Source organism: Lampetra planeri, chromosome 37 (genome assembly GCF_965212315.1).
Source record: "Lampetra planeri chromosome 37, kcLamPlan1.2.h2, whole genome shotgun sequence".
NCBI classification, from domain to species: Eukaryota; Metazoa; Chordata; class Hyperoartia; order Petromyzontiformes; family Petromyzontidae; genus Lampetra; species Lampetra planeri.
Genome location: NC_136143.1, coordinates 4,715,263 through 4,787,351, shown reverse-complemented (window position 1 = coordinate 4,787,351; position 72,089 = coordinate 4,715,263). Strand labels below are relative to the sequence as shown.

Sequence of the window (72,089 nt, the reverse complement as noted above, 5' to 3'; positions counted from 1 at the left end):
CCCTCTCCCACCTTTCCTCGACATGTATAATTAACACGCCTCTAGATGATTCGGCTGCTGCTAAAAAATTCCCACGTGTGAGTTTGATGATGATGATGATGATGAAAATATCAAACTTGATTTAAAGCTTTCGTGACTGCAGGAATTACTCTTTGGTTCTTTCGGTAAAGTCACGTAGAAATAAAATAAATTGAATAATATAATACGACGTTTCGATTGCAACACAAGCAGTCGCTATCAGGTAGAACTAAATTTGAGAGAGAGACAAAACACAGACACGGAGACACACAGAGAGACACACAAGCAGAGAGAGAGAGACAACACAGAGACACAAAAAAAGTACACACAACATAGACACACAGAGACAAACTCTCTGTGTCTCTGTGTTGTCTCTCTCTGCTTGTGTGTCTTTCTGTGTGTCTCCGTGTCTGTGTTTTGTCTCTCTCTCTGAAATTTAGTTCTACCTGATGGCGACTGCTTGTGTTGCAAACGAAACGTCGTATATCATGATGATAGCAGCCATGACGACGATGGGCTATCGTCATGTGCGGCCAGGTCGCCTCTGAAACAGAGCCCATGGCTCAGTGTGGGGCTTTACCTGGTCGAACACAGTAGTTGTGGGTGCTGGGAGCAGACCGGTTGATGCGTCTGAGAGGCAGCGAAGTGCCGGTGCAGGGCCTCCGTCAACAACAAAGGGCCTTTGTCGGTGAAGAGAAAGAGCCCGAGCGTGCGCACGCTGCCAAGCTGTGCATTAACACCCCTAAGTGCGCATGTTCTGCTTGAGCAACGAATGTAACAAAAACAAGAATGCAAATGGTAAAGTTGAGAATTGAAGTTTGAACCACTTAGTGACACCGAAGTTTGTGTGGGTGGTAGAGTTAGCGCGCGCGGTGCTACGAACCTTTGTCTCCCGAGTAGAAAAAACATTGCCATTTGGGAGACAAAGGCAGCCGGACGTGGTGCTGGCCACCCACCCCCTCGTGTGCCCTTCCGAACTTCATAGTTGCTCGCTAACAGCACTTGTCCCAAAAGTCTGTTTAGGCTATACGGGGGGTCTTTGTCTTTAGGGAGTGGTAGTGGAGTGGATAGCGCGCGGCCCTTCGAACTCGGCGACCCGAGTTCGTTTCCCACTCACGACTGATAGAAGTCTCGAATGTTTGAACCTGTCCTGGGCTTCTCTCTAGCCGCACTCAGCCTCAATAATGAGTACCTGGTTGCTCTGTATGAAGAACACCAGCGCTGCGGAGGAAAGGGCAGCCGGGAGTGGTGCTGGCCACCCACCCTCCCTCGTGTGCCGTGCCGCTCTCAAATAGGTGCTCGCAAACCGGCTATACGGGGGGGGGGGGTCTTTGTTTTTGTCCTTTGTTATGTAGAATCAAGACAAACTATCTCCCTGCTCAACAGAGCAATCACGCAGTCGCGAAATCATTGAAGTTATGAATTAGCGGCGTGGTTGTAGAGAATGTAAATTTACAAAATAAATGAGCAGGGAATGTGTCTCCTTTACATGTCCGTATCTCTATTTCAAAAAACAATTTAAACGTTTTTTTGGTTTGCATCCCATCAGCCAGCGCACGGCCCGCAACACTTAATTGCGCCTGTGTTTGTGTGCATGGCTGGCTTAGCCATTTGCTAAAGCAGTGGTTCTTCTTCTTCTTAATCTGGGGGGTGCACGCACCCCCTTTGGGGTGAGAGATTCCCTTTCTGGGGGTGCGAGACGTGGGCAGTTTTTTTTTAATGTAAATCATAAAAAAAAACACGAACTAAGCACGGGCATGTAAGTACAACTGCTTTGTTTCATCAAACCCATGTAGTTATTCACATTATACAATTTTTTTTTTACAATTGAGAATCAAAGGGGTGCAAGGCTGCAGTAAAGGTAAAGAACCACTGTGCCAAGGCAGCATCACAGGCTCAAAAATGCCCGCTTAGCTTGAAACTTCCGTTGTCTGACAAGATCGGGCGAACTCCGCGTTCATTTCACTCGTTACGTTTCCAATATTTAATGAACGCATCGTGTCCACGTGCATATATATAAAAAGCGACATCAAACAACAACAACAAAAGCAACATTGTCTTTAGAAGCATAATTTCAATCACTATTTTTTTTTCCGGATTGATATATTCCAGGAACGTTGCATGAAGTTAATAAATTAATTGGTGGGAATGCTGCTGCTGCTGCGTTGGCCGCGATGCAATAGAACATTTTAGAAAAATAAAACAAACTTCACCACATTCGTCAAACACATTCCTGCGGAGGGAGCTGGTAGGAACGTTGGGTTGCTCCGTCAATGGTCAGGGTCAACGGCGGCGTGGTGTATTCCGCAAATATGCCCGACTGTGAGGGCAGGCACAAGCCGGCGTGAGTAGGTTAAACGCTGAGTTTTATAAGGGCACCACGGGGTGACCAGCCCCTCCCCACCCAGCCCCACCCCTCCCACCCCCCACCCAGCCCCACCCACCCCACCCAGCCCCTACCCACCCTCCCCACCCAGCCCCTCCACACCCTCCCCACCCAGCCCCTCCCCACCCTCCACACCCAGCCCCTCCACACCCAGCCCCTCCCCACTCTCCCCTCTCCACCCAGCCCCACCCCACCCATTTTTGGATGCACAACGGACGGACGGACACAATAATCCCCTGTGGGCTGATGGAACAAGGAGGTTCCTACCTGTATAAAACTGTGTGGCCTTAGAATTAGGTGACGTTCGGGCCAAGGTGTCCTCATTCATAACAACACCGTTTACGTGCCACGAACAAGGGGTTCGTTGCCCGAAACGTCGCTTAATTGTCGTTTTAAGGGCACGGTGTTATTGACGGATGCATTGAGGTTTTTTTTTTTGGACGCAAAATAAATCTGCAGTGGTCTCACATTTTTGTGCCGCACAGAGGAGAAAGTGCAGGTCGAGGCCCCGTGAATAATGTTGATATAAAATATCCACCTTGGCAAGTGGCCAGAACAACAACTTAGCAAGTTCCACCCATCCTTCGCGTCTGCTGCGAGAAACTTAGAATCCGCCGCTTTAAATTTACGGTTGTATAAACTAAGAAATGCATATTTTCCATTTTCAGAGCAGTGTTGTTGAATAAATGTGTTGAGTTATTATTACAATTATTATTTGTGATTATGAGCCACTGTCAGGGCAGAGCCAATGAAGGTTTCTCTCTGCCCAGTCAACACTCAACTACCCCAATACAACCACGTGAACTCTGGTGGAACAAGCGGACTGCTCCACTCAGCTACCCCAGTGCAACCACGTGGTATTCTGGTGGAACAAGCGGACTGCTCCACTCAGCTACCCCAGTGCAACCACGTGGTATTCTGGTGGAACAAGCGGACTGCTCCACTCAGCTACCCCAGTGCAACCACGTGGTATTCTGGTGGAACAAGCGGACTGCTCCACTCAGCTACCTCAATACAACCACGTGGTGTTCTGGTGGAACAAGCGGACTGCTCCACTCAGCTACCCCAGTACAACCACGTGGTGCTCTGGTGGAGCAAGCGGACTGCTCCACTCAGCTACCCCAATACAACCACGTGGTGTTCTGGTGGAACAAGCGGACTGCTACACTCAGCTACCCCAGTACAACCACGTGGTGTTCTGGTGGAACAAGCGGACTGCTCCACTCAGCTACCCCAATACAACCACGTGGTGTTCTGGTGGAACAAGCGGACTGCTCCACTCAGCTACCCCAGTACAACCACGTGGTGTTCTGGTGGAACAAGCGGACTGCTCCACTCAGCTACCCCAATACAACCACGTGAACTCTGGTGGAGCAAGTGGACTGCTCCACTCAGCTACCCCAGTACAACCACGTGGTGTTCTGGTGGAACAAGCGGACTGCTCCACTCAGCTACCCCAATACAACCACGTGAACTCTGGTGGAACAAGCGGACTGCTCCACTCAGCTACCCCAGTACAACCACGTGGTGTTCTGGTGGAACAAGCGGACTGCTCCACTCAGCTACCCCAGTACAACCACGTGGTGTTCTGGTGGAACAAGCGGACTGCTACACTCAGCTACCCCAGTACAACCACGTGGTGTTCTGGTGGAACAAGCGGACTGCTCCACTCAGCTACCCCAATATAACCACGTGGTGTTCTGTTGGAACAAGCAGACTGCTCCACTCAGCTACCCCAGTACAACCACGTGGTGTTCTGGTGGAACAAGCGGACTGCTCCACTCAGCTACCCCAATACAACCACGTGAACTCTGGTGGAGCAAGTGGACTGCTCCACTCAGCTACCCCAGTACAACCACGTGGTGTTCTGGTGGAACAAGCGGACTGCTCCACTCAGCTACCCCAATACAACCACGTGAACTCTGGTGGAACAAGCGGACTGCTCCACTCAGCTACCCCAGTACAACCACGTGGTGTTCTGGTGGAACAAGCGGACTGCTCCACTCAGCTACCCCAGTACAACCACGTGGTGTTCTGGTGGAACAAGCGGACTGCTCCACTCAGCTACCCCAATACAACCACGTCGTGTTCTGGTGGAACAAGCGGACTGATCCACTCAGCTACCCCAGTACAACCACGCGAACTCTGGTAGAACAATTAGACTGCTCCACTCAGCTACCCCAATACAACCACGCGAGGAGATGGAGCGATCAAAGATGAGTTCATGTGCAGAGGTGCTCGGTCTGGAGTGATACATCGTCGGATCGTGTGAAAGACCGTGGCGGAGGCTTTGGGGGTGGGGGTCTTCATCCAGCAGTAGATTGACCATGACGGATGACGATAGTTTGATGTGTATAAAGGGTATTGTGTCAAAATTCTAAGAAACGCATCGTTACAGCCAACACATAAACTACATATAAATTTAGAATATTCAGAATGGATTCTGAAAATGCTAACTATTCCAAAAATGTATGATGAAATGTTTTTTTGCATACAACTTTTAACAAACAGTTTTTGTTTAACGTGGACGTGTATTTACTTCTAATGAATTTAAATGCATCAACTGAATATGTATAGAAAAACAAATCAAGTACGGCATGTTACCTTCGCTTTCCATGGTACGCAACAGTTTTCGTTCCTTATATGACCTTCGCAGATCTGCAAGTTTGTGGTTGGCGGCGTTGGAGGAAGACGAGAGGGCGAATTTTCAATAGCATTCGCTAAATTCCAGGTATGAGTAAGAGTTGTTATTTGCGAATTATTATTCTACGCGTGATGTGTTTAAGATGGAACATTTCGGTTTTGCAATGCTGTGGCAAGCCAGACTGTACTCCTCCCCATGCTTATACCTTTCAAACATGGAGAGAAAATAACACACACACACATATATAATATAACTTATATATAATGTGTCTACCACAACACACGGATCTGTAGAAATAATAGACAACATCACCAGACTATTCCCACCCACTAAGCCAATATTCGGAACGGTCCAACGCACAAACACGTGTGGCCGATTCGCGAAGGCTCAACCGCAAGGCATCGACTCGCTGTCAGGAAGCCACAGGAGCCACGCACTTTTACATCCCAGATTGAACACTCGTTTTTTTGTGCTTAGTTTGCCGCCCTTCCCCACACCTCCAAATTAACACCGTCGGTCACGTACGGTGCGAGAGAAGTTCAGCACGCACGCGTACAACGATGATTCGGTTTTGTAATGCGCTGCTACCGCACGGTATTCGCTCGCTGTCGTCCGGAGAGAGAGGGGACGACTCAGCGGCGTTAGGAGGAGGAACCACAGACGAGCGGGAAGGCAGCAGCAGCAGCGGTAGCCACGCCAAGAGCCGGTGCTACCAAACAATTGCCCAAGCTCTGCGGTCCTCTATATGTCAAGGCGTTATCGGCAAATTAATGAGTGGTTACGGAGAGAACCCACGCACGCGTGAGCGAGGGGGAAACACTCTATCCCATACACGCGGAGCAGGTGGAGTCTACGTCCATAAAAACAGGTCTTTTGGGTTAGATCGCGTAACTATAATTGCGTCGTTAAGCCCGCCACCACTCGACACAGCCAATTAGTAAGGGTTTTCACGTAAACAGAACATGCCAATGTGTTACTAATACAGCACACCGGTGTATTGGAGAGGAAATCCACAACATTTGCAATCATGGCGCTTGTTAGCCAGGTAAGGCACACCCCATATACGAAGCTGCTGTTGTAAAAGGGGACCCCCAGTTTCCTGAAGATGTCCCCCAAAAGGCGGAACATTGGTTTGAGCCGCTGGCAGCGTAAGTACTAGGGGCAGATCCTCCCTGGCACCGCAGGAAATGCACAAGTCTGTTACCCCCGGCGAGATTCGGCTGAGCCACACGGCCGATGGCAACGTGCAGTGTGCCAACCTCCACTGGAGGTCACCGCAGCGTTTGGCTACGGGGGAGACTTGTACATTTGTTTCCACTGAGGGGCGGCCACAATGAGGGTGAGAGAAATGGTCTCTCCATTTTGTGTCCGGTAGGTCGGCGAGGTCCCGGGAATGCAGAGCCTTTACGCAGCCACGTGTAGAGCGCCTTGACACAGCACGTGCAGAGCGCTGTGTTCGTGGCACTCTTGAGGGGCACGTTCCTGCAGCCTCGGAGCTTCAGTAGCTTGCCGGAGTCGCTGTGGCCGGGTGCTGCGCGCAGGAGAAGTACAACTGCGGGAAAGAGGAGGAGGAGGGAGAGGCCCGCCACCATCCGCATAGAGAGAGAGACAGAGAGTGGCACCTCCGACGCAACTCGGAGCAGTCGGGAGAGGCGCTAATTGAATGCGACTTTGAAAATGCGTTCCAGCTGCGCTCGAGCCCGCGAAGAACGAACGAGGCACCAAACTCTCGACGCGTCCCGCCTTGCGCGTGCAGAGAAGAGGGTGGGGGGAGTGGGGGTGGGGGGGGAGTGGGGTTGGGGGGTGGGGGGGAGTGGGGGTGGGGGGGAGTGGGGGCGGGGGGGAGTAGGGGAGTGGGGGAGGGGGGGGATTGTTGGGGAGTGGGGGGTGGGGGAGAGGGGGAGTGGGGTGGGAGGGAGTGGGGGTGGGGGGGAGTGGGGGTGTGGGGAGTAGGGAGGGTTGGGGGTGCGAGGGAGTGGGGGTGGGGGGGGAGTGGGGGGGGGAGTGGGGGAGTGGGGGTGGGGGGGGAGTGGGGGTGTGGGGAGTAGGGAGGGTTGGGGGTGCGGGGGAGTGGGGGTGGGGGGGGAGTGGGGGAGGGGGAGTGGGGGGGGAGTGGGAGGGTGGGGGGTTCTGGTTGGAGCTGCGGCTTCACAGCACCCAGCATGGCGCACGGCTCACACGCGCGCGCGCGTCTCTCTTCTCCGACTTGAGAGCAATATTTTTTTCTCCAGCGAAACTTCTCCCCCACCTCCATCTCAACCCACTGCTGGAGTAAACGCAATGTTTTCCTATCCACCCCCCCCACCGCTACCAACACCTCCTACTCCCCGAGTGATTTTTTTTTATGATTATATATTTTTTTAGACATCAAATGATATCAACGACACCGCGCGGAGCATCGCTTCTTGTGGCAAGAATGCGACGAGAATTCATTGAACTCGGTACATTATGGGCAATGCTAATTATACGCGAATATAATTGCTCATTTATTCCCTGGAGAGTCACGCCGAGTTGCCGGAGGGTCCTGCTGCTGCTCATTGTGCATTTCAGTTTTTTTTTTTATTTTATTTTGAGATGTTTTCAGCCAGTTAATGACGAGTGTTTATTATCCGCTGCTCCGATCTGCACGGTTGGCTATGTACGGTGCGAACGAAGTTCAACATGCACACGTACAGTCACGTGGGGGGGGGTGGGCAGTTAAACCGGAGCACCCGGATACAACCCAAAACGCCTTTGCGCGAAAGGGGGCAACGCTCTATCCCGCGTACAGATCGTGGACACAGTTGGCGATTAGTCCACTCGCTGTACTGCCCTCTCCTGGCGAGCCAGAGGTATGGCACCTCCTCGCTACCCACGGGAAGGAAGGGAGTTTCACAACATCTGTGCGGTGAAATTTCGATTTAAAGCTTTCGTGACTGCAGGGATTCATCTTCTTGGTTCTTTCGGTAAAGTCACGTAGAAGGGAAGTGATAAAATAATAAAAATAAAAATAAAACATCATTATTATTTTATTACTTCCCTTCTACGTGACTTTACCGAAAGAACCAATAAGATGAATCTGTGCGGTGATCCACCGACCCCCGCTGCTGCCTCCACAGTGCTAGACCACAGGCGTGCAATAACCGCCATTCGCCACCAAGTGGCGGTGACGTCACCACGACGCTTGTGCCAGGCCATGTGCACCTTGAGGCCACGTGAAGTGTCGAACGCCCGCTGGCAGCAGGTCACGGGGCAGACCCTGCAGGTGCCACGACTCGACTGACTGAGATGACCGAGATAACTCTGCTGATGCACCACCTGTGCCCCCTACTGTGCACCACTACCACCCGATACATCACAATCGATCTCCCCGCCCGGTAGTTGAAACAATTGGACACGTTTCTTAACCCCCCCCCACCGCCACCATCCGAGGTCTCTGTCCACTCAGCAGTATAGATTTGGTCCACAAGTCAGACGATCTGCGGCAGAGCGCGTGTGTGGTAGGGTAACAAGTTGTGGGTATACTCCCAAACCAATGGATGAGTTATTCCGGAGTAGCCTTTAGGAGAGGCGCTGTCCAGAGCGGCATCCTGTGGGCCTTTCCAGCAGCAGTGGAGGGAGCAAGGCATTGCAGGGCTGCGCCTTAACCATTAACATCATCGTCGTCGTCGTCGTGGCACCTGATGGCCCCGTTTGCGCCAGAGTCACATCTGAGTGGCAGTCGCAAAGGAGTGGAACGTGACCAAGCGGAGATGGAGCCACGGCATCAGTTCGCGTGCTGATGATTCAGGATCGCCAACAGCGGCGACAGCGGCGGCTTGGGGAGGCGTTCATCCAGCAGTGACATTGACCCTGACTGATGACGAGGATGGTGCTGATGATAACCTGATGTGCATTTAGCGAGAGTCAAACGGGGCGGGGGGAGGGGGAAAGACACCAATCTCGAACGCTAAATGCTCTCGAGCAGATAAGATCCACGGTTACACCCCCCCACCCACCTCTCTATCTCTCTCCCCAAGATTCATTCATGATTTATTTACAACTTTACATTGATAAGAAATCTCACAAATTGTCGATGATAGAGATAAACAGCGGCTGCGTAAAGCATTTCTGGGGGGATGGAGGGGTGGGGTGGGGGTGGCGTGGGGTGGTGGTGGTGTGGGGATGACTATGCCTCTCCCTTCTACGATGCACAGACACAGACACTGGCCCCTCGGTTCATCAAATAATCAAATACGAATTGATTCAGCGCGCTGCAAGCCCGCCACGAACGTCACAGCCACCACCCCGAATAGATGAATCGAGCTCGGGTTTCGGACTCACGCAGACACGGGGAGCCAGCTGATCGCGGTGAGGTCTCCGATGCGAATGGATGCCTGCGCAACTCCGAACGTTTCACGTTCACCGCCGATGAACCGACGTTACCACGCGGTGTTGCAAGCACGCGCGCGCACCAGCACCTGTGTGACCATACTTCACCATGCTGGCTCTGGTGAAAGGGGCTCGGATCGATATCACTCGCCACTGATGTTAGTCGGGATTTGAACTTAGGCCACGCGCCAGGTTCAATGAGCGGTGCGCTAATCGTAATGGCACCGCTCCCCGAATATGCAGTGCCGTATATACGCCACACACACAGACACCAATACACACACACAGACACGAATGCACACACACAGATACCAATACACACACACACACATACACGAATGCACACGAATGCATGCATGGCACTCCCACACGTAACACGTACTGTACACATACTCACAAATGCAAAGGTAAAGATACCCCATGTGGTTTACACAGATTGTCGGGGTAAGTGCTGCTATGCAAACTCACACTCGCTTCACAAACGCCCCACCACCACCACCACGCAGGTAAAGACAAAGGCGCGGCCCTGCAATGGCACGCTCATGACACGCCTCTCACCACCACCACCACTAACAAAGGCATCAAATTACGCTCATTAAACACAAAGCGCCTGTTTAAAGGGCAGAGGGCAGTCATTGAAAGTAACAGCAGAAGGGCGCAATTAGCACAAGGCGGATGTTGTTGATGATGATAAAGGAAGACCCGGACACACACACACACACAAAAAACGTGACTAGGCAAGCGTTTTTATTCCTCGGCAGCGTTAATGTCTTAGAGGAAACGAAGTAATGGATTCGTTATTGCGACGACGACGATGACGACGCGGAGTCGTTTACGGCTCTGCGCCACTTAAACGCTGAGCGATGCCGCCCCGGGGCTCGGCGTGAACAGCGGGGAGCGCCTCCTGCACCGACGCTCCCTCGCGCACAGCCACCACACGGGACCTGTTGGTGGTGAGTGGTGTTGGGTGGTGGGTGGTGGTGAGTGGTGGTGGTGGTGAGTGGTGGTGAGTGGTTGTGGTGTTGAGTGGCGGTGGTGGTGTTGAGGATGTGCGGTGGTGGTAGCAGTGGTGTTGATTGGTGGTGGTGGTGGTGAGTGGTGGTCGTGTTGAGTGGCGGTGGTGGTGTTGAAGATGTGCGGTGGTGGTGGTAGCAGTGGTGTTGGGTGGTGGTGGTGAGTGGTGGTCGTGTTGGGTGGTGGTGAGTGGTGGTCGTGTTGAGTGGTGGTGGTGAGTGGTGGTCGTGTTGAGTGGTGGTGGTAGTGTTAAGGATGTGCGGTGGTGGTAGCAGTGGTGTTGGGTGGTATTGGTGGTGAGTGGTGGTCGTGTTGAGTGGTGGTGGTGAGTGGTGGTGTTGAGTGGCGGTGGTGGTGTTGAGGATGTGCGGTGGTGGTGGTGATAGCAGTGGTGTTGGGTGGTGGTGGTGGTGAGTGGTGGTCTTGTTGAGTGGCGGTGGTGGTGTTGAGGATGTGCGGTGGTGGTGGTAGCGGTGGTGGTGGGTGGTGGTGGTGAGTGGTGTTGAGTGGTGTGGTGGTGTTGAGAGGTCGTGGTATTGATTGGTGGTGGTATTGATTGGTGATTTTGAGGATGTGGTGTTGATTGGTGGTGTTGAGAATGTGTGATGGTGGTGATTGGTGGTGTTGAGAATGTGGTGGTGGTGGTGTTTATTGGTGGTGGTGTTTATTGGTGGTGGTGTTAAGAATGTGTGGTGGTGGTGAGTGGTGGTGTTGGTGGGGTGGTGTTTAGGATATGTGGTGGTGAGTGGTGGTGTTGGTGGGGTGGTGGTGGTGAATGGTGAGTGGTGGTGGGTGGTGGTGTTTAGGATATGTGGTGATGAAGCTGAGTAGTGATACTGGGTGGGTAGAGTCACGTACACAACACAAAGACAAAGATCCCCCTATAGCCTTAACAGGCTGTAGGGGGGCAAGTGCTGTTAGCGAGCACCTATAAAGGCCGGCACGGTGCACGAAGGGGTGGTGTAGGCAGTACAAAGACAAAGGTCCCCCGTATAGCCTTAACAGGCTGTAGGGGGGCAAGTGCTGTTAGCGAGCACCTAAAAAGGCCGGCACGGTGCACGAAGGGGTGGTGTAGGCAGTACAAAGACAAAGGTCCCCCGTGTCCCCGCAGTGCCGATCTTCACACACACAGCAGCAGGTGCTCATAATTATTTAAGGCTGAGTCGACCAACACGCGCGCGTGTGTGCGTGTTTCTTGCAAGGGGGAGCGGTAGTGTAGCGGTTAGCGTCCTGTGCTATGAACCGGGCGACCCGAGTTCGATTCCCGCTCACGGCCAACACTGGTGACCGACTCAGCCTCAAATGAGTACCTGGCGCGGTGCGTAAAAAACATCGCCACGAGGGAGACAAAGACGGCCCGGCGTGCTGTTGTCCAACCACCCCTTCGTGTGCCGTGCCGGCCTTCATAGGCGCTCGCTAACAGCACTTGCCCCCAACAGTCTGTTACAGGCTACACGGGGGACCTGTGTCTTTGTGCTTCGGCGGTGCGTCGACTGTGCTCCTGCGCGTGGCGTGGAGAGAGCGCGTGTGACCTTAGCGGCAAGAAGCCACACAAAGATCATGCACACAGCGAGAGGGAGGGAGGGAGGGAGTCAGAGGGCGAGAGAGATGTTGCATGGGGGAGAGGAAAAAAAATCGCATAAACATACGCTAACAAGCAGGGCAATATATGTGTACGTACGCACAAGCGCGCTGACGAGCAGAGTGTAAGGACCGCAAGAGGAGGAGGAGGAGGAGGGGCAGGAGGGTAGCGAGGATGAAGAAGAATCGGCCAAAAAAAGGATTCGGAGGAGGAGAAAATGAGAAAGGATGACGATAAAGAGATTGGATGAGGAGGTGAAAGAGGAGACCGGGGAGGAGTTGGGGAATACAGAGGAGACAGAGCCAGGGGGGAGGGGGGAGGGGGGAGGGGGGAGGGGGGAGGGCAGACACAAGGGAGGAGGATAAAGAGGAGCAAGGAAGAGGAGGAGGAGATCAACAACAGGGCGGTGTAACGATTAATCAATCACGCTTGCGCCAATGCCAAAGAAGCCGATTATGGGCACGGCGGCGGAGTGTGGAGTCAGGATTGCCATGCCCCGGACTGTGGGCTCATAATATCACGGAGAGGGGAGGTGGTGGGGGGGGGGTAGAGTGGGAGGGAGTAGGGTAGGGTGAGGGTGGGGGGCTGCGGAGCGATGGGGCAAGGAGGGGGGGGGAGGTCTGAATCTGCAGCAATCGCTGGGTTTAATCTGCGAGCCGGAGCTCTGTCGGTCGGGCGCTGCTGTGTGGAGCAGCCTCAAGCGCTGCGCTCTCTCTCCAGTCAGGTGCAGTAACTGTATCAGCTCAGAGCGCAGACACCACCACCACGACCACGACCACCACCACTACTTCCTCCTGTTCCTTCTTCTCTGCCGCAGCTGCCACTGCTCTTCCGCTGATGCCACTCCGGCCGACGCTGCTTCTTCTGCCGACGACGAAAGAAGAAGAAGGCAGGCGGAGAGACGAGCTGTAGATTCGGGTGCCCGATATCTGCGCGGCGCAAGACAACGCACCGCGGCTCTGGCTCGGGTCTGCTCGCTGGGCTGGGCTGGGCTCGGGGAAATGTGACTGGGGAAACACAACACGTTTTGTTGTTGTTGTTGTTGTTGGTGGTGGTGGTGGGGGGTGTTTCTCCTCTCCTTTCGCTTGCTTTTTGCTTGTTTCGTGAATCTTCCCGTCGCTTGTTTGACACGAGGACTCTTGCGGTAACGCGCGGGTTGGCTCCGGGTTACGCGCGTGGCGACGTCTGCAGCCCGGCGGAACCCCCACGGCGCGCGACGTGGCCCTTGGTGTGAAACTCGAGCCGAGGACGCAGTCGCGCTTTTCATTTCCTCGGACTTTCGTGACGGCTGCGGGCTCCTGCAATTACTCCGACGACGACGGTGATTGATGATGATGATGACGACGAATCAGCGCCGCTTATTGCTCCAGCACATGAAGAGTTCACGGGCACAGTTGCCCACCACCACCGCCACCTCCTCCACCTCTTCCTCATCCTCCACCAACGAGCCCACCGGACCGGCACCCGAGCAGGAGGATTGAACGCGCGCAAGTTAAGAGAAGGGCGAACCTCTCTCACCATTCCGCTTTGGCGAGAACGTTCACTCAGACGAGGTGGAGCGCGCGGAATCGCGGTGCCGGTGGCTCACTCGCTCACGCCCTTAGCGCGCGGATCGTTGGCTTCGTTTCGTTGTCATTGTCTACAAAACCTCATCGTCACATCGTCACGCCGTCGTCAGCCGCATCGCTGTCATCACATCCCTCGACCACTTTCGCCGCCGACGTAAGCTCTTGAAACGCGCGCAGCGGGGAAGGGCTGAGCGCATCACCAACTAGTCCGGGAAAGATCGCAACCCTCCTCAGATGAACAATCAGTCTCGAGCCGACCCAACCCGACCCGATCCGGCCAGGGCACCTGCCGGACCTGCTCCCCGGGTGCTTCATCCGCGGGTTCCCTTCGGCTGCCTTGCTGCAACCCACCGCCTTCTCGCCCGTGTTATCCACCCCCACCCCCCCCCCCCCACGCTGACTTGAGATGAGCCGGCTACGCGTGAACGCGATCCTGGGACTCGACGTCAGCGGCAGCGGCAGCAGCAGCAGCACGGCAGGTAATCGAGTTGTGAGCAGCGGTGAGCGCGCTGCGCTACGAACCCGCCAATGATCCGAGTTCGATCCCCGCTCACGGCTAATAACGGGCGTCGATTATATTTGAACCGGTCCTGGGCCATCACGTTGGTCGATCCTAGCCTTGGATGAATTCCTGCTGCGGTGTGCGTGTGTGTGAAGGTCGGTACTGTGGAGACAAAGGCGGTCGGGCGTGAAGCTGGCCACGCACCGCCTCGTGCACTCTTCCGGCCTTCATAAGTGCTCGCTAACAGCACTTACCCCAACAGTCTGTTAAAGGCTACACGGGTGATCTTTGCCTTCATCGATAACAATGGAGCGAGACGTTATCGTGGTGCCGCTTCGCGCACTGCGCTACAAACCCCGGCGACCCGAGTTCGATTCCCGGCCACGGCAAAATAACAGCAGGGGTGATTATCTGAACCGGTCATGGATCTCCACTGTAGGTCGACTCAGCCTGAAATGAAGACTGTACTAAGGGGGAGGGTGTGAACACAATCGGATTTGCAGAGACAAAGGCGGCCGGGCGTGGTGCTGGCAACATCAAGCCCCTACGTCCTTCGTGTCGGCCTTCACAAGTGCTCGCTACAAGCACTTGCCCCAACAGTCCGTATAGACTACACGGGGTATCTTAGTCTTTGTAATAACAATAATAATGAGACAGAGTACTCTCTATACGAGGCTTCGTCAACATACTGCTGGGTAAATGTCCGCCTGAAGCCCTGTCTTTCGCGGGGGTGGGTCGTTTGACCATACTTCACCGCGCCGGTCCGTGCGGGTTGTTGACGACAAGGGGGTATTGGTCACTCGCCACTGATGCCGTGGTCGGGAATCGAACTCTGACGGGGCGGCCTCAAAGCGCAGTGGGCCAACCAAGCCCGGTCGCGTTTCCATCGAAGTAGAACAAAATATATATTAAAAATGATGACACCCATGGCAATGATTTACCCCGGGACGTCTCTCTCGTTGAGTCTCAAGACTCTTGCTCGCGATGGTCCTGCCGCGCCGTGCATGTTTGGGCGATTCTATGAATGAGCGATTGGCTGATCGGAGTTGCTGCACGTGACGTGTGTGTGTGGGGGGGGGGGCTGAACGGAGTTGCTGCACATGACGTGTGTGGGGGGGGGGGCTGAACGGAGTTGCTGCACGTGACGTGTGTGTGGGGGGGGGCTGAACGGAGTTGCTGCACATGACGTGTGTGGGGGGGGGGCTGAACGGAGTTGCTGCACGTGACGTGTGTGTGGGGGGGGGCTGAACGGAGTTGCTGCACGTGACGTGTGTGGGGGGGGGGGGGCTGAACGGAGTTGCTGCACATGACGTGTGTGGGGGGGGGGCTGAACGGAGTTGCTGCACGTGACGTGTGTGTGGGGGGGGGCTGAACGGAGTTGCTGCACGTCACGTGTGTGTGGGGGGGGGCTGAACGGAGTTGCTGCACGTGACGTGTGTGGGGGGGGGGGGGGGCTGATCGGAGTTGCTGCACGTGACGTGTGTGGGGGGGCTGAACAGAGTTGCTGCACGTGACGTGTGTGTGTGGGGGGGGGGAGCTGAACGGAGTTGCTGCACGTGACGTGTGTGGGGGGGGGGGGGCTGAACGGAGTTGCTGCACGCTACGTGTGTGTGGGGGGGGGCTGAACGGAGTTGCTGCACGTTACGTGTGTGGGGGGGGGGGCTGATCGGAGTTGCTGTACGTGACGTGTGTGTGGGGGGGGGGGAGCTGAACGGAGTTGCTGCACGTTACGTGTGTGGGGGGGGGGGCTGATCGGAGTTGCTGCACGCTACGTGTGTGTGGGGGGGGGGCTGAACGGAGTTGCTGCACGTTACGTGTGTGGGGGGGGGGGGCTGATCGGAGTTGCTGCACGTTACGTGTGTGTGGGGGGGGGGCTGAACGGAGTTGCTGCACGTTACGTGTGTGGGGGGGGGGGCTGATCGGAGTTGCTGCACGTTACGTGTGTGGGGGGGGGGGAGCTGAACGGAGTTGCTGCACGCTACGTGTGTGTGGGGGGGGAGCTGAACGGAGTTGCTGCACGTTACGTGTGTGGGGGGGGGGGCTGATCGGAGTTGCTGCACGTTACGTGTGTGTGGTGGGGGGGGGGAGCTGAACGGAGTTGCTGCACGTGACGTGTGTGTGGGGGGGGAGCTGAACGGAGTTGCTGCACGCTACGTGTGTGTGGGGGAGGGGGAGCTGAATGGAGCTGCTGCACGCTACGTGTGTGGGAGGGGGGGGGGGCTGAACGGAGTTGCTGCACGCTACGTGTGTGTGTGGGGGGGGAGCTGAACGGAGTTGCTGCACGCTACGTGTGTGTGGGGGGGGGAGCTGAACTGAGTTGCTGCACGCTACGTGTGTGTGGGGGGGGGAGCTGAACGGAGTTGCTGCACGCTACGTGTGTGGGGGGAGCTGAACTGAGTTGCTGCACGCTACGTGTGTGTGGGGGGGGGGAGCTGAACTGAGTTTCTGCACGTTACGTGTGTGTGGGGGGGGGGGGGCTGAACGGAGTTGCTGCACATCACGTGTGTGTGGGGGGGGGGGCTGAACGGAGTTGCTGCACGTCACGTGTGTGTGGGGGGGGGGGGCTGAACGGAGTTGCTGCACGCTACGTGTGTGTGGGGGGGGGGCTGAACGGAGTTGCTGCATGTCACGTGTGTGTGGGGGGGGAGCTGAACGGAGTTGCTGCACGTCACGTGTGTGTGGGGGGGGAGCTGAACGGAGTTGCTGCATGTCACGTGTGTGTGGGGGGGGGCTGAACGGAGTTGCTGCACGTCACGTGTGTGTGGGGGGGGGGGGCTGAACGGAGTTGCTGCACGTCACGTGTGGGGCGGGGGGGGGGGGTGCTGAACGGAGTTGCTGCACGCTACGTGTGTGTGGGGGGAGGCTGAACGGAGTTGCTGCACGTCACGTGTGGGGCGGGGGGGGGGGTGCTGAACGGAGTTGCTGCACGTCACGTGTGAGGAGCGGCGGCGCAGCGGTTAGCGCAACGCGCTACAGACCCCCCCCACCCCCCGTGCCTGCCACCTGCGATTTGCTTCCCACGGACGGCAAAAGCATCAACGTCGAGTGCTTTCAGAAGCGGCCGTGGGCTTCCCCTTAGGTAGACTCAGCCTTTAAATGAGCAGCTGGCGCTGCGTGTAACCCATCAGAGCAGGGGAGACGTGGCGCTCTCTGCACCCCCCCACCCCCAACGCAGCCTCTTCCCGTCCCCGCTTCGTGCGTCGTGCCCACCTTAATAGGTGCTCGCTAACAGCACTTGCCCCAGCGGTCCTGTGAAGGGCTATCCAATGCAGGTCATTCCAGTGCTACTCCGGAGTCCCTCGACTCTCTCCTCTTTCAGGGCGGGGGGAGGGAGGGGGTCTTGCAACGACGTTTTGGCCAATTCCATTAACGAGCTTCGGGATTCGCGTGTGCGGTAATCTGCGGACCGAGAGGAGTGATACTCAGCACACTGCCATCTCCTGGTCACGTACAGCCCCGGCAGCCACCGCAACCTACAGCACCTGGCAAGCGCCTACGGTTGGTGACCCGCGGTCCAAAGCCTCTGATTTGTTTGTTCATTCGCAAGCGTCCACGCCTGTCATCTGAAGCACGCGGCGGCAGTCCGTCGAGACCACGAATCTCTCTTTGAAAGGGGGAGCCGGCGTGTTGCGATGCAACAATAGTGCGGGCTAATGCGCGGCCCTTCATCAATCCACTGCTAGATGAAGGCCTCTCCACGCATCTCGGTCATGGAGGGGTGGTTGTTGTTGTTGTTGTAGTCGTTTGACCATACTTCACCGCGCTGGTCAGTGTGCGCCGAGCGCATTTTTCGACTATCGTCTGAAAATTTCGGACGTCATCCGAATTAAATGTTCACGGCCAACTGGTGCTTCGCGGACAATGATGTTCGCCGTGGCCTGGTGGAATACGGAGCTCGAGTCGCCGGGGATATATACAGGGATGTTGAAATAGATTGACCCAATTTCAAAGCAGTATATTTCACGATGGCAACGTGTTACAATTACACAAAAAGTTACAAACGGTTTCATGAGTTATCAAGTTTTACTAACCATTTTATAAATGCTCTATGTGCCCTCCACGTGCTGTACGGACAGCATCGAGACGATAGTTGCATTCGTCCAAAACGCCTCTCAAAGTGTCTTCTTCCACTGAAGTCACCGCCGCCGTGATTCTGTTTTTGAGGTCACCAGATGAGTCGCTAACGGTGGCACAAAAACACGGTCTTTGGCGTATCCCCACAAGAAAAAGTCGCAGGGTGTCGTGATGTCTGGGGATCTTGGGGGCCAAGAGTGTAGCGCCAAGTCTTGGGGTCCAGTGCGACCTATTCAACGTTGAGGCAGCGCGTCTTGCGAATGACTGAGGCTAGGGGCTGTTTGTGCGCTGGGAGAGGCATCGAGCGGTAATCATTTGAAACTCCCGCCCTTTCAAGTGGTAAGAGTTTCATTCATGGGCGGTTCGTGGTTGCAGAGATATAGCGATTTCAAATCGGGTCCATACTTTTCGAACACCCGTATATCATATCCCCAATACGCTAACCAACCGCGCCACTCACCATTCCACCCTTGCACGAGTACAATGCGTGCGGGGTAGAACAATGAAACAGAACAATGGAAATTGCACGCAGCGCTCAAATTTGTTGCGTGTGTTTTCATATTTTTCAAAAGTGTGGTGTCACGAACGCGCCAGACAAAGCCTCGACCACGAGCCGCGGGCGGCGTGGGAGACTTCTGCCACGTCTGTCGCCAGGCGCGGTGTTCTTGTCCTTGCGCACAAAATCGCTTCGTGGGTGACGCTGCACGTAGCGAGAAAAACAACAAAAACAACAAAAGACGAGAGACGGAGAACGAGCGATATTGACGGGCAGGAGGGAATTGTTATTGTGCACGTATGATACTTAACATAACGTATTCACAGGGATCACGCGACGCCCTTGTTACCGCCCTTGGTATGTTGAAGAAAACGTTGACGGGGTGAGTCTCACAATGTGCGTTCACTTGCCCCAACAGTCCGTTGAGGCTAAACGGGGGATCTTTGTCTTTGTGCAACCAGATTTGCGTTTGCTATTGACGCCGGGCGCGAGTTTGGTGGGGTGCGTCTCACTTTCCGGAGCGTCTTATACTCCGGAGAATACAGTGTACACGTTCAAGGCCTCCCCTAGGTTAACTCAGCCTCAAATGAGTACCTTGTGCGGTGTGTAAACATCAGCACTGGGGAGACAAAGGCGGCCCGTCGTGGTGTTGTCCACGCATCCCCCTCGTGTGCCGTTCCGGCCATCGCAGGTGCTGCTTGCTGACAGCACTTGCCCCTGCAGCCGGCCAGGGATGGATGTTATCGCTTTGAAACCACACCCGCATGAACCATCGACACCGGGCACGGGTCTACTAGGGTGCGTCTTATAATCCGGTGAAATCGACGTATGTGTGTGTGTATGTATGTATATACAGATGGGGAGCGGTAGTGTAGCGGTTAGCGCGCTGCACTACGAACTTGGCGACACGGGTTCGATTCCCGCTCACGGCAAACACCAGTGACGATTATCTGAACCGGTCCTGGGCCTCCCCTAGGTCGACTCAGCCTCAAACGAGTACCTGGTGCGGTGTGTAAACATCGTCGCTAGGGAGACAAAGGCGGTCGGGTGTGGTGCTGGCCACCCACCCCCCCTCGTGTACCGTTCTGGCCTTCACAGGTGCTCGCTAACAGCACTTGCCCCCACAGTCTGTTAAGGCTATACGGGGGATCTTTGATATACAGAGAGAGAGAGAGAGCGCTATAGCGAGGCAAAGGCGTATTGCAAGACACGAACCGTGACATTTGCGGAATGGATTTCTGTCTGGCTCTCAAGGCGTTGTGCCTCCAGACGACACCCGCGCGTGCCTCGAACATCGCGGTACCTGTGAACAGGTTGGGGGGGTGGTGGGTGTGTGCCTCGTGGGCTCTCCATCAGCGGGAGGCGAATTACTCGGTTCACCGATGAAGCGGTGGGATCGTAGATTTGTATTTATTGAGAAGTTAAGTGGTGCGACTGGAGGCCTGGAGCAGTTTGGAACTTGGGTGGAGGGCGGGTGCGGGGGTTGGTCAACCCTGCCCTTTGAATGAAACTAATTGACATCAGTACGTGAGTTTGTTTTAATTTGGAGATTGCCGTTTGTTTGACCATACTTCACCGCTCTGGTTAGGGCGGGTTTTTACAGGAGGACGTACCCAGGAGGGTATCTTGTTATAAGCAGAGACTCCGAGCGAGTGAGTGAATGTGTGTTATTGCCAAATATCTATTATTCTAGGCCATCTCAGACATTATTGGAATCCACACCATCCGATCGCCTCCGGATCAGACATCATTACCATCATCATCATGATCATCAGCAGCCTTGATAACTCCACTGCTGGATAAAAAAAAACTCCTTCCAAGTTGTTGCCGTCTCTCGCGGGATCCTGCGAGGTGTCTAAAGCGCGCACATCGTTTCAATTCGTTCAAGCGACTCTGCGCATATACCTGAGCACAACCAGTGCACACACTCACGTGCCTTGGCTGGGGATAAATAACCACAGTGTCCATTCCAAGCAGCCGAGATCAAATAATTAATCTCTTTGTTGTTGCAAAACGTGCCTGACCTGGATATAACATGGCGCAATTAAAATCGCCGCGGTGCAATTGAATTTCAAAGGGGCATTTCCCGTTGCTCAGTGGCAGAACCAGCGGCTCGCCGTCGGAAGGGTGCGAGTTCACATCTTAATTCGGGGTGGGTGGGGGTGGAGTTGACTCAGCCGATGGTTGCCCCGGGGTCGACACAACGAGTATCACCTTGTACCGAAGTAAACAGCAGTTTCCCTGTGGCGAGACTCGCCTCCCCTCCCCCTTGCGCCCGCCATAGGAATGTGGAATTTCAACGATTGGCTTATATGGAGCATCGCACCAACGGTCATTTGAATTTTCACTTAAATGCGTTTCGTGAAGGAGGGTCATTGCCCGAAACGTCGCTTATTACATTGACGTTTTCTTTTGAGAACATGACGCAGTGATATTCACGAACGTGTTGGAGTGTTTGTTGTTGTTGTTGTCTATAGATGTTGGCTGTGCTTGTGCACCAGCGCAGTCAATTCGTGATGTTGATTGCCCTGGCGAGATGCCAACGACCTCTCCTGGTCTACAGGAGGTTGTGGGTTCGATCCCCGACCCTGACGCCTGCTGCTGTATATTTGAAGTTTGCGTGTCTCTCTCTATGCCCACGGCCGCGTGGATTTTTCTCCGGGTCCGCCGGTTTTTCCCTCAACGCTTAGACTCAACATCACGCGTTTAGAGTATTTGGCTGCTTTACATTTCCACGTGATGACAAGCCCGCTTCGTCGGGCTATCATTCGTGATCGCCAGGTAGCTTCTGCAAAAGAGCGATATAGCTCAGTGGGCCTTACCTGGTAAAACAAAAAAACAGAGTTTACGTGTTTAATCAACTAAAGTCCCTCCTTAATCCGTGTTTTTGAAGATAACATTGGTCGCGAAAGCCCACGTGTTAAACCCAAGTCACTTCTCTAACACGCACGGAGTGGTGGGGGCTGAGTGACCAGTAGCCTCACCATAAGTTGTGCACATGTACACACACACACTATATATATATATAAACCTTAGCTCCCTGCATCAATACGAACAGATTCAAATTCATGCGGATGGTTGCATCTCACGGGTTGCCAATGTCGGGGCAAGGGGGGGGGGGCGGGCCTCTGTGAATGAGCGGCGTCACCGCGAGGCCTCACGCGTACGTTCCGTGTCAGCCAGGCGCCGCGTGGACACCCACAATACAAAGAGGGTCGCGCGCGTGGCGCGCCTCGATCGCCACGCGCGCCAACGATTTCCGCTCTCGTCCAATGCCCGGCGAAGTTTGCTCCGAAAGATGAAAGGCAACGTTCAATCGCCGGCGTCGTCTCGACAGACTGTTTGGGGCGAGTGCTGTTCGCGAGCACCTACGAAGGCCGGCACGGTGCACGAGTCAACTGGGTAGGGAGCGGGGGGAGGGGGGGGGGGGGTCAAGAACCACGCCCGGCCGCCTTTGTCTCCGCAGTGGCGATGTTTACTACGCACCGCACTGGATACTAATTTAAGGCTGAGTCGACCTAGGGGATACCCAGGACCGGTTCAGAATTATCGTCACTGGTGTTGGCCGTGAGCGGGTTCGTAGCGCAGCGCGCTAACCGCTACATCACTGCTCTCAACGACCACTGCCACCATCACCACTACCACCACCACCACCCTCTCCGTCCCCAATTTATGTCGGGCTATAGTTGACCTCAATTCACCTTCACTCGACCACTCTGACGGGCCTCTCTGCGCCCCCTGAAGAGAGCCAATTAGCCCGAAACGTCGCCCAGTATATCTTTATTTTGAGTCCACACAGTGCGATTGACGAAACGCGTTGTATTTGTTTTTTTTTTGCTCGTTTTGTTCTCTCAACACAATTGGCTTCTCGTGTTAACGGTGTGAATGATTGGGCGTGCACGATGACGGATGGTCAAGGATCACGCCGAAGTGGCAGCCACAAGGAATGGAACGCGTCCGACTTGAGGACGTCCCACCGGGGAGGAGAGATGGAGACGTGAAATCATCCCAGCTTCGTGCGCAGGAGGCTGCGTGGATTTCTGCGTCGCGTGACCCCGATCGGCGTACGGCGACTGCTTTGGAGTGGCCATCATCCAGCAGTGGATTGATCACGGATAATCCTGATGATGATGATGATGAATTCAACTGGCAGGCCTTCATCCACTGCTGGATGAAATCCCCGCCCCCCCCATCCCCGATCCCCACAAACCTTCGCTTATTCGTTATTCTCTCACGACCCCGCGATGCAAACAACAAACGACCCGTGACCCAACAGCCGCACCGCAACACGAAACTTCAACCGATTCCGTCGCTCCATCTCTCTCTTTTTTTTACGATTAGTGGAAACAAGAAGATGCTCGGTGTATTCGGCACTTTGCTTCGTTCATCATTTCGTAATTTATTTATTTTTAAACTTATCTTTATGTAAAACCCCCACCTCTCGCTCACTTTCTCGCTCACTCTCTCGCTCACTCTCTCGCTCACTCTCTCGCTCACTCTCTCGCTCACTCTCTCGCTCACTTTCTCGCTCACTCTCTCGCTCACTCTCTCGCTCACTCTCTCGCTCACTCTCTCGCTCACTCTCTCGCTCTCTCTCTCGACGGTAGACGTCCTCGGGCACCTCTCGGAGTCGTAACCCGCCTGCCTTCGCCGCGAAGCCCTTCGGGCTCTCTTAGCCCACAGAGAGCCGCGCTTGACCCCCGGTTGAGCTGAACGCGGCGAAATGCGCGATGCTGGACGCTCCTGTGCGGCGCGCTTTGGAACGAGCGCGCAGGAGCGCACGACAGCACGGGAACTCCTCCACTCGGCCTCTCTGCGCGTGCGTGCGCGCGTTCCTGCAGGCACGGCCGATGCGCAGCCCCGCCGCTCCGCTGATTTGATTATAAATATTAGATGGTGATTTAATGCAGCGATTGGCGGAGAGCCATGGTCGGCTGTGTCCGGCGTAATCAGCGGCGGCCGAAGATGATGAAACGCTACCGCATTCGCGCTCATATCACCACAACTCCCGCCGCCCCCCTCCCGGCCCCTTCGTGCCCCCCCACCCAACACCCACCCACTCAACCACCCCGCCACCCCCGCCTTCTCCCCCCACCGCCCCCCTCCCCAACTTCAACCTCCCCCCCCCCCCCACACGCTCCTCTCTCCCTTGACGCTCACCCGGGCACGCACTTGAAATTAGGCATTCACTTGTTGTTGTTGTTGACGGCCAAGCCAATTCGTCTATGCCACCGCCCAAGAGGCGACGTTTCGGCCAACGGTCCTCCCATCAGAACAGACGCCTTTCAGTCAAGGGGCGGTTGACCGCTTTTCTTCAGCAGTGACACCACGTCGTCTGTTGTATCATGTGAAGTCTCCTCCAGGGTTAGGGTTACCGACAATTGAGTTATTTGTGTGTGCGTGTGTGTTCATTCCCTGCTATCGTGTGCGTTGCGCACCACTGACCCGACGCGGGGCTAGATTTTGGCGGAGATCGTGACGACACGCTCGCTTCAATCCACGATTGGCACGGCTCGCTGCGTACGGCGCGAAAGAAGTTTCGACGCACGTGCGCATTCGCGTTTCGCAATAACCACTCGCGCTCACGTTGTCGCGCCCATTCGGTGAAGGAGACGTCTAGGTGAGCACGCGACCTCTCTCTGTCTCTCTCTGTGTCTCTCTCTGTCTCTCTGTGTCTCTGTCTCTCTGTGTCTCTCTGTCTCTCTCTCTCTCTGTGTCTCTCTCTCTGTGTGTGTCTCTCTCTGTGTGTGTGTCTCTCTCTGTGTCTCCGTCTCTCTGTGTCTCTCTCTCTGTGTCTCTGTCTCTCTGTGTCTCTCTCTCTCTGTCTCTCTCTGTGTCTGTGTCTCTCTGTGTGTCTCTCTCTCTGTGTCTCTCTCTGTGTGTCTCTGTCTCTCTGTGTGTCTCTCTCTCTGTGTCTCTCTCTCTGTGTGTCTCTGTCTCTCTGTGTCTCTGTCTCTCTGTGTGTCTCTCTCTCTGTGTCTCCGTCTCTCTGTGTCTCTCTCTCTGTGTCTCTGTCTCTCTGTGTCTCTCTCTCTCTGTCTCTCTCTCTCTGTGTCTGTGTCTCTCTGTGTGTCTCTCTCTGTGTGTGTCTCTCTCTGTGTGTCTCTGTCTCTCTGTGTGTCTCTCTCTGTGTCTCTCTCTCTGTGTGTCTCTGTCTCTCTGTGTCTCTGTCTCTCTGTGTCTCTATCTCTCTCTGTGTCTCTGTGTCTCTCTGTCTCTCAGGCGACGTGACCAACACTCACTGCAGCTCGTCTCTCTGTGCTTCATTCACTACCTTTCAAACACACACACACAACACACAAACACACAACACACACAACACACACACAACACACACACACAAACAACACACACTCACACACAACACACAAATAACACAACCCACACACACACAAACAACACAACACACACACGAACAACACACACACAACACACACACAACACACAAACAACACACATACACACACACAAACAACACACACACAAACAACACACATACACAACACACGAACAACACACATACAACACACACACAACACACAAACAACACAACACACAAACAACACAACACACATACACACACACGAACAATACACACACAACACACACACACAACACACAAACAACACAACACACACACACACGAACAACAAACACACAACACACAAACAACACAACACACACACAACACACAAACAACACAACACACATACATACACACGAACAACACACACACAACACACACACACAACACACAAACAACACAACACACATACACACACACGAACAACACACACAACACACAAACAACACAACACACACACAACACACACACACAACACACAACACACAAACAACACACACACACACGAACAACACACACACAACACACAAACAACACAACACGCACAAACAACACAATACACAAATAACACAACCCTCTCACACACACACAACACAATCATCACACACGCACACACCAACCAAACACACACGATCAACATAAACCTCAAGTAACACAACCCTCTCTCACACACACACAACACAACCCACACACACACACAACCTCACACACACAAACAACACAACCCACACACACACCCCACACACAAACAACACAACTCACACACACACACTAACCACACACACAACAACAACCCACACACACCAACACCCCCCACTCACCCCACTCACACACAACACACACACACAACACAACTGACTCACACACTAACCACACACACAACAACAACAACCTTCACACACCCCCCCCCACTCACCCCCACACACACGCAGGGCTCGGATTCGTCTGCCTGCTGCTGCTCTGGCTGTCTCCCGCGAGCACCAGCGACTGCCCCAAGAACTGCAGCTGCTACATGCTGCCCGTCACCGCGAACTGTCAGTCGCTGGGTTTCGTCAGGATCCCATCGGGGCTGCCCAGGAACAGCCACCGAGTGCTCCTGCAGAACAACCGCATCACGGCGGTGCCTCGCGAGAACGCCCTCAGTCCCGACACCGTTGCCCTGTCGCTCTTCTCCAACAACATCACCATCATCCAGCCCGGAGCGTTCGCCGCCTTCTCTCGGCTGGACGAGTTGGACCTCGGAAACAACCGTTACCTGCAGTGGCTGGACGCGGACACGTTCCTCGGTCTCGTGAACTTGCACACGCTGCACCTGTACCGATGCGGGCTGCAGGAGCTGCCGGACAGGGTGTTCGCCGGTCTCAGGGGCCTGCAGCATCTGTACCTGCAGCAGAACGAGCTGATGCATCTGCAGGTGATTTGGTGACGGTGATGATGATGATGATGCACGCACACGACACGCGCATGGCACGCTTTGTCACGTGTCAGTAGTGTTGTTGTTGTTGGTGTTGTTGTGGTGAGTGTAGAAAGCCGTTGCTCTTGCAATGAAAAACAAAAATAAGAGACGCGTGGATTGGTTTTAATATTCGGATCTCAAAATCCTCCTGTGCTCGGAGCACTTAAAGTAAGCTGTTTTTATAAGAATAGGTTTTCCCCTTTTTTCTGGCAACAAAACAGCTGTGTTAAGATGTTAAAACACCAAACTGAAACCTTTTACAAGGAATCATGCCTGCATTAACCACAATACTTGTTGTAAGAATGCAAAAAAAAACGTACTCTGATAATATATGCATTGTCTTTGAAACTGACTGGTCCACACCAGAGACAGCTTTCTTTTGAGCCTCGTCTCAAACGGTGTTAGACCAGAGGACGCCAAATGGCGTACAGCCACAAAGACAACGCGTTATTAGAGTAATGAGAGCTCGGGTGAGCATCTACATCATGGGGCCTCCTTTGCCAGTACCAAAATATGAGAATAGGTTTTTCCCCTTTTATCTTGCAACAAAACAGGTGTTAGGTTGTTAAAACACCAAACTGAAACCTTTTACAAGGAATCATGTCTGCATTAACCACAATATTTGTGGTCTCATTACTCTGATAGTGCATTGTCTTTGTGTTGCACGCCTTTTGGCGTCCTCTGGTCTAACACCGTTTGAGACGAGACTCAAAAGAAAGCTGTCTCTGGTGTGGACCAATCAGTTTCAAAGACAATGCATATATTATCAGAGTATGTTTTTTGTTTGCATGCTGACCACAAGCATTGTGGTTAATGCAGACATGATTCCTTGTAAGAGGTTTCAGTTTGGTGTTTTGACATCTTAACACCTGTTTCTTTTGACAGAACAAAGGGGAAAACCTGTTCTTATATTTTGGTACTGGCAAAGGAGGTCCCATGATGTAGATAATCTGTTTTTGTTCATTTGAAATGCACTGTTCCGGCGAAATAATTATGACGCCGATGGGGACACACGTTGGGAAGTTGGAGCAATTTTAAAATGCACCGTGGTCAGTCTCCTTCCGTGTTCGTTCCTCCCACCTCGTCGGTGTCTCTAACTAATAATATTATTCTTCTTCTCGTTACGTCTTCCCAACTCTATCTTCCGCCGTTATAGTTCATCTCAATGATTATTTGCTACACGGAAAATCCCGTGCTGCCAGTCACCCCAGCGAGTTTCTTCAGGTGGCAACCACCCGCAGCAGTCACTGACAAATCGAGTTACGGTATTGTCTAGGTGGAGAGGAGCCCAGCCAGCAGCCAGCCAGGAGACTCGAGGCGTAGATGGTTATTGTCGATGTCGTTGTGCGCGACGCGAGCACGACGACTGTGATGTGCAGTTGGGACACGTGGACAAGCAGAGTAATGCCGTACAATTTTATTTTCATATAAAACGATCAGCTCGCACGTTCTTCGGACGTCCTCCCTCCCTCCCTCCAGTCAGCCAGCCAGCCAGCAAAACTGTTGTCGAATATAGTCGGATAGCGTATCCCGCGCATTTGTTCGAGATACACGGTCGGGGTTGAGGGTGGGGGTTTTGTTAGTGGAGGGGGGGGGGCGTGACGTCATCACGGAGATGTGCACGGTGGCGTCACCACCAAAGATCCCCCGTATAGCCTTAACAGACTGTTGGGGAAAGTGCTGTTAGCGAGCACCTATGAAGGCCGGCACGGCACACGAGGGGGTGGGTGGCCAGCACCACGGCCGGCCGCCTTTGTCTCCCCAGTGGCGATGTTTCTACACACCGCATCAGGTACTCATTTGAGGCTGAGTCGACCTAGGGTAGGCGCAGGACCGGTTCAGATAATCGTCACTGATGTTTGCCGTGAGCGGGAATCGAATTCGGGTCGCCAGGTTCGTAGCGCAGCACGCTAACCGCTACACTACCGCTCCCCACCACCACCACCACCATCACGCACGCGCCAGCCAGCCCAGGACGCCAGGTAGCCAGCCAGGCAATGTTTGTTCTCTCTCCCATAAAGTATTGATTTCGCTGGAGGTGGAACGTCGCGTTTGCGACAGCGGCCGGGGCAAGAGGCGGATTCCAGAAACGTCCCAGTTGCAAGTGGTGGTCGGGGAGGCGGTCCCGAAAAATCAATCTTTAAAAAAAAAAATTTGCGCCCTACATTAAAACCAAAACATTCAACGTATTTTCTCTCGCGCTTCATAATAAACAAAACAACGATGACGTCATCCTGCACTATTTAAGACCGGAAGCAGGTGGATGGCTTCACTATTCTGGCAAATCGCCCGATGATGCTGGATGTAATTTCCAGCGAAACGTCGTACTACTCAAAAATTGTAAATGTTGTGGATTCACACTTCAACACACCGGTGGGCTAAAGTAGTGAACTATTTGTCTTTTGTCAACGTGACACTTTTTTTTACTGATTGGCCGTGTCAGGTGGTGGAGGGTTGCGACACGTTTATAAATAACTCGATCTAACCCAAAAATCTTTATTATGAATGATACCGGTCGCGAAAGCCTACGTGTTAAACCTTCTCACGCTTATTTGCACGGGAAACCCTCATTGAGTCTTAAGCGAGTCCTCCCATGTTTTTGTTCCAGTACGGGGGGCGACGATTGCTTTGTACATTCTAAGTGAATAATTTGTGGGGTAATTTTCGTTAATTTTTATTTGGCAACTTTGGACGAACGACGCCGGCACGCAACGGCATCCCTCGGCTAATACACCCGCAGTATTACCCGGCGCGGCCGCTCGATTCGAACCACGAAACCCCTGCCTGGACCACGTTTTCCGCGGTAATTCGAGACTCGAATAAAGCTCCCGCCCTTAGGCTGTGATGCCTCTCATAGACAGACGCTTTCCGTCTGCCCATACCCATGCAAATAGCCGAGTTTGAAATGTTATCGTATTCATTAATTCCCGTGTGCCGTGTGCGTGGGAGGGTGGTAAGGATAAGGGGCACAGCTGGTCCATTTTCCAGTCATCTCAGTCCGTCTACCCATGTCACCTGCTGGGTCTGTCCCGTGACCTCCTATCAGCTAGCCTTCGACACTTCACGTGGCCTCAAAGTGCACCTGGCCTGGCACAAGCGCCCATGGTGACGTCAACGTCACTTAGTGGGGAATGGCGGGTACTGGTATCGGTAAGGATCGTAGTAGGTTAGCGAAGTGCGCTACGGAACCTGGCGACCCGAGTTCAATTCCGGCTCACGGCCAACATCAGTGGCGAGGTTCAGATATTTGCGTTTGGTGCGTTGTGCAAACATCAGCTCTGGGAAGATAAAGGCGGCCGGGCGTAGTGGTGACACCCCCCCCCCCATCCTCACACAGGTGCTCGTTAATAACACCGGTAACGATTATCTGAACCAGTCCCGGGCTCTCCCCTAGGTCGACTCAGCCTCAAATGAGTACCTGGTGCAATGTGTAAACATCGCCACTAGGGAGACAAAGGCGGCCGGGCGTGGTGTTGGCCACCCACCCCTTCGTATGCCGTGCCGGCCTTAATAGGTGCTCGCTAACAGCACTTGCCCCAACAGTCTGTTCAGGCTATTGTGCGCGAGGTCACGAATTGACACGTCAGGTGTGTGCGACTGGAGTGGCCAGGAGATGGCAGTACAGCAAGTGGGTTCGCCCTTCAGGCCGTGGGGCGTGTTGAGCTCAAGGGCATTTACCCCCCCCGCCCACCCCTCCAAGCGTGTGCATGCGTGCACGTGGGCTTTTCTCCGGATTCTCCCCTGCTTGCTGTCACACAAACATCCAAAACACTCATTGAGGTCATTGGCCGAACATCGCAATGCAGCAGGGCCCTCTTGAAAGGGGGCGCCTTGAGACCGAGTGAGGCTTTGCTGGGTGAATTAATTGACGTAATTATGAACATAAAAAGGTTAGATAATGTATGAGTTGCTTTTTGTTGGGGTAGGCCTCTCCCACTACGCTACGGGCCTCGTCTGGAATCATCGTGAAGGGGAACACGTTATGTAGTACTCGGCGTTGCCCGGGCAAAAAAGACACACACACACACATCGACCCACACACACACATCGACTCACACCTACACATCGTACACACATCAATGTAAACACGCACCTCAACTCACACGCACACATGGACTGAGACACACATTATTATTGTAAAAGTTTCTAACTTAATTGTTAAATATTAGTTGTCTACACACACACACCACGCACACACATTGACTAACACACACACATCGACTGACACACACAGACACACACATCGAATTACGCACACACACAGCGACTTGCACACACACACATCGACTTATACACACACGGATGTACACACACACATCGATGCACACACAATCACATCGACTTACACCCACACACATCTACTGACACACGCACATATCGACTGACGCACGCAAACAACGACTTGCACACACATCGACTTATACACACACGGACGTACACACACACATCGACTCACACACACATACATAGACTCACACACACATGGACTTACACACACACACACATATGGAGTTACACCCACAGATATATAGACTAACACACACAGACATATCGACTAACACACACCCATCAACTCACACACACACATGGACTCACACACACACATATCGACGTACACTCAGACACCGACTGACACACATCGACCCACACATAAACGCATCGACTTACACACACACATGTCGAATTACAAACGCACATGGACTCACACAGACAGATTTCGACGTACACACACACATCGACTGACACACATGCACCCACACACACACACATCGACTAACACACACAAACACATCGACTTAAACACACAAATACATAGACTCACACGCACATGGAACTACGCACACATATATGGACTTACACACATATCGACTAACACACACACATGGACCTACACACACACATCGACTGACACACACACATCGACTTAAACACACACCGCACACACACACATGGACGTACACAAACAAACACAGCAACATGTCACACACACACATTGACTCGCACACACATTGACGCACACACACACGGACTCACACAGACACAACGCACACGCATATATGGACTCACACGCACACATGGACGGACGCACGCACACTCTAACTTTTAAGTAGACTAAATAAGTTCGTAAATAATAGTTGTCTATGTACGTGACTTTAGCGAAAGAAGGCAGGGAGAGAGGGTAAATGCACGCGTGTATGATAAGTAAGTAATTAGTAGCGACCGCGTGGGTGTTCCCCCATTTCGGTGCAAACATTTGCCGCGAGCAAGAGCGGCAAATTCATGAAAGTCAACGAAGACAAAATTAACCCACAAACCTACCTGTAACTATGAGCAGATGCGCACCAATCAAGCGTAATTGACATAACGTCAGTGCTCAACCCCCCCCCCCCCTACCGAGGGGGGCAAATGTAAATATTATAGAATGGAGACGTAATTATTGCGCGGCTGCTTATGCCTCCAGAGTACAGAGAAAAAGCTATTCTTCAAAATCATTACTTCATACCTGTCATTAAATCTTCGAACCTATTAAAGGCAATTTGTAATGAGCAAACAGTCATGGTAATAAACGTTTGAAGGGAGCTGTAAATCTGTGTGTGTTGCGCAGTGTCCACACGAAAGAGAATTCCCCACCCCCTCACCCCCCACGTGTGACTTGGTAGGGCCCCCCCCCCTCACCCCCCACGTGCGAGTTGGTAGGGCCCAGCGCACGCTAGCTAATAAATAAATAAAGACATGAACGAAAGCAGCACTAAATCGCTAATTAAACTACTTTAAAGGTGACGGACGCGAAATGGGAATAGCGCCGGCTCAGCAAGGGGCTTATGGCGTGCTACCTGGGTACTTTTTTTAGTCGTAAACTCCACGGTTTGCTAGCCAAATCCTTCGCAAGTTCCGGCCACACACACACAGAGATACACAGACACACAGACAGACAATGCCATTTATGGGTTAAAAAAAATAAAATATCATAATCATTATTTATACAGGAGGAATCCGATGAGCTACAAAGCGTTTTGTCAAAGACGTACAGAAAATGACAAATATCATAGCGACATCATCATCATCGTCGTCGTACGTCTGAAACATTTTAACAATGTTTTTAATAGTAATTGTTATCAGCTAATCCAAGGAGTTATTGTGTAGTCTCAAATTCGCGTGAGCCACTCTGCTAGAGAGAAGGGCCATTTCTCAAAACGTCACCTATTACATGTTTCTATTATTTACATAAAGTTATTTCCACGGCGGCGAGATGTTAACTACCTCGCCTGGTATGCAGGAGGTCGTCGATTCGATCCCGACCCTGACGCCTGCTGCTGTATATTTGGAGTGTGCGTGTCTCTCTCTCATCATCATCACGGTGGCTAGGAGATGTTAACTACCTCGCCTGGTATGCAGGAGGTCGTCGATTCGATCCCGACCCTGACGCCTGCTGCTGCATATTTGGAGTGTGCGTGTCTCTCTCTTTCTCTCTCCGTGGTCGCGTGGATTTTTCTCCGGGTCCTCCGGTTGTTACCTCCACATTTACATTCAATAACACGCATTTATTTGGCTGCTATCTCTTCATTTCCACATTGCAAGCCACTTATTTGAGCGATCATTCGTGAAAGCCAGGTCGTTCCTTTCAAAGAGCTACATAGCTCAGTGAGCCTTACCTGGTAAGATAAAAAAAAAAGAAATAGTTTAATACGGTAGTTTCCTTTTATTTTCATCCTTTAAAGTTCACACCAAACCATTCGGTAAACACATCACCGTGCTTCTGCGCTGACACAATTCGCTGAGATTTTGTTTCCAAATCACCCCCGCCAACCGCACGTGAGTCAACGGTTTCGAGCGTCAACCCAACGCGACTTGGCAAGAATCGCCCAGCGCGCTGACACTCGGGGATTGGTGGATCACGCAAGAGATTGCGGGAGTGGGATGGGGGGGGGCGCAGAAGGGAGGCAGCACAGCAAGTAGGGCCACTGTAAGGGTATCCACTCGACACGCGGCTCTCAGAAATATCTACAGCAGCGCTTGGTGGGAAACTGCGAGGGGGTAGGGGGGGGTAAAGGTGGGGAGGGGGGTATTAAATAAATGTTTAATCTGCCACGCCTGGAGATCGAGAACACCGGGATACTTCAGGATGACAAGCGCAGTGAGCTCACCGTTTACACCACGGCAGCCTGCCGTAGTAGCGTGCGTATACGCGTGGCACACATTCAGCAACTAACGCATTGAACCACTACCGGATTATAAGACGCACTTGCCCCCCCCCCGCCCCGCCCCCCCCCCTACCGCCAACCGCTCTACATCGACGAGTTCGAGGGATGCATCTTAAATTTTATTGAATACCGAGCACGAGTTCGGGGGTGCGTCTTACTTTCCGGAGGATCCTATACGATTCGGAGAAGACGGTAGAAGCCCGGGGCACGGAGTTTGCCCTTAATGAGTTATTTTTAGAAAAATCTGAATTTGCGTGGCTCGGCGTTCAGCAGCACCTTGTCCTCAAGGGCCCTGGCGTCACGCATAGCAGCGGCATCTTCAGAGCCCCCCTCCCTCCCTCCCTCCCACGCCCCCCCCTCCCCCCGATGCAATGAAGGGGACGCGTGGTTGAACCCGTCCTGATCTCATAATAGGGGTTTTCCCCTTTTTTCTGGCAACAAAACTGAAACCTTTTAACAAGGAATCATGTGTGCATTAACCACAATATTTGTGGTCAAAATGCGAACAAAAAACACGTTCTGATAATCTATGCATTGTCCTTGAAACTGATTGGTCCACACCAGAGAACGGCTTTCTTTCGAGCCTCGTCTCAAACGGTGCTAGACCAGAGGACGCCAAAAGGCGTACAGCTCAAAGACGATGCACTGATCTCAACAACGGGCGCGGCACATCCAAACGTGACCCAGCGGATTGACACAGCAAGGGATAAAGGCGCAGCCCTGCAATTTCTCACTCACATTGGTGTACGGTGCTTTTTTCTGGAAGACTTTGCAGTTTTTTCCTGGATTTTTCTGTTTGCGCATAGTCATTTAAAGATGTTTTCTTGTTCATGTTTTTGTTTTATGTTTGTTGCGGTTGCACCCGATTCAAGAGCCGAATGGCTCACAGGGCTATACCAGATAAATGAAGCTGAAAACTGAAGCGTCATCGCTGGTGGAAGGGCCTCCACCATTAGAGGGAGCGCTAAAGAGCGTGCCTCTCTCTCTCTCTCGAGTTGAATTTGGCCTACTCTTCCACGCTTCGGGCCATACATCCCGGATGGCTCTTTCACGCGAGAGATGGAGCTTTGTAGAGTTCCTCTCCTGAGTGGTATTTGGTCTATTCTTCCCCATTTGCCATCCAGACGTCTTGGAAGAGTTGGGAGTACAAATTAGGTTTTCTAGAATCGTGGCACAATACGCTAACCACCGCGCCACCACTGCACCCTAAATGTATGTGTGTACGTAGTATACACTATCAAGAGGTGAAGGATATAAGTGGAATACTTTAAGATGATAAATAACGACTCTCTGTTCTGAAGCACGGCTGTTAACTGAAACGTCAGCCAAGATGATTCTAGTTTCAGGCTGCGTTCATAATTAATGCCGCATGGACATTGCCAAGGGTAGCCCAGAGGTCAGAGCAGAGGTCGCAAATGGGTACCCGTACCCGGCCGTACCCGTACCCTACCCGTACCCGGGTACGGGTAGGGTACGGGTATCGGGTACCTGATTGCGACCTCTGGGATGAAGCCATGTTGCAGGCGCGGGTGGGTTGATTATAGGAACTTGAATTGTGAGAAGAGACAAGACGTTGGGAAATGAGTGACAAACGGTTACTTACCAGTGACTCATGGCCTACCCGTACCCGTACCCGGCCGCACCAGGGTCGCAAACGGGTACCCGTACCCGGCTGGGTACCCGGCTGGGTACGGGTAACCGGGTATCGAGTAGGGTACGGGTATCGGGTACCCGGTTGCGACCTCTGGGTCAGAGACACGGAGCCGATAACCTCTGAGGACCGGAGGGTTCGAATCTGAGTGTTCAGCCCACCCGTGATTAAACCGGGTTCTCCAGCGTGCGACGAGTTTATAATGGTCTGAGATTCACAACCCAATTAGTAATTGCTGCACACACGACCACGTAAAAAATAATAACGATGACTCTTCATATTATTAACTTTAGCACGTCACTTGATTTGGCAACATTTCAGCGGTGGAATGAAAAGGATCGATTTTATTTCTGTGTTATAAACGTTTCTCAGTAGGTGGGCATCTGGTAACGTCAAACCCCGCTCCCCCACTCTCCCCTCCACCCCCCGACGTGCCGATTGCAAGGATCCTCAGAAGTAGCTCTCCAATATCCCCTTCTACGCACCGTTCTCGAGCATACATACGTACATATCGTCAAGAAGCAGCCCGTAAAGAGCCGCATGCGGCTCCGGAGCCGTAGGTTGCCGACCCCTGGGATAGAGTGTTTCTCCCTCGCACACGTGGGTTTTCGCCAGGTGCTCCGGTTTCCTCCCGCACGTAAGCGCTCAGTAATTTGCCAACCTAAATGATAACAAGAAGAGCCATTTGGTTTAAAACGCGGTATATATGTAAAAAACAAAACTCAATATTTCAAGAGCAGCAAGGCACGTGATGGATACGAGACGGTGGTACTTCAAAAATGACGTCACTGAGCAGTCGTTGAAGAGCCGCGTGGTGGCCTCCGGAGCCGCAGATTGCCGACCCCTGACATGTAGGCGACATTAGAGCTTGGGCAATTGTTGGCGCCCACTGCTCAGACCGCGCGGCTGTCGCCTTCCTGCCCGTCTGTGGTTCCTCCACGTGCTCCTCGCCTCTCTCGAAAGCGCCTAGGCCGGAGCGGAAGCGTAGGAACGCCACAGCACCCTCGAGAGCAGAGGGGTCGGCTGCACTGCAGTCCTTAAGGAGCCGCAGGTTGCGCCTCCTTAAGGGCTGCACTGCAGTCCTTAAGGAGCCGCAGGTTGCGCCTCCTTAAGGGCTGCAGTGCAGCTCCTGAAATTCCAAAAGAAATGGCCCTTCTTGTTCTATTGGTTGCCGACTCCCTTGACCATGGAAGTTCAGTTCATCGTGGAAGTCCAGTTTATCGCGGGCAGGGGTCGGCAGATCTGCAGCTTCCTGAGCCGCATGGGGCTCATTAAGGACGGCTGCGTGACGTTACTTATTAAGGACTCACCGTCTTGTATCCACGTGATCTAGACGGAGCCCTCTGCCGCAGCTCGCCCAGTAATGGATTAAACCAGTGCGGGGCCTGTAGCATATGTTGTAAAGGGGCCCTAAATAAAAATATTAAAACGCATTCATTTTTTACTTGCACAGTGAAGTAATTGTATTTTTTCACATACTATACAGCCAGATAATACGACAATTCGCTGTCCTTAAACACCCAGTCGTTCATAAAAGTTGAAGGCAGTATAGCACTGTAGTAATAGAGCAAGTGCAGAATCACTGAACCGGAATTGATAGCTTGAAAGCATTTAGCGTGGGGCCCTTGAAAGTGCGGGGCCCGTAGCTACTACATGTATAGTGTAGTAGCTACCACATGTGTAGCTACTACATGTATAGTGTAGTAGCTACCACATGTGTAGCTACTACATGTATAGTGTAGTAGCTACCACATGTGTAGCTACTACACGTGTAGCGACTTGTGCTACTGGGATAATCCGGCACTGAGCTCGCCCACGCGGGCTACTTGGCAAGCAGCCGTCTTCACGCGGTGCATTGTGGGTGGTTGGGTGACCGTGCGGTCCGTGCGAGGCGATTTCACTCTGTGCGACCTTCATTTTTTTTTTGGAACGCATCTATTGGGGGGGGGGGGGGGGGACTTGTTATTTATTTGGCCGTTGCGTGGAGGTGTTTTGAAAGCGATAAAATAAAAAAAATACATCTCGCGAGTCACAATGGGGAGACGCAGAAACTTGTTTAAAAAAAAACAGAATCCACTTGTGCCATTTATAGCTGCAATGATCGCAGCCGCTTCTAAGTACGCCCATAACTTATGCAGACAAATATGAAATACACCAGTGGCATCGTCTTGCTCTCACTTAGTGCCCCAGAACATCAATGATTAAAAAAGTACTGATGGATGGCTTACAATGGGAATCTACATCATTCCTGAGACAGACGATGCAGAGACTCAAAAGTTAAAACATTACAAGATTACGATTATGTAACTCGTTGCACAGTTTGACATGAGATTATTAGGTCTGGGAGGGCAGCCAGAACCAGCAGTGCCAACAATTGTCCAAGGTCTGTGACCCTATATTTGTATGTTTAGCCAATGGGGTTATTGGGTGTTTATACGTGCGGCAGCAGACCGGAGCACTGGAGAAGACTCACGGGCGCCAGCATTAGGCTTACGCTTAATCCTCGTACCGATGGATACAGATTGGGGTTAAAACACTTGCTGTACTGCCTGCTCCTGGTGAGCCAGGATATGGCACCTCACCGACGCCCGCGGGCAATTTCAGAACGTCTGTGTGATCCGCCAACCCTCGCTGCCTCCACAATGCTGGGTTCAAGTTCAAGTTCATTTATTGGGTATAGCCCTGTGAGCCATTCGGCTCTTGGATCGGGTGCAACCGCAATAAACAAAAAAACTAAAACATGAACAAAAAACATCTTAAAGTGAATATGTGACTGAGTGCAAACAGAAAATCCAAGAAAAGACAGCAAAATATTGCAGAAAAAACACCGTACACCAACGCTGTGTGCAAAAATCCCAGTGGGATGCAAGTCAAACAACCAGCAACAACCACAAGACAACTTAGATTAAGGTCATCAGTCTAACTCTGTACTACAACAAACAAACATGGCTAAACCAATACACTTTTCGAAATCACCAAAATAAAGCCATGAAAGCAATGAAACAGTGATCATAGGAACTGTGACGGAATTTTCACAATAAATGGCATAAACAACATGTACTACTACAGGCCACGTGCATAGCCACCACTGCCCGGCTATAGTCAAGCAACTAACCACATGATATCTGGGGTTTAACCGTGGTGTGAGTTGAATCTCACAACCGGATGGGGGGTTCTTTGTCTGTAAGTGTGTGTCTGTGACTGTGTGTGTACGTGCACAACAACGAGCGGAGCGCCTGGTGGCTAAAGCACAGCAAGTTGGCACAGTAGGGGGCACAGGTGGTGCATCAGCCAGTCATCTCGGTCATCTCAGTCAGTCGACCCGTGGCACCTGGGTCTGCCCCGTGACCTCCTGCCAGCGGGCGTTCGATACTTCACGTGGCCTCAAGGTGCACATGGCCTGGCACAAGAGTCGTGGTGACGTCACCGCCACTTAGTGGCGAATGGCGGTTGTTGTGTTGTGTGTTGTGCGTGCACCTAGCCTGGCACAAGTACTGTGATGACACCACCGCCCCTTTTAGTGGTGAACGGCGGTTGATGTTATTGTTAGTATGTGGGTGTGAGTGTGTCTCTGTGTGTAAGTATTTACGTGCGGAAGCAGCAATAAATCGGCAGTTTGTGCACGTGACAAATGTAGGTAGTGGAGGGTGTAACGCACCAACGTTGACGTTGTACTCACACAGGGATCTGACCCCAAACTAACGCATGAATCACGACGTTCCCCTTGCCAGTGGCCAATTCCTTAAAAAAATATTTGTTGGATTTTCATCAGTTCCTTTTTTTGAGAAGTATCATCATCAGCATCATCATCATCATCACGATCCATGGGCAGATAGCCCCGTCATTTCGTCATTTGTTTCCACTTTAATCTGTCTCGTGCCAGTATGATCAAGTGGTGCCACATCTTTCCGGCATCAATATCTTCTTATGTCGTCGTCAAGCCGTTCTTTTGAGAAATTATGGACTGGAAAAAATAGATAAAGTAAGAGAGTAAAACATTACATCGAATATTCAAGCCATTCTCAAGTCATCGCACGTGAAAGCTTCACATTAACCGTGGGGGTTTCTGACCATACTTCACCATTGTGAGCACACACCCCCCCCCCCCCCCATATGACTTACCCACTGGCGTTAGCCATGGCCAGAAATCGAACTCGGCTCACTGAGTTCTTAGCGCAGCGTGCTAACCACCGTGCCACCAGTCCACCCCAGATATCTAATGATATTTAATAGCAAACAAATATATTCATACAAACACAATAATTGCGAGCACCGTTGAGAAAATTGCTAATAATTACACGCACAAATAATAACACACACCACGCAGGGAGCCCTGCCTCCAATTACACGTGTAAGAGCATAAATTGATTTTATAATGAAAGACACTCTATCTCACGGTGTTATTTGCAATTCACGGCACATGCATAACCACCAATAGAGAATAACGGGAACTTGCCAATGTACCAATGAAGAATTGTTTTGGTCTGAATAGAAACGTATTTAGATATATACCAGAGAAGTTGAATGAGCTGGGCCATTGTCGATATGAACGCGTGGACCAAATGCACTTGCCACAACACTCGTGATAAAAATTTAGCGTTGTCGCATATTGGTGTTTACAATTTTTCTTCTTGGTTCTTTCGGTAAAGTCACGTAGAAGGGAAATAATAAAATGATCAAAATAAAACATAATAAAATAATTCTCACGACGTTTCGGCCACAACGCAAGCAGCCGTCCTCAGGTGAAGAACAGGTCTGTCAGAAAGACAGCGTCATTCAGACCTGTTCTTCACCTGAGGACGGCTGCTTGCGTTGTGGCCGAAACGTCGTGAGAATTATTTTATTATGTTTTATTTTTATCATTTTATTATTTCCCTTCTACGTGACTTTACCGAAAGAACCAAGAAGATGAATCCCTGCAGTCACGAAAGCTTTAAATCGAAATGTTTACAATTTGTTTAATTTACCGCCGGATCGTGGCTTCCCCATGCTGTGTCGGTCACGGGGGGTGTTCGACCGTACTTCACCACGCTTGTCCGTGTTGGTTGGTGATGTATGGGGGGGTGGAGGTTTGCCCGGTTCCGAGTTCACTGCACTTGACGGAATTCAACGAGCAGCAGTCGGGGTTCATTGATGGTCCAGCGATCACTCACCTCCTGGTCGCTCTTCCATCGCTACAACCATGCGTACCGTCCCCATGAGTTTCAAATCCATCCCCCCCCCCCACCCATCCATGTTGAGGACTTGGTCTAATGGAAGGTCTGCTCTGTGTCGTCTCATCCACACTGTGCGTTCAACCACCACCAACCACCACCTTACAACATCACACCCACTCACTCACCCTCTCACCCACTCACCCACCAACCCACTCATCCATGCTGTGTGTTCAACCACCACCAGCACCACACTCACCCACTCACCGACTCACCTGCTCACTCAACCACTCATTCACCCACAATGCATATATTTCTTGCATGTTTTGCCGCAAATACGTGTGGTTAATGTAGACTTGATGCCTTACAAAAAGTATTAATTTGGTGATCGAACATCTTAATACCACCTGTTTTATTGCCATCAAGGGTTAAACCTTTTCTTATTTTAGCAACATAACACTCACTCAACCATTAATGTACTCACCCACCCTCTCACCCACGAACCCACTCATCCCCACTGTGTTCAACCACCACGACCACCACATAGCAGATCACAGTATCACACTCGCTCACTCACCGATTCGCCCACTAACTCATCCACTCATGCACTCACCCACCCTCTCACCCACGAACCCACTCATCCCCACTGTGTTCCACCACCACGACCACCACATAGCAGATCACAGCATCACACTCGCTCACTCACCGATTCGCACACTCACTCATCCACTCACTCATCCACTCATGCACTCACCCATACTCTCACTCACCCACTCATTCACCACGCTGTAGGTCACGACTATTTCCTTTCTCCTTTTTAAGCTCGCACTGCTCCACCGTGGAATTCCACCCCATCGCCTCCCCCCCCACAAATTCGTATAACCTTGCCCAGTTTAACACAGAAAGTGTCAACTCTTGCGCAACCCAACGTTCAATAATCCGGCCTGGTGGCTCAGTGGTAGAGCGAGTGGCTCACAATCGGGAGGATCCCTCGGGGGAAAGGAGGGGGTGGGTCGATACAATACGGTACCAATTTTTTTGGGGAATTTACAGTGGGGTTGCCCTATGGATAGACTCACCCCTGCCATGTGAATGTGGAAACTCCAGCACTGCAAACGAGAAATGTGCACCGCTGCACGCAACACTCATTTGAGCCAAAAACAAAATCTCCCACTCTTGACTTCGAAGCCAACTTTCCTCGTGCTGTTTGTTGCTGCCTGCTCGGCATCTGTTAGCTGTGCCCCTTTGCGACCTTGAGTCTCAAACAAAAAAGTATAAAACCGAGGTCCAACCCACGATTGTAATCCCCCCCTGCGCTCTGCCCGCGCCGCGTGCGCTCTGCCCAGGATGACCTGTTCGGGGAGCTGTCGAACCTCACGCACCTCTTCCTGCACGGCAACAAGCTGCTGAGCCTCTCCGACAACGTCTTCCGGGGCCTGCACAGCCTCGACAAGCTGCTGCTGCACCACAACAGGCTGCGGGCAATCCGCCGCCGCATCTTCCGCGGCCTCTCGGCCCTCTCCACCCTCTACCTGTTCAACAACGAGCTCACCGAGCTCTCGGGCCACGCCATGGGCGACCTGTCGGGCCTCCAGTACCTGCGGCTCAACAACAACACGTGGGCCTGCGACTGCCGCCTCTTCTCGCTCTGGGAGTGGTTCAAGCGCTTCCGCGGATCGAGCACCGATGTCGTCTGCCACTCGCCCTTGAACCTCGTCAACCGCAACCTCAGGTCGCTGGCGGAGAACACGTTCATGTCGTGCAACCTGGGCCCCACCTCGTCCACCTACTACGCCGTCGCCACTCACCCGTTCCGACCGGACAAGGCGTCGGGAACCCACGCACCGAAGACTCCGGCGGCGCCCGGAATAGGAGGAGGAGGAGGCGATGCCAAGACGTCGGCCGTGGCCATCTCGCCGATCATCAAGGTGCCGACGAGACGAAAGTGCCGCAAGCACACGGCGGCGCGCGCCCGCGCCAACGCCGCCGGGCAGGGCTACCTCGACGGCAAGCAGGAGCGCGACGGCGCCGCGGGGGACCTGCCGCACCTCGACACATACTTCAAGGAGCTGGACGACGACGTGGGAGGCCACGCGGGCGGCACGCAGCCCGCCAGCCCCAAGTGCAGCCGGAGCAAGAAGATGGAGGGGGCCGACCTTCAGCACGGAGGGCAGGCGGCGGGAGGAGGGGCAGCCGGGCAAGTCCACGGGCGGCGCGGGGCGGGGTTCGACGCCGTGGCGAGGTGCGCGCTGGGCCCCGTGGCGGCGGTCGCGTTCGTCCGCCTGGCGCGCGGGCCCCTCGTCTAGACGGGGGGGAAGGGGGGGCGCCGAACTGAAGTGACAAGCGGAGGAAGAGTTTGATGGGAGGAGGGGGGTGGCTGTGGTGGGAGAGGGGGGAATGACAAACACTTGTTTCGCGGGGTGAATGAATGAATGGATTCGTTGGTGGGGAGGGGTGGGGGTGGGTGCGTGAAGATAAGCTTTGATATCTAGTATCGATTCAGATGTATTGCTTGAAGTTGCAGTATATATATACATAATATATAAGGATTAACGGGGGAAATACGAAGTCTATCGGAGATCTACATTAAGGATCCTTGCACTGGTGAGATGTCGTGTCCATAATTTACAACGGGGTGGGAATGCTTTCGTGAGTGCAGTTTTTACCGATACAAAAGTGATTGTTTTGGTGTTTTGGCTATAACAATGTAAACAATACGAGACATATGTGTTCAGGCTGCGGCGATAATGCAACACGTTTACAGACGTATCACATCCATCCAAGAATAGTCGGCTCGGGGAAGGGTGTGAATTGGCAACAGATCTGCCGGAGGAGCGGAGGGTGCTGGGCTGGGGGGGGTGTGTTTGGAGGAGAGTGGGGGGAAGAGGAGAGGGAGGCAGAGAAAAGGGGAGATGGAGGAGAGGGGAGGGGAGGTGGAGGAGATGAGAGAACAGTGGAGGAGAGGGAGACGGAGGAGATATGGGGGGGGGGGGCGGGGGGGGTACCACAGCTTGATAATTCAGGGCCGTCTTGAAATTGCCAGATTCTCCGTTGGATAATTGGACCCTCCGCTTCTTATCATCCCCTCCCCAAGCCGGTGGGAGGGAGGGGAGAGAGGGGGGGGGTGGGGAGGGTGTGGGGGATGAGTTTGTGCAATGGGGGGGTGGGGGGGAGACAAGCTTTAACTTGGCCACGTCTGTGAAATCAAATAAAATGTCAACGACGTCGCCCGCAAGACCTCCCCGGCCTGCCGGCTGTCGCCTGCTGGACGCGTCTCGCGCGCACGTGGGGCACGGTGGCCCTCTCCGCTCAAAGTTTACGACCACGAACGCGGGCGGACGCGAGAATTCGCGCCCGCGGAGTTTCGTAAAGACTTTCACACTTTGGGAGAAAACAAAGTTTTACAGCGTCATTACTGTTACTACTGCTGCTGCTGCTGCCACGCAACAACAACAAAGACTTGGTTCGTGACATCTGCCGTTCCCCCATCGAAGCGGAAAAATAACAATAATATTATAAATAATCTTCTCCCCCGGGGTGCACGTGGAGGTGGTCGCGTCACGTGTTCGGTCAATCCGCGCGCGCCGCCGCGAGGAAGCGGTTCGGACGGTGGTGGCCGTGCTGATCAGTCGGCGAAACAAAATAAACCCACAGCAACAAAGAAACAACAAACAAAATAAAATCAACTTCGACGTAAGACAAAGAGAATTGTGGCCAACTGAAGGGGTCGCGTTGCCGAAACGAAACGAAAACGGACGGGGCGGCAAAAAAACCAAAACGGCACGAACGGACAGCACCAAAACAATCGACGCGACTTTCTTGAAGCCTGCTTTAACCCCTATCATCATCGTTATTTAGATTTTTTTTAAAAATCACTACTACTTACTCGTAGCGCTCGAATAAGGTCAAATAATTGTGAATTGATTTCCCATTTGCGAAACCTCTTTTTTTTGCAGTTTAACAAACAAAACGAAGAGGCCAGTCGCCTGTTCGCTCGCTCCCTCTTCTTATCCCCGACTGGAAATCTTCCGGCTCGGGACATCAAGGGCGTAAAATAGACGGGGGGTGACGTTAAAGAGCGCACAAGCGACGGCATTCGTAGCGTGCGCTCCACCCCCTCCACTCGTCTCCAGCCTGCACGCGCGTGGTTGTTCCCCCCCCCCCACCTCTTCGTCGCGATTGGGGTGTTTCTGTTTTTTCTTGATTCCTTTCTTTCATTAAAAACCGGCGCGTTAAGGCCGAAAGCGTTGGATTTGAGCGGCGAGGGCAATGCGAACCAACAAACCATGCAGTGTCTGGTCACCAAAATAAGAATGATGCTATAAAATAAAATCGATATTTTTTGCAGCCGCTAATTTTTCTTTCGGGTGTGGGCGAACGGCTACTGTGACCATCGCAGTTCCGGTAAACGCGTAACGTTGATCCAACGTTGGCATTCGGTTAGAAACGTTTCCCCCCTCCCCCCTAACGTTGACCCAACGTTGGCGTTCGGTTAGAAACGTTTCCCCACTCCCCCCCTAACGTTGACCCAACGTTGGCGTTCGGTTGGAAACGTTTCCCCCCTCCCCCCTAACGTTGACCCAACGTTGGCGTTTGGTTGAAACCGTTTCCGCCCTCCCCCCCTAACGTTGCCCCAACGTTAGCGTTTGGTAGGAACCGTTTCCCCCCTCGCCCCCTAACGTTGACCCAACGTTAGCGTTTGGTTGGAACCGTTTCCCCCCTCCTCCCCTAACGTTGACCCAACGTTGGCGTTTGGTTGGAACCGTTTCCCCCCTCCCTCCCTAACGTTGACCCAACGTTGGCGTTTGGTTGGAACCGTTTCCCCCCTCCTCCCCTAACGTTGACCCAACGTTGGCGTTCGGTTGGAACCGTTTCCGCCCTCCCCCCTAACGTTGACCCAACGTTGGCGTTCGGTTGGAAACGTTCGCGCGCAACGTCGGCCCAACGTCGCCCAACGTCGGCCCTACAACGGTTTCCCACTGTTTTATTTTCTACTCTGGGCGGGAACGGCGCGTACCGACGCGGCGTGGCGTTGCCGCTCCCAGCGATCGTAACGTTTTGGGACGTTCGTTTTTTTTTTTCATCGCACATTCACCGCCATCGGTATACAGGAATAATCCCACGGCAAAACAACAAGACAAAGCAAAGCAGGAATCGAGTTGAAACATTTTTTATTTACAGCAACTTGAGAGAAATACATTTTAAGCGGTGGAGTTACCTGCATTGAATATTTCTGTACAATTGTGATATAGACGCAAAGATGTCACACCAATGCAGTCTTAGAGCATTTCCGCATTCTTATTTGGCATGTCTCGCGCCTGTATTTTGCTTTGTTGTCGTAACCCATGTACCGATATTTCTTTTTCGATGAATGTTATTTCAACAAATATGTATACATTAAATAACTTTAGTGAGACATAACACGTGCCTGTATTCATGTATGTACGCATATTATCCTGTATAGCTCATCGTTGACAAAGGCTTGGTGGTCAATTCTAACAAATAATAATAACATATATTGCAACGACTGACAAATTGATTGGCATGTTTGGATTTAGATCTGTAAGAGAAGAGCATGGTTTATTTTTTTGTTCACAGCATTTATACACGTGTAGCTAGCTATCCTATGTCATGTCCCGGTGCGGCAGTTTTAAACGATCGGAAAAGTTAATTAAATCCACCATCGTGCACCGAGCAGTGTAAGACGTGTGCAAGTGCGCTCAGTCGATCGGCATCTCGCGTGTGCTGGTGGGGCAAAGTGTGGGTACTCCCCATCACTTCCGGGACGTCTGGGCAAGCGTCGAAGAGGAGGCCTGCAGATGTGGAGGCCTTTGTCGCCAGCACTTGCGGGGCTGCGCTCTTGCCTCTTGTATGTATGTTTGAACTTCTTTCGCACCGCACCTAGCCAACCGTGCCACATCGGAGGTGCAGCTCTGCGGCACGAGGTGTCTCCCAAGACAGCCGCGGGAATGGTGACATCGAACACAACGTAGCACACTTTGATGTTGACACTGCACGTCCCAGCCCTTAATTTCAGCTGGTGCTATCCGGGGCTGAGCTTCAGAAAATATTTTCCAGCCACTCTGCCCCTGCCATCGGGGGAAGGGGATGAGAGGTTTGTGGCGGGGAGGGGGGGGGGCTGTGCAGAAAATATTCCATGATAAATTAAGCCCCGTGTATATACGGTACAAAGACCCCCCGTATTGCCTTAACAGACCGTTGGGGCAAGGGCAGTTAGCGAGCACCCACGAAGGCCGGCACGATACACGAGGGGGTGGGTGGCCAACACCACGCCCGACCGCCTTTGTCTCCCCAATGGCGATGTTTTAAAACACAGCACCAGGTGCTCATTTTAGGCTGGGTCGACCTAGGGGAGGGTGCTGGATCGGTTCAGATATTCGCCAATGGCGTTGGCCGTGAGCGGGAATCGAACTCGGGTGGCCGGCTTCGTAGAGCAGCGCGCTAATCCCTCCACTACCGCTCCCCACCCGCACACACGCACACATATATGTATTATTCAGTGTATGTATATCTAACAGCTGAATGTTTAATGTCCCCGTGTGTGTGTGTGCATGAAGAGCAGCTCTCAATCCCATACAGTGAGGCTGATAAACCGGGATTTAGCTGAAGGGACATTTGCCCGGGTTCTGCTATAAGTCTCAATCCCAGGCAGCTGTCTCCAAAACTCCATCGCTCTCCATCAGAATTACGGGCCACACGCTGGCAGGGCATTCTAATGTTGGGGAGGGGGTGGGTGGGGAGGGGGAGGGGGGGCAGGGTGAGCGGGCGGGGCTGTGGGTGGGTGGGGGGGTAGAAATGCTGAGAAAACAAGAGAAAAAAACTGGAGGACGAATGGTCCATTGTCATGTATATTGCTAGGTGAACACCTATACTCTGGTCTTCGCACCTGATAGGCGCACAGTGATGACGACGTCACCTTTGCTCCTCTATTTAAGACCGAGACAGGATGACTTCATTCAAAATATCTGGTAACTCGCCTGATGAAGCTGGTTGCAATCACCAGCGAAAACGTCGCACTCGGATTGTAAACGTTGTGGGTTTGCTTTCCAACACACAACTGGTGTGCCGAAGTCGTAACTAATTGGCACGTTTTGTTGACGTGGCATACCTTGCGAATTGGCTGCGTCAGGTTTTGGCGGATTAACGACGCATTTATATTTACGCGATCTAACCCTATAAAAAAAATCCCTACATCTACAATCTATCGTGGCGTGGCGGATGCTGCCACGGTGGTGTACACAGGGAATCCTCGACTTACGAACATTCGACTTACGAACTTTAAGAGATACGAACAAATCTGTCCCTATGTCCAGTTGCTTGTTCGGGCCGAGATTCGTGAGTTCAACCGCCACGCAATAGATGCCGGTGGTGTCATCTACATCTGCAGAACGTGAAGAACCAGTGGCATCTACATCTACAGGAAATTATTCAACTTTTAAAGCCATTCCTCGTGTTTCGTGTACATGCCGTGCAACATCTTTGGAATCGACAGGAGTCTAGTTGGGACTTACGAACAAATCGACTTACGAACAGACCTTTGGAACCTACTCTTAGTTCTTTCGGTAAAGTCACGTAGGTAAAAAATGAAATTAAAATTAATAAAAATGAAATAATATAATACTTATTTTATTTTTTATTAATTTTTATTTCATTTTTTACCTACGTGACTTTACCGAAAGAACTAAGAGTATGAATCCTTGCAGTCACGAACGCTTCAACTCTGGAACCTAACTCGTTCGTTAGCAGAGGAGTCCCTGTACTGGGTTAAGCGCCACCGCACGTGCAATGCGGAGGTCGTCGGTTCGGCCCCGGGCTCTCCCGCAGCGCGGTATTCGAATTGTACACAATGGGGCAAGTTGCGTGGGAGGTTTGTGATCGTTATGGGCGCCATCTTCATGCGAGTATATATAGGTGCACAGATGGTTAAGGCGCAGCTCCGCAATTGCTCTGGCGGAACGGACTCCAGGACGAGAGGGAGCTCTAATTACACCCCCCACCCACCCACCCACCCCTCTGGAGGTGCATGTACTACGTGAAACTTAAATTTCGATTTAAAGCTTTCGTGACTGCAGGGATTCATCTTCTTGGTTCTTTCGGTAAAGTCACGTAGAAGGGAAATAATAATAAATAAATAAATTCTCACGACGTTTCGGCCACCACACAAGCAGCCGTCCTCAGGTGAAGAACAGGTCTGTCAGACGCTGTCTTTCTGACAGACCTGTTCTTCACCTGAGGACGGCTGCTTGCGTTGTGGCCGAAACGTCGTGAGAATTATTTTATTACGTTTTATTTTTATTATTTTATTATTTCCATTCTACGTGCCTTTTACCGAAAGAACCAAGAAGATACGTGCAACTTCTTTCGCACCGTACGTAGCCAACCGTGCGAATCGGGTGGCGTATTTTGGCCTGATCTGCCACGCTCGCCAGACGGTCTCGGAAGAGGATAGGGGAGTAGCCACTGATTACCCCACCGCCCACACGCGGCCCTGCCGATCGTAGACCCATTCATACTGCTCGGGGGACAGAGACGAGACGGGGGGGGGGGTGGCGGGGGGGGCGCAGGTTGGAGCGGGGTTGAGTGAAATACACTTCCACCAATTTCTCTGTTCGCCTGCCGCGCCGGGAGATCTACAAAACCGAAGCGAGCGACCTTGTCGGCTAAACGGGGGGGGGGGGGGGGGTGTCCAGTGCGCGAGAACCTCGCGAACCCCTCCGGAGGGGAACGCCCCGCGCCAATCATCGATTGAGGATCTGCGAATCGAATCGTCGCGGCGCCGTCGGGGTCACCTGAGCCGGGTGGAGGTGGGAGAGGGGGTGCGGGGAGTGGGGGGGGGGGCTCTGGTGGGGTGGGTGGAGTGGGGGGCGGGGGTGGGTGGGGTGGGTGGGGCGGGGGAGATTTCCCAAGCAGCTGGGAGGGAGCTCCACGCGATCACAGGTCAGCGAAGTCAGAGGCGGTGAAGAATAATTTGTGAAAATCCACGGCGCCCGCATTAAACGGCAGACTCGCGGAACGACGCAGCGCTAAGTCCCGCTTTACGTAAGCCCGCATTCATAGCGCCGCCACTACGTTAGCCCGGATCAGGGAGATTATCTTTCTTGACGGCATCGCCTTCGCTGCCGTGGTTTCCTGGATTTTATTCGTTTTTTTTTGCCCACCTCCACAGTTGTTTTATGATTATTTATGATGTCCCTAAGGTTGCTTACAGCGGAGGTTTCTTTTTTAACGATTGTGCATGGATGTTCAGTCACTCTGTTATTGCGTTAGAAAAAAAACAAAAGGAAGCTTTGTTCTTTCGTGTTCACGACACAGCTCTTGAATTTCGATCGACTCATTCGTACGAGAGCTTGAGCAGTTTCCAATAATTGCACTGGCTGGAATAATAGCAAATAATTATTATTGTTTTTCATTTTGAATGAGATTTCTCCCCCCCTGCCACCCCCAATTAAAAGAAGTTCAACATACATGCATTCAGACGAAGCAAGCCTTCATTGAATACGTCTCAAACATGTCCCTAACTGCCGTGCGATGGACGCTACTCACCTGTGCCCAGCTGGTGGGAAAGTGCCATCGGAATTCGCTCGGAAAGGCAGCCAGACGGTGAACCGGCGCCAGCTGTCGCCCAAGATCTGCGGTCCTCCATTCATGAAGGTGGTATCGGCCACAATTCGTGAGATGTTTACATGTGGGGAGGAAACCGGAGTACAACCGAAGAAATCTCACGCACGCGGGTAATCCTCCTATCTCCGTACAGATGGAAACGGACGGCGATTAGTCCACTTGCTGTACTGACTTCTCGTAGCAGGCCAGGGCATGGCACCTCCTCGGGGTCATTCGCGTGCGGTGATCCACCAACCCTCCACAGCGCCGGATTACAGGCAGCCACGTGCAGAGCCACCACAGCCCGCTCGAAGAAGGGATCTAAGAGGTAGCTCTTTGACATCCTTTTCCCACGGGCCGTTCTCCCAACACGGAGGATTGCACTGCTCTACGAGACATCCGTGTGGATTCTTCATCTCTGAATATGCCTCCGAAAGCCCGGTCGGGGATAAAATCTAAGAAGATTACGAAATAGGTTAACATAAATAAAACAATTTAAATTTGCCTCTCCCCGTCGACGTGTGAACCGGGGTCGCTGAAAATCTCCTTAGAATTGCGGGGCACTGCGCTCCGTCAGGAGTGGTGTTGTGACAGCGCGAGAAAAAAGGTGCGCCAGACGATGCTTTCCATTTCTCACCGGAGGTAGTGAGAAATCTCTTGAAATAATAAGGGAACAGAGCAGCCCATGAGCCGACCCAATACTACACTTATGGCTGAGCCTTATCACGCATCTAAAAAAAAACCAGAGAACGTTAAATCTTTAATTCAAACACTGTACGAGCAAGCCATAAAGAATTGGGTCACGTAAAAAAAAAACCCAACATCTAACACTCGTAATGTTATGATGATGCTTGGCTTGGCAGTCAATATCAAAGGCTATAGACACTCAAAATCACCTCAAGTAAGTCTTGTGAAATCCGAAGATTAACCTGCAATAATTTGGATTTTAAAAGGAAAAAAAAATCTGCTCTTAATGTCGACGTGGGCCACCTCTGGGTTTGAAGTTGGGTCAGAAAAGGACAGTGCTAGACGCTTTTGTTTATTTTCGGAGAATGTAATTCCGTCCCGGCTGCTGGGGAAAGCGCATTAGGTGCTCAGCGATCGGGGGTCAGGGGTCGGGTGTCAAGTAAAGACACCTCGGGCGTGACCCCTTTTTTTTTTGGACACGCTCCCGCATAGGGTCCCAGGATAATTGGATGGGTGGAATAATCTCCAGCCGTGAAGACGTCTGCCTATAGGTGACCTCACATCTGGCCCCGAATAGTGGTGCAGGCATGGCTCGTGGGGGTGCTGATGGTAGCATCGCTTTGAGCCGCGCTTGCGCGAACGAACCCGGCGACCCGAATTCGATTCCAGCTCACGGCCACCAACTCGTCCTGGGCCTTCTCCTAAGGTAGACTCAGCCTCAAATGTGTACCTGGTGTGGGGTGTAAACATCGCCATTCCGGCTTTAATAGGCGTCCGCTAACATCACTTGCCACAACAGTCTGGCTAGGCTATAGGGAGCGATCTTTGTCTTTATCTTTGGCTGTGGTGCTGGTGGTGGTGCTGGTGGTGCGGTGGTGGTGGCAGGCGATGGTGGTGGGGAGTGAGGCGTGATTGTGGGTGTGGGTGGTGCGCTGGGGGAGAGGAGACGGGAGAGAGCACGTGGAGGCAGATTGCAAAGGGAGGAGGCTGGCATTCACCTTGGATTTTCCAAGGTGACAAGGTTACTCGTGTGAAATAGAATATAGCCGTACTCGGCGGTTCTCTTATAGGGCTTTGATGTGAAATAGCGAGCAAAAGGAAACCCAACTTTGCTCTCAGTCGCATCGTTTCGCAACGCACCAGAAAAATAAAAAAAACTCCACCATCATGAGCAGAGAAACGACATTGAAAATTATTTTTCAAAAACATATGCAATTAAAAAACCCGTGATAATTAATATAAATTTTTTTTTTTAAAAACCTGAAAACACCGATATTAAATCTTTGTATTCATTAAAATGCAACCTGGGCAGCGTATATAAATGTAAACTGAAACGTATTGCCTAACGTGCAATGCTTTGTACTTGGACGAGCGACGACTTCGTGAAATATATGCAAGCGTGCCAGCCAAACGTCGCAGCGGTTTCCGTTGGTGCAGTTCGTCATTAGTGTCATCTTGGTTCCTGTTGTGTGCAATGCCCATTCAGTTTTATCTCCAACCCTCCAGCATCCGACGGAGTCAATCACATCCAGTTGCTTGACAATTTGATTCAATTTTATCGTAGACATTTCTTTGCTCGCGTTTTTCACGCATTTCGGTTTTTGTTTTTTTGCTGAGAGGCCAAGTCGTGACAACTTGATTTGCCCGTCGAGTGGTGGAAGGCTTATAGTACACGCAAAACATGGCATTATACCTCCACGACGATGTGAACAAAACAGACAATTAATTACGAATATTAACATCGGTCGTGAAAGCTTACGTGTTAATTTGTTCGCTTAATTTACGAAATTCCATTTGCCAGTTTTAAAATGTACATCAAAATCTGATTTAAAAAAAAACTGAAAGAATCCGATAAGCCATGAAGATCTTTTTCACAAATGTCCAGTCAACTTGAAGACGCTCTTATTGTTGGAGGGGAAAACATCGCGTGCGACGGAATGCACCCAAGTTATTTAGACGGCAAATGGCGTCGACAAACGCCCAGCACACACAAGACAAATATCCCCCCTATAGCCTGTTGGGGCAAGTGCTGTTAGCGAGCACTTATGAAGGCCGATACGGCACACGAGGGGGTGGGTGGCCAACACCACGCCCGGCCGCCTTTGTCTCCCCAGTGGCGATGTTTACACGCCGCTCCAGGTGCTCATTTGAGGCTGAGTCGACCTAAGGGAGGCCCAAGACCGGTTCAGATAATCGTCACCGGAGTTGGCCGTGAGCGGGAATCGAACTCGGGTCGCCGGGTTCGTAGCGCAGCACGCAGTCACACACACACATACGAATATAACCAACACGGCATGAGACATCCTCATATAACCGCTACACGCATTGTTTTTTCCCCCCCAAAAAAATGTGCCAGTGGGCTGTTTCATTTATTTATTTTATCCCCCCCCCACCACGCACACATTTTGCGCAAATTAATTCCGTCGGGACGTGTGCAGAGCTCCCGTTCGGATTTAACCACAGTCGCCGCATGTGCGTTATGAATACATTAAGGCGCAATCGTCTGCCAGGTGCGAGGAACAACACTCTGCCGCCAGTAAACTTAAAGCCCCGCGCAATGTGACCTTAATAGCGGAGAAGCAGCGGACGCCAGCGGCCCTTAATTGGACCTCCGCGGATGCGTTAGCGGTGCTTGTGTGAGCGGCGTAGAGCGAGCGAGCAGAGGCGACAGGAACTCGCCGTCTATTCCGAATCTGCGGATTCATCCGAGGAGGTGGCGGGAATGGGAGCTACATACCTGGAAGTGCGCGATGGCGAGAAAGTGGCAAAGCGTCGGTCGGACGCGATGAAAAATAGTGCAAGTTCAAGTTCATCTTTTAGGTATAGCCCTGTGAGCCATTCGGCTCTTGAATCGGGTGCAACCGCAACAAACAAAAAACAAAAACATGAACAAGAAACATCTTAAAGTGACTATGTGACTGAGTGCAAACAGAAAATCCAAGAAGAGACAGCAAAATATTGCAGAAAAAACACCGTACACCAACGCTGTGTGCAAAAATCCCAGTGGGATGCAAGTCAAACAACAACAACAACAACAACCACAAGACAACTTAGATTAAGGCCATCGGTCTAACCCTGTACTACAACAAACACACATGGCTAAACCAATACACTTTTCGAAATCACCAAAATAAAGCCATGAAAGCAATGAAACAGTGAAATAAAAACCGACGCGAGTTTGGGGAGGAGAGGGGTGATGATGATGATGAGGAGGAGGAGAAGAGTGCTTTTTGGTCGTTCGTAGACTTTCGAGGCGATGTTATAACGAGGCGGCGAGCGTCTTTAGCCCACAGGTGCTGCCCGCGAAAAAAAATAATAACAACGTTGACAGTTCCACGCGCTGACTGCGCATATTGCTCAGACAACGTGGGCGAAGAATAACAATGCTTAAAATAGGTTGGGTAACAACAACAACGGCGGTTACGAACTCTTTGCCAATCCACTGCTAGATGAAGGCATCTCAATGTCAACTCTTTGGCATGACATTGCACGTGGCGGAAGGTGGGCTGGGGGGGGGGGTTAGTAAAACTTCAAAGGAGGGGGGGGGGGGGTCACAACACGGCCCAGTGTTAAACAAACTTTAAACATTTTTAATTATTTCTAGATTTGAAGCTTTCGTGACTGCAAGGATTCATATACTTGGGGTTTTTCGGTAAAGTCACGTAGGTACAAAATACAAAATAAAATAAAATAAAAATCACGACGTTTCGGAGGCAACACAAGCCTCCGTCCTCAGGTGGAACCGTCACAGCACGCTCGCTGTATCATTTACTTCATCATTTACTTGATACAGCGAGCGTGCTGTGACGGTTCCACCTGAGGACGGAGGCTGGTGTTGCCTCCGAAACGTCGTGATTTTTTTTTTACCTACGTGACTTTACCGAAAAAACCCAAGAATATTGTTAATTATTTAGTTGGAGGTGGAGGGGGGGAGGAGTCCGTGGAAGCTCAGCCACCTTCTAACACCCCGCGAGCGCTACGGGACAGCTCTACGTTGTACCATTGGAACCTCATTTGCCAGTAGAAAAATATGATAATTGTTTTTTTACCCTTTTATCTGGCAACAAAACTGACACCTTTTTTACGAGGAGTCATGTTTGCATAGACCACAATACCTGCAGTCATAATGCAAGCAAAAAACATAACTCTGATAATGTATGCACTGTCCTTAAAGTTGATTGGTCCACACCCGAGACAGCTTTCCTTAGAGCCTAGTCTCACATGGTGTTGGACCAGATGACGCCTTTTGGTGCGCCTTTTGGCGTCATCTGGTCCAACACCATGTGAGATTAGGCTCTAAGGAAAGCTGTCTCGGGTGTGGACCAATCAACTTCAAGGACAGTGCATACATTATCAGATTTATGTTTTTTTGTTTGCATTACGACTGCAGGTATTGTGGTCTATGCAAACATGACTCCTTGTAAAAAAAAAAAGTGTCAGTTTTGTTGCCAGATAAAAGGGTAAAAAATTTTTTATCATATTTTTTCTTCTGGCAAATGAGGTTCCAATTGATTACATTTGTTATCATGTTACAGTGCATAATTAGTATCTGTTCTTTTGCCATTAAAAGCGATGGTCACAAATACGTGTTAACACATTTTGTTAAAGCACCCTGTACTTCCTCTACAGGCTCAGTGCTATTGACGAACGCGTCGAGGCTGTGTTCTTTGCCCTTGTTACTCGATCACCAACGCAGCAGCAGCAGCATCATCATCAGCAGCAGCAGCATCATCATCATCATCAGCAGCAGCAGCAGCAGGAGCAGCAGCAGCATTATCATCATCATCAGCAGCAGCAGCAGCAGCAGCAGCAGGAGCAGCAGCAGCAGCATCAGCAGCAGCAGCAGCAGCATCATCATCATCAACAGCAGCAGCAGCAGCATCAGCAGCAGCAGCATCAGCAGCATCATCAGCAGCAGCATCAGCAGCAGCAGCAGCATCATCAGCAGCAGCAGCAGCAGCAGCATCATCATCATCATCAGCAGCAGCAGCAGCCGCAGCAGCAGCAGCAGCATCATCATCATCAGCAGCAGCAGCAGCATCATCATCATCAGCAGCAGCAGCAGAAGCAGCAGCAGCATCACAGCCTTTGCCTTCGTCCCCCCTCTATTTATTCGCTTGTTGACGCGCAAACATTTGCCCACATCTGCGCGGCCGCTACGCGACAGACACACACACAGAGACACACACACACATAGACACACACACACAGAGACACACACACACAGAGACACAGGCCGTCTGACTGCCCGTCGTACTCGACACATGGCAACAGAGAACCTCGCTGAATCTCGCCCGAAGAGCATAAAACCAACACGCGAACTCCGCCCGCTTGTCATCCACCCCCTCCCACCTGCCTCCCGGCACCTCCGATTAGCACGATTGGCTACGTACGGTGCGAAAGAAGTTCTACATAGGTACAGACTACGTAATTGCTCTTTTAGGACGTGACGCTGAACGCCTTCGCCGGTCCGCCGAATTGTTCTCGCGTGCCTCCGAGACGTTCGGATGTGCGAGGAGGAAACCACAGACGAGCTGGGAGAGACGGCCCAATTACCCCTGCCCCAAGCTCCGCGGTCCTCTATATACGAAGGAATTTCAGACATTGAATGAGGGTTTATACACCTGGGGCGTGGGGGGGGCACAAAGAAAATAACTCACGTGAGCAGGGAGACCAACACTCTGTCCCAAACTAAAGCAACGAAAACTATTCATGATGATTATTTACTGGGTAAAGCCCCGCCGAGCTGCGATCTCTGATTCAGTGGCGACCTGGCCACACGTGATTAGAGCTTCATCGAAGTGGCTCCATCATCACGTGGAAAGTTTACGGTCGCAGCCATAACAATCCAAACGCGTGCCGCTGCCAAATGTGGAGGAGGGGAGGGGAGGGGCAACATCGGGAGGAACGCGGAGGAAAAAAAACAATCCACGCGACCACCACAGGCAGTGAGAGAGTGAGAGAGAGAAAGAGAGACATCGCCAGGGTCCGGGATGAAACCCACGTGACCTGCCCCTACATAGCAGGCGATGGAGGATAACATCTCATCGCCACCGTGCAGATGGAACAGATGGAGTCGACCTATTGCCGCACCGCCGTCTCCCGGCGAGCCCATTGCGTGGCACGGCTCTCCCATCGATGCACCCACGGGGAGACGGGAGCTTAACGCAACATCTGTGCGCGCGGTGATCCACCAACCCTTGGCATCTGCCTCCACGGCGCTGGCTGGCCGGCAGGCGATTCACGCAGGAGGGGAGGCCAGGAGCACGCACGGAGCTGGAGCTACTTGACGGGAGGAGGCAGCTGTCACCTTCGGGCGGGTTTTGCCCAAAAGCCACCGGGAGTCAGCCACTAACACCAGCGACTCGTTTTTCACTGCTGGTGTACAGGGTGGTCCAGATGCGTTGTGACTAACCCTTACCCTCACCCCGCTCCCACCCCCCCATTGAATTCTGAAAAAAAAAATTTTAGAAGGCTTTTTTTAAATCGGAAATTAATTTAGAAATTAAAAAAAAATGTTAGGGGCCAATTAATTTGGGGGGGGGGGGGGGGTCACAAGACATCTGGGCCACCCTGTAGAATGGAATGGGTGACACGCTCACTCATCTGCATGGCGGGACTCACCTCCGATTAGCAGGGTTTGGCTGCGTATGGTGCAAAAGAAGTTCAGCATACACACAACGAGTCACGATGTTATAATGAGAGGTCACGGATCACGTGTCATCTGTATGGCCAAACTCACGTGGCCGATCACGTTCGACGCTTTTGCGAATTACCCCATCGCAAAATGCGAGTCCTACGTGTAAATACTGGCGAAGCAAACGTTCATGAACCCAACTCAACTCCCCAACCATCCGAGGGTATCCACAGGTACATTATGTTTGAATACATCAACGTAGTTGTGTTTTTCTGAATGTTTCAACGCTTACCAAAATAAAACAAATTTTGACTTTTGTCCAATTTATAATAATAATGATTATAATTAATATGTTGGCAACCTCCTTCTCCCCATCACAGCATAAATTCTCACACACAGCCCTCTTTGCCAATGCACTACTGGATGAGAGCCTCCCCCCCCCCCCCGGCCTTCACGTAGAGCCTAGTCTCACATGGTGTTGGACCAGATGACGCCTTTTGGACCAGATGACGCCTTTGGCGCCTTTGGCGTCATCTGGTCCAATACCATGTGAGACTAGGCTCTAAGAAAAGCTGTCTCGGGTGTGGACCAATCAATTTCAAGGACAGTGCATACATTATCAGAGTTGTGTTTTTTGTTTGCAAGGTGTCAGTTTTGTTGCCAGATAAAAGGGTAAAAAAACTATTATCATATTTTGCTACTGGCAAAGGAGGTTCCAATGGTGAACATACTTGTTTACATTACACGTGTCATAACGATGACAGTGATGATGCAACTCCATTGGAAGAAGACGAATGATGAAATTTTTATTAAAATATCATAATTATTATTGTAATAAAACTCAACCACATTTGTCATAAGATCTTAATAGGGGATGTACATATTAGGCGACGTTTCGGGCAATGATCCTTCTTCACAGCACATAAATATATAGCTCAGCGCGATAACGTGGATAATAAGTTGGAGACTCTACTCAACACCGTGGGACCTCATAATAATTCTACTTTTAATGGCGAGTCTTTGTGACTTCATCTTTGTGTGTGTGTGTTAATTGTGCAGTGACGGCCTTCATAGGTGCTATTCGCTAACAGCACTTGCCCCAACAGTCTCTCAAGGCTATACGGCGGATCTTTGTCTTTGTCTCTGTTAATTGTGGTTGCGCAGCAATGCAGCAGCATTACCAACAACATAATTTGTTTAACGTTGGAAAAATGCAGTGCTTAGCTTCCCTGGGTTCATATTTTTTTTTCGAAAGCACTTAGGTTAAACTTTTTACCCATTGCTCCCTCCACATGGAAACATGAGAGTAGACTTTTGGCCTGCAAGACACAGAGAATGGGACTCCTTCGGCCTGAATAATACATGACAATCGCACTTACCGTCTCGTGACATTGGCAGGAACATCCACTGACAGCTTAAATAAGATTCCCCAAACCCCCCTCCCACTCACGCCCCCTCCACCCAAAAAAAAAACCCACCACACACAACTAACATACTCTTTGGATATTTCGGTAAAGTCACGTAGGTATAAAATAAAATAAATTAAATCACGACGTTTCGATCGCAACACAAGCAATCGTCATCAGGTGGGCAAACCACAGCAAGAAAAACCACAGCAAGAAAATGTTTGCTGTGGTTTTCCCACCTGATTATGATTGCTTGTGTTGCGATCGAAACGTCGTGATTTAATTTATTTTATTTTATACCTACGTGACTTTACCAAAAGAACCAAAGAGTATGGATCCCTGCGGTCACGAAAACTTCAAATCTAGATTGAACACACAACTAACTCTTTTCTGGGTTACGTGCCAGCTGTCCGACTATTTCACACATTTGTTCGTGCCACGGAATGTGGCCACACAACCCACCTGTAACCCGTAACCTGTGACGACCACCGCCAGGAGATGGAGCAATGAAATCATCTCGGAGGATTATTGACGCGGGCAGTACGACAGGAGGTGGCGGCGGAATGGGAAGGCCTCCGTCCAGCAGTGGAGTGAGCATGGATGTAGTTGTTGATGATGATGGAAAATCTCATGATACATTTTGGTTAATTATCAAAAATAATGATGATGATAATTCAGCATACTGCATTAAATGGGTAAAGGTGCAGCCCTGCAATGTCTAGATCACGCTACTGCTTGCAGAATGACTTCCATTGGAAGAGAGACCCCGAGAGATGATTCGGCCTAGCCTCCTACGTCTGGCCAGACGTGTCATCGGAAGAGGTGGGGCGCCGCGGTGACGAGATGTTAACTACCTCGCCTGGCATACAGGAGGTCGTGGCTTCGACCAAGACCCTGACGCCTGGTGTATATTTGGAGGTTGCGTGTCTTTTTCTCTGCCCATGGCCACGTGCATTTTTCTCCGGGTCCTCCGATTTCTCCCCTCCAAATTTGGAATCAACGGCACGAGTTTCGAGCATGTGCCTGCCATACGCATGTCCACGTGATAGGCCACGTCGTTGTGCTCCCATGTGTGGCCAGGTCGCTTATCAGAAGGAGCTGTCCAGCTCGGTGAGCTTTACCTGGTGAAATAAAAATAAAGTTTAAGAGCTTAAATAGTTTATAAGCGGGAACAAAGACAAAGATCCCCCGTATAGCCTTAACAGACTGTAGGGGCAAGTGCTGTTAGCGAGCATCTATGAAGGCCGGAACGGTACACGAGGGGGTGGGTGGCCAGCGCCACGCCCGACCGCCTTTGTCTACCCAGTGGCTATGTTTACACACCGCACCAGGTACTCATTTAAGGTTGAGTCGACCTAGGGGAGGCCCAGGACCGGTTCAGATAATCGTTACTGGTGTTAGCCGTGAGCGGGAATCGAACCCGGGTCGCCAGGTTCATAGCGCAGCGCGCTAACCGCTACACTACCGCTCCCCTTATAAGCGGGAACACACACACACACACTTTTCTCCACCACTCACACGTGGCCCCACGATCATAGCTGAACTCTGGCGGTAGTTAGCGGTGGGAGGGGGGATGGTAGCGGTCGTGGTGGCGGTGGAATTGAAGAATGTGCACCGTTGTATTGAACTGCCGTGCCGGGAAATCGAATTGGAAACTTTCTTTGGCCACCGTTTGGTAGGAACGCGGAGAGGAGGGAGGAGGGGTGGGGGCAAATGAGCTTCGATGGGGCTGCGAGTCGGGAAAGCAAAAGCCGGACATCTGTGAGAACGGGAGCTTTGTTGCCCGCCGTCTTCCTCCAGTCTGGCTAATGATGCTGATTGTGAAAGCGACGCTGCGCATATTGCAGCGTTGCGTGCCAATTAAAAAAAAATCTCCGTGCGATGAGAATTAAAAATAAAGTTTCGCGTTATTCATTCATTAACTGCAGAACGCCCGCGCGGCAGAGAGGCGATTTGCTCGTTAGCCGCTCTCGATGGAGGTACGAGAGAGGCACCCTCCATGGGCACACACTTGAAGAAGAGCGTTTTGTCGACGGCGCGTGCGTGTATTTGATCAGCGCAGGAGCGCCGTGTAATAGGTAGTGTTGTTGGATGCGTGTGTGTGTGTGTGTGTACACGCGTGGCTGTCTGCGAGCATTACCGGGGAATAATCACGCATGAACAAAGCAACGGATCAACGCTGCAACGTGTGATGTCTGAGTTGCGGTGGAGGGGGGCGGGCGGGCGGGGGGGGTGGGGGGAGCGGTGGCGCTAGTGGTTAGCGAATCCCGCCGAGCAGACCACGCGTTCCCGCTCGCGATCAACAACATCGGTGAGGAATACTGGAAGCGGTCTTGGTCCGACGTCGACTCAGCCTTAAATGAGTACATGAGCTTGGTTGCGGTGTGGGAACATCAGCACCATCATCGTGTGCCGTGCCGTTCCTTTGATAGGTGCTCGTTGGCATCACTTTGCTCCAAAAGTCTGCCGTTGAAGGCTACGCGGGCGGGGGGGGGATCTTTATCCGAGCGGAAATATGGCAACACGTCAATTAAAGGCGCCACATTCCCATTAATGTCGTAGATCATCTAGATGAGCTACGGCGCTTTAACAGAGCCGATATCTTCCACGAGAGGGTCCTTGTCTGTAACAGCAGGTCAGCGGCAGTGACACGAGCGAGCCTGCCTCTGCTGACGACACGATGGGTGTCGAAGCCAATCCAGGGGTTTTGCTTGTCCCGAATCAAAGCCGTTGTGATGATGCACTCCCAAAAGGCTGTACGACCGATGGGTTCTTATATTGACTGTGTGTGTGGGGGAGACACGCATTATTACTACGACTAATACGTTTTTATGTTATCAGTTGATGCCCGCTGGCTATCACAAATGATAGCTCAACGAAGTGGGCTCATCACGGGGAAATGTAGCGCAGCGAAACACTCGAAACGCGTGCTGATTTCGATTCTAAATGTGAAGGGAAAAACCGGAGCACCCGGAAACAAATCCACGCGACCACGGGGAGAGCACGCAGACTCCAAATACATAAGCGTCAGGGTTGGGATATAACCCACGGGCCTGCTGTATACCAGGCTATACGTGAAGGAGTCGTACTGTAAGGCTCACATATTTTCAGAAAAACTAACACCCCCCACCCCCACCTCCCCCTAAACAAAATTGCCATGAAGAAGGACCATTGACCGAAACGTCGCCTGTGACAAATTTCGTTTCAAAGGCCACACATTGTTATTGACGGACGCGTTGAGCGCTTCGTTCGACGTGATTGTGCACCACAGTCAATACAAGGTCAGCAACAGCAGCAGGGGCAGCAGCAGCAGGGGTCACATCAGGAGGGACAGCAGCAGCAGCAGCAGGAGGGGTCGTAGCAGCAGGGGCAGCAACGGGGGCAAGCAGCACGAGTGGTCACAGCAGCAGCAGCAGCAGGGGCAGCAGCAGCAGGAGCAGCAGCAGCAGGGGTCACAACAGGAAGGACAGCAGCAGCAGGAGGAGGAGGGGTCGTAGCAGCAGGGGCAGCAACGGGGGCAAGCAGCACGAGGTGTCACAGCAGCAGCAGGGGCAGCAGCAGCAGGGGCAGCAGGGGCAGAAACAGCAGCAACAGCAGGGGCCACATCAGGAGGGACAGTAGCAGCAGCAGCAGGAGGAGGGAGGATCGTAGCAGCAGGGGCAGCAACGGGGGCAAGCAGCACAAGTGGTTACAGCAGCAGCAGGAGGTAGCAGCAGCAGGGGCAGCAGCAGCAGCAGGGGCAGCAGCAGCAGCAGGGGCAGCAGCAGCAGAGGCAGCAGCAGCAGCAGAGGCAGCAGCAGCAGGAGCAGCAGCAGCAGCAGGAGCAGCAGGGGCAGCAGCAGCAGGGGCAGCAGCAGCAACAGGAGCAGCAGCAGCAGAAGCAGCAGCAGCAGGGGCAGCAGCAGCAGCAGGCGCAGCAGCAGCAGCAGCAGGGGCAGCAGCAGCAGAGGCAGCAGCAGCAGGAGCAGCAGCAGGAGCAGCAGGAGCAGCAGGGGCAGCAGCAGCAGGGGCAGCAACAGCAGCAGGAGCAGCAGCAGCAGCAGGAGCAGCAGGGCAACTATAATTGGTTCAAGGTGGACTTTGCAACTCCTCGCCAGCGGAACCGACACGAGGAGTCAGCGGCGACCTTTACCGAGGGAGGCCTCCATCGATCGGCACCTCCAAACCGATGGGGCCATCTACAAAGGCCACCCTCACGCACGTGCCAGGGGCTGCTCTTTGCGGACTGTGCCGCTGCTGCTGCTGTTGGTGGTGGTGGGGGGAGGGGGGGAGAAGAGAGAGGAGGGGGGGGAGAGAGGAGGAGGTGGGGCGGAGGGGATTCTATTGTCCTGAACACCTCCTCCCACCTCCTCCCACCTCCTCCTCCTCCCCAACCCCCCACCACACCTTTGTTTCGGTACACGGATGACATTCTCCTTCATGCAGTTTGCCGGCTATTTGTACACGGGAGATCCGTGGTGGTGCGTGAGAACAGCAGCAGCAGCGGCAACAACAACAAACAACAACAACAACAACCACCAAACAAACAGACACAAACGTCAATATTGCTGTGAACGGGTAAAGCCGGCACCCTATTACGGAATGTTGCACATCCAACGAAACGAGAGCGGTTCCACAATGGCCAGCAGAATGCAACTGTGACGGGAGAGAGAAGTGAGCTGAGACGCGGCGATGGTTGGGAGAGGGGAGAGGGTCGCAGACATCTTCTTGACTATTATATTCTTAGGTTTTTTCGGTAAAGTCACGTAGGTAAAAAAATTAAATTAATAAAAGTAAAATAAAAAATAAAATAAAAATCACCAGTCTATTCTTTGGTTCTTTCGGTTAAGTCACGTCTAAAGATAAAATAATAAATTAAAATAATAGCGACGTTTCGATTGCAACACAAGCAATCATCATCAGGCATAAGAGAAATAGCAACAAAAATCTAACTAGAAAACTATAGACAGACATACAAGCAGACAGACATCACAAGGACACACAGAGAGAGGACACATATCGGCATATGTGTCCTCTCTCTGTGTGTCCTTGTGATATCTGTCTGCTTGTATGTCTGTCTATAGTTTTCTAGTTAGATTTTTGTTGCTATTTCTCTAATGCCTGATGATGATTGCTTGTGTTGCAATCGAAACGTCGCTATTATTTTAATTTATTATTTTATCTTTAGACGTGACTTAACCGAAAGAACCAAAGAATAATTCCTGCAGTCACGAAAGCTCCAAAAATTAAGATATCACCAGTCTACACAACAAAGGCTCATTCCTAGCAGCGTGCTTCAGCCTGCACCGAACCTCACAATAATAATATGCAGGTGCCTGCCTTGGCTCCTCCCACCCTCAACCAGTATATATACAAGGACTGTTTTCTTGGAATTTATCTTACTTGATACAGCTATCGTGCTGTGACGGTTCCACCTGAAGACGGCAGCTTGTGTTGCCTCCTAAACGTCGTGATTTTTATTTTATTTTTATTTTGCTTTTATTAATTTTAATATTATTTTTTTACCTACGTGACTTTACCGAAAAAACCCTAAGAATATGAATCCTTGCAGTCACGAAAGCTTCAAATCTAGAATCTTCTTGACTTGATTCTCCTCAATTATTGATCAGCCCGGAGAGAGTGGACGAACGTAAACTCTCGCCACTTGCCGTCAATGAACGTGAGCCGTGCCTCGCGGACAACGATGCTGTCCACATCAATGCAATGCATCCGTTTTTGTTTATTTTTCTTCATTATCGTCTTCTTCTTTTTCAGTTCACGGTGTTGGTTTTGGTATTTTTGTTTGATGGCTGTTTGCCACCGAAGTTTCACTAAACGACGGCAATTGTGCTCTTAGCATTATCATTGTTATATTTGTCTGTAAACAACGTTGCACCCCGTGTGTCAAACGGATGGAGAGGTGGGTGAGTGCGTGGCTGGAGGGCATATCTCAAGTCACGGAGTAGCCGTGGGGTGGTGGCGTAGGGGAGGAGTGGGGTAGGGGACGGGTGGGGTAGGGGAGGGGTGGGGTAGGGGAGGGGTAGGGGAGGGGTGTGGTAGGGGAGGGGTAGGCGAGGGGTGTGGTAGGGGAGGGGTAGGGGTGTGGTAGGGGAGGGGTAGGGGAGGGGTGTGGTAGGGGAGGGGTAGGGGAGGGGTGTGGTAGGGGAGGGGTCAGGGAGGGGTGGGGTAGGGGAGAGGTAAGGGAGGGGTGGGGTAGGAGAGGGGGGAGAGGTGGGGTAGTGCAGGGGAGGGGTAGCGGAGGAGAGGGGAGGGTAGGGGAGGGGTGGGGTAGGGGAGGGGGTGGGTTAGGGGAGGGGTAGGGGAGGGGTGGGGTAGGAGAGGGGAGTGGTGGGGTAGTGCAGGGGAGGGGTGGGGTAGGGGAGTGGTAGGGGAGGGGTCGGGGGGGTGGGATGGCACCACACAGAAAAAAATGTTAATTGAACTTTTAAAATAAATGTTGAACGCATAAAACAGAATGAGTAACGATATGAACCTGCTCCGTCTTTCTCTCGCCCGATGTGTCACAGACGAGATGCCCCCCGGCTGGTGTTAAATATACTGAGCCAACATCTTTTTCTACTTGATTGCAGACTTTAGAAGTGAGTGCGGGAAGCGGAGGGGGGGGCTTGATATTGGTTGCCACCCCTACGGGAATTGGCCTCTGCGTTCCAGTGGCACGAACGGATCTGTCACCGAGATCTGGTGGCATCGTATTTGTGGACGGGTAGCTTCTGAAACATAATCTCAGTGGGCCTTCTCTGGTAAGATAAAACAAACAGTTAAGTTTGTTTTGTATATATTTTTCTAAAGTGATGTATCTACCTTCTTGGTTCTTTCGGTAAAGTCACGTAGAAGGGAAATAATAAAAGAATAAAAATAAAACATAATATTACGTAACATTTTATTATTTTATTATTTCCCTTCTAAAACATAATATTACGTTTATTTTTATTATTTTATTATTTCCCTTCTACGTGACTTTACCGATAGAACCAAGAAGATGAATCCCTGCATTCACGAAAGCTTTAAATTGATGTATCCACCTTTCCTATACTTTGCACTCCCGTAGTATTTGTGTGTTGTTTGTTGTTGTTGCGGTCTAACCCCATGCCCCTACTGAAAAAGAGCTTCAAAGCTCATCGGATTCCTCCTCCAGCATAAATAACTATTCTGATTCTGCTGCCCAGGTCTGAGAATTTTAAATGTCCCGGTTTGGTCCGCCGTGGGAAAGGTTACCGGGTTGTAAATAAAGCGCACTAACTGTCCGACTCAAATCATCAATCTCTCTGAATGTATTTGTGAAATTAGAAAGTCCAGCCTGGGCTACATTGGGGGAGGACGAACCTGGTGGCTTTGCACTCACGGTTGCTGAGCACAGGGCCCAAAGGTTCAAACGTCAAGCGGCCAGTAACAAACAGCACGAAAAGGGGGGAGAGGTGGTGGTGGAGGGGGGGTGTGTGGGTCAGGACAGGGAACCACGAGGCACAGAGGAGTGAGGCCACGTGCATGGGGTACAGCGCGGGACCAGACACCCAGGGCCCAGCATCAACAACATCAACAACGGCAACAACAGCTTCAACAACAACAACGATAACATCAACAACATCACCAACGACGACAACAACAAACAACAACAAACAACGTCGACGACAACGTAGCCCTAGGGGCAGCCGAGACAGCACCAAAGATCCCTAAGGGGCAAATGTGCAAACACTGTGGGTGCCTTAAAGGTTCAGACCCCCCCCCCGCTCACCCCCCCTAACCTCCTCCCCTCCTCACCCCCCCTAACCCCCTCCCCTCCTCAAGCCCCACCCCCCCCCCCACGTGACTCAGGAGACACCTTCAATCACTCCCAGTCAACATCGCCGTTGTGTTATTTTGAGTCGGTGGGTTTTTTTTTCATCTTCACACCTGAACGAGGTGACACAATCTATAATTGTGCTGACGAGGGAGCCTTTACACCACCCATCGCTACTAAGTGGCGGTGACGTCCCCACGGCGCTCGTGCCAGGCTAGGTGCACTTTAAGGCCACGTGAAGCGTCGAACGCCCGCTGGCAGGAGGGCACGGGGACAGACCCTGGTGGTGCCATGGGTTGACTGACTGAGATGACTGCCAGATGCACCACCCGTGCCCCCAGCTGTCGGGGGCAACTTTGCTGTGTTTTAGCCGCCCGACACACACACACACAACACACAAACGCATTCCTTTAAAAATAACACTGTGGTCCAATAGGCGACGTTTCGGGCAATGAGAGCAGCATATGGCCGATCACGTTTAATTGTACTGTACTTGCGCCCCACTGCCAACGCAGCTGCGTCGCCAAATACTGTACAGGGACTCCTCTTCTTACGAACGAGTTACTTTCCGGAGGTCTAAATTTCGATTTAAAGCTTTCGTGACTGCAGGGACTTACGAATAGAGGTCTGTTCGTAAGTCGATTTGTTCGTAAGTCCCAACTTTACTCCTGTCGATTCCAAACATGTTGTACGGCATTCACACTAAACACGAGGATTGACTTTAAAGTTGTATAATCTCCTGCAGATGTAGATGCCACTGGTTCTTCACGTTCTGCAGATGTAGATGCCGCTAGTTCTTCACGTTCTGCAGATGTAGATGCTACTGGTACTTCACCTTCTGTAGATGTAGATGCCACTGGTTCTTCATGTTCTGCAGATATAGATGCCGCTTTTCTTCACGTTCTGCAGATGTAGTTGCCACCATCGTCATCTATTGCGCGGAGGGTTGAACTTACAAATCTCGGTCCGAACCGGCAACTGGACATATGGACAGGTTTATCTTCTTGGTTCTTTCGGTAAAGTCACGTAGAAGGGAAGTAATAAAATAATAAAAATAAAACATAATAAAACAATTCTCACGACGTTTCGGCCACAACGCAAGCAGCCATCCTCAGGCGAAGAATGAAACACCCCAAGCTTGGAGCGTATATTTAAGCTGGGTTAGAGGGGGGGGAGGTGGGAAGAAGAGCGCCTAAACAAAATAATTTGCATATCAAGAGGAATTCAGCATATGGAAAATGCGTAGGAGGTGGGCGGGGGGGGTTCCAAATCAATACTATGCCCGTGCATTATGCAGGATTAGCAGCATCAAAGGGGGGGGGGGGGAAGGGGGGGGAGCATTAACAAAGGAAAGGAATGTTAATAGTATGTAGCTGTAGTTACTAAACAACCACGTAAAAAACTACAGTATAAACTGCATGACAAACTAAAGTATAAACTACATAGCATCATCAGTAAACTTACTATACTCTACAATAAGCTGAGTTACTAACAGTAAGTAATACATGAAAAATTCTACGTTGTAAAAAATTATATAATATGCTTCCATCTAAACTTTATTCTCTTACATCACACGCGTCTATACCGTACTATATACTTCCATAGGCAAAACCAACATTAAATTACATACTGTATTGCTATAAACCACCCTATACCTTATACATTTTTAATATAACATTATGTATTATTCTACCCACCCTAATGTGTATCAAAATGGTTTATTACGTCCTTCCAGTGATTGCTAAGCCAGAATCCATCTTCTCGGTTAAAATTGTCTCTGTGTTTGTAAATGTGGATCGCCTCATGTACGAATCTCTCATGATAGCCAGATGGCTTGCAGAGAACCTCTGTCTTGGAGAAGTCAATGTCATGTGAGCCCACTGAGTTGTAACAGTGATCTGCCACGGCTGAGGTGTTTGTCCTACAGTGTTTCAGGTCAGCTTTATGTTCACGGATGCGGTCCGAGACATGTCGTTTGGTTTCCCCAATGTAACTGCTACCACAGAGGCAACTTAGTTTGTAGACACCAGGGTACTGTATGTCTGGAACCACATCTTTTACAGACGGTACCAGATCACGGATTTTATGTACTGTGTTGAATCGGACCTGGATCTTGTGTTCATAGAGCCCAATGCATCTCCGACCATGAACACATTTCCAGTGAACTCAAACACGTACGCCAAGCTCTTAAGGCTAATGGTTACTCCGACTACACAATCCGCAAAGCCATCACTCCAACCACCAAGAAGGATCCTGTTGAGGAGCCTTTCAAGACCATCACCTTACCCTACATTGCTGGGGTCACAAAAAAGATCTCCAAAATCCTGATTAAACACAAGATCCAGGTCCGATTCAACACAGTACATAAAATCCGTGATCTGGTACCGTCTGTAAAAGATGTGGTTCCAGACATACAGTACCCTGGTGTCTACAAACTAAGTTGCCTCTGTGGTAGCAGTTACATTGGGGAAACCAAACGACATGTCTCGGACCGCATCCGTGAACATAAAGCTGACCTGAAACACTGTAGGACAAACACCTCAGCCGTGGCAGATCACTGTTACAACTCAGTGGGCTCACATGACATTGACTTCTCCAAGACAGAGGTTCTCTGCAAGCCATCTGGCTATCATGAGAGATTCGTACATGAGGCGATCCACATTTACAAACACAGAGACAATTTTAACCGAGAAGATGGATTCTGGCTTAGCAATCACTGGAAGGACGTAATAAACCATTTTGATACACATTAGGGTGGGTAGAATAATACATAATGTTATATTAAAAATGTATAAGGTATAGGGTGGTTTATAGCAATACAGTATGTAATTTAATGTTGGTTTTGCCTATGGAAGTATATAGTACGGTATAGACGCGTGTGATGTAAGAGAATAAAGTTTAGATGGAAGCATATTATATAATTTTTTACAACGTAGAATTTTTCATGTATTACTTACTGTTAGTAACTCAGCTTATTGTAGAGTATAGTAAGTTTACTGATGATGCTATGTAGTTTATACTTTAGTTTGTCATGCAGTTTATACTGTAGTTTTTTACGTGGTTGTTTAGTAACTACAGCTACATACTATTAACATTCCTTTCCTTTGTTAATGCTCCCCCCCTCCCCCCCCCCCCCCTTTGATGCTGCTAATCCTGCATAATGCACGGGCATAGTATTGATTTGGAACCCCCCCCGCCCACCTCCTACGCATTTTCCATATGCTGAATTCCTCTTGATATGCAAATTATTTTGTTTAGGCGCTCTTCTTCCCACCTCCCCCCCCTCTAACCCAGCTTAAATATACGCTCCAAGCTTGGGGTGTTTCATTCTTCGCCTGAGGATGGCTGCTTGCGTTGTGGCCGAAACGTCGTGAGAATTGTTTTATTATGTTTTATTTTTATTATTTTATTACTTCCCTTCTACGTGACTTTACCGAAAGAACCAAGAAGATGAATCCCTGCAGTCACGAAAGCTTTAAATGGACAGGTTTGTTCGTATCTCTAAAAGTTCGTAAGTCGAATGTTCGTAAGTAGAGGAGTCCCAGTATTATTATTGAATTGATTTAAAGGTCATTTTCATAACCTAGACTGAACTCTCGTTTCTTTAGAGCTGCTTTTTGTGTTTAGTTCGTTGTCCTTCGCCCCTCGCCACTGATGTTGGCCGTGGCTAGGAATCCCCGCACCTCCGATTAGCACGCTTGGCTACGTACGGTGCGAAAGAAGTTCAATGTACGGCACGCTATCGCCTAGAGAGCGGTGTTCTTCATTGCATGGCCCGCGGGGCCACTGGCGACCCCTGGTTCCCTTTTGTGGCGGCCCTTGACATGCGGCTCCAGACAAATGGTTAAAACAACCCCACCCCCATCATCATCATCACCATCGTGCTGTCAAACCCCCACAATGGTTTCAAATGTGTGGCGGCCCCCCCACGCTGACGATGTCTTATCGGCAAGAGCGGGCACCTCCCCCCCCCCCAGTGCCGGATTAAGCTAGTGCGGGGCGCGTAGCATATGTTATGAAGGGACTCTAAATAATAATAATAATCATAAAAAATTATGAAAACACACGTTTTTTTACTTGCAAAGTAAAGTAATTGTATTGTTTGCATTTGCTATACAGCCAGATAACACGACAAATCGCTAACCTTAAAGATCCGGTCGTTCGTAAAAGTTGAAGGCAGTATAGTACTATAGTAATAGAGCAAGTGCAGAAGCACTGAACCGGAATTGATAGCCTGAAAGCATTTAGCGCGGTGCCCTTGAAAGTGCAGGGCCCGTACCATATGCAGCTACTTTTGCAACTAGGATACAATCCGGTACTGCCCCCCCCAACCCCCTCTGAAAGTTAGTGAAGACCACTTGCCCCAGGTCATCACGAGCGCGCGCCAAGCCGTGGTCTCGTGCTCGCCGCTCGAGCAGCAGCACGGATTCAATCGAGCGCAGCCGACCTCCCTTCTGTGACGACACGGAGGCAGCGGAGAGCGGAGGAGGGTCGTGGGCCTCCTCTCTCTCTCTGTAATGCACCCAGGAACCGCCACGATACATTCACACGTAGCACGCTCCCCCATCCACTCCACCCACCCTGCCCCACACTCCCCAACCTCCAACGCTGCCACAGTGGAGCTGCGGCAGTGTTGTGGTGCAGTGGGAAAGGGGAGATGATGCAGGGCTCCTCCTGGGTTATTATTTGCGGCAAAGTGGGGGAGGAGGGGGGTATAGCCCCAACCCCCCCCCCCTCTCCCCAATTATTATTTGAGGGGGAGAGGAAGGTATAGGTCCTGAAGACCCCCCAATGATTACGGGCGATGGTTGACACCCGCTGGCTTAGCTCGCAGCAACCCCGCGAGTCCCCCACCCACCGTGCTTCCCTCTCTGACCTTCAGGGCAAAGGTTTGGAACACAAAGCCTCCCCGCATCCCCCCCCTGCGGATTGGGCTGACCTCCACTGCCAAGGGGCTTCTCCTCTCGGGCGGGAACGCAGCGCCACGTGTCCGCTACAGCACCACGGCGTCGCGCACACCGCCTCCGTTCTGCCGCACGTGGCGTCCGTGGCGGCGGCGGTCAACAACGACAACAGCAAGAACGAGAAGGAGGAGGAGGAGAGCCATTTTTTGTTGTTTTCGATTTCTGTCAATAAAAAAATAAAAATACAACAAACAACACCCCCCACCCCCCCTCCCCCTTCAATATTTCAAGAGCCACAATGCCACGTCGTGAACACGAGGCGGTGGTCCTGGATGTAGGACGTCACGAAGCAGTCCTTGATGAGCCGCATGCGCCCCTCGAAGTTGTCGAACCCGTGGTTTGGGCAAAGCAAGGCCGTAGCCATGGAGTCAACATTGGCGGGGACCACATTTTCCAGGGTGTCTGGGGGTCCCAATCCAGATTTTTCTTTATTTGAAAATTAATTTCCTGCTTACAATATTAAAACATTGAATAACACATTGGATGGACTTTTTTTTTTACAATAATGTCTAATAGTGTATTGTATTACATTGCTTT

General features: G+C 51.5%; 1 protein-coding gene across 1 annotated transcript; it reads left to right on the top strand.

The window, feature by feature from the left end:
* The first annotated feature begins 13,968 nt into the window (after positions 1-13,968).
* LOC144730825 (reticulon-4 receptor-like 2) lies at positions 13,969-42,766 on the top strand. Its single transcript, XM_078611600.1, has 3 exons — positions 13,969-14,041; positions 25,931-26,412; positions 41,807-42,766. The coding sequence occupies exons 1-3, from the start codon at positions 13,969-13,971 to the stop codon at positions 42,764-42,766; spliced, it is 1,515 nt and encodes a 504-aa protein (XP_078467726.1).
* Positions 42,767-72,089: the final 29,323 nt, after the last annotated feature.

What these genes read in the sequence shown, in the direction of transcription:
- LOC144730825 (XM_078611600.1), top strand. Translation starts at nt 13,969, where the DNA reads ATGAGCCGGCTACGCGTGAACGCGATCCTGGGACTCGACGTCAGCGGC. An exon ending in CAGCAGCAGCAGCACGGCAG is followed by an intron (nt 14,042 to 25,930) that starts GTAATCGAGTTG and finishes ACACACACGCAG; the next exon opens with GGCTCGGATTCGTCTGCCTG. An exon ending in ACGAGCTGATGCATCTGCAG is followed by an intron (nt 26,413 to 41,806) that starts GTGATTTGGTGA and finishes CGCTCTGCCCAG; the next exon opens with GATGACCTGTTCGGGGAGCT.